General features: G+C 41.2%; 1 protein-coding gene across 1 annotated transcript; it reads left to right on the top strand.

Moving 5' to 3' along the window:
* The first annotated feature begins 14726 nt into the window (after positions 1-14726).
* Positions 14727-49288, top strand: eef1e1 (eukaryotic translation elongation factor 1 epsilon 1). The gene is made up of 4 exons (XM_077624768.1): positions 14727-14853; positions 15317-15514; positions 34845-34940; positions 48404-49288. The coding sequence occupies exons 1-4, from the start codon at positions 14770-14772 to the stop codon at positions 48545-48547; spliced, it is 522 nt and encodes a 173-aa protein (XP_077480894.1). The 5' UTR covers positions 14727-14769; the 3' UTR covers positions 48548-49288.
* The last annotated feature ends 22801 nt before the right edge of the window (positions 49289-72089 follow it).

The raw sequence follows: 72089 nt of genomic DNA, 5'->3' as shown, positions 1-72089 counted from the left end.
GTGGACGATAGTGCCGGGAGAAGAGGCAACGCTCCAGACCGAGCATTCCATCATTATTATGGGAGCGTGAAATGTGTCCCTGGTCAGATGGAGGAGGTGCCAGTGCTTTCTGGGCTGGTTGTGTGCTTTGAAGCCCCCCATCGGCCTCTCCGCTGCTGCTGATCAGGTGATAGGACAGCTTAGGAGGATCTAGGCAAGGAAGATGATCTTTAAAACCTTCACACTACTGAGGGACTGTGCAGATAATCTTGAAAGAGTGATTCTGCATATTTAAGTGTGAACGATCTCTAGAGGGATGACAGCGTTGTTGCCGATAGACTCACACAGTATGGTCTTTAGGGGGGATAGTGGTGATACCGCAGGTCCCCTCACCATGAACGCTCTCTGGAGCAGCAATGGCGAAATCTGCAGTTCGCCTAACCCTGAAGGTCTCTGGAGGGGCGAGGGCAATGTCATAGATCACCTCAACCGGAACCATCTATGGAGGGATGGCAGCGATGTCGCCTTTCCCTGAATGGTGTCTGGAGGGGCGAAGATAAGAAATTTAAGAACAGGATGCCGGTAAGCAGGGGGCAGGACCTGGCATTGGCGAGCGGGGGGAGGAACTGGCTTTGGTGAGCGGGGGCAGGAACTGGCACTGTAGAGTGAAGTGCTGACTTGGGAGCTTGGGTGTCGATAACCGCCCCACTCCTCCTTCCTCACCGCGGTGCTCACCGCCGCCTCCGGGTGGACGGTCGTTCTACTCCACGACTCACAAAGGGTCACTCCTCGGGGTCCCCGACAAACAATAAAAATAAGATACCTTGTTGTCAGCGGACGCTGGTTAAAACTCCTACCTAAGCTACCCCGCAGCAAACGGCACTCGGACGTTTCGTCAAAAGACGTTTGGTCCCCGGACGTTTGGTCGACCGGACGTTTGGTAGAACGGACGGGGCGTCGACCGGACGTTTGGTAGAACGGACGGGGCGTCGACCGGACGTTTGGTGGAACGGACGGGGCGTCGACCGGACGTTTGGTAGAACGGACTCTCTTTCTCTCTCATGATTATAATTTTGAGAGCGAGAGATTACCTGGTTGCTCGCTTTCAACAGTAAACTCTATGTCTCTCTCTCATAATTTGACAGCGAGCGAACCCGGCGACCAAACGTCCGGTCGATGGCCCCTCAGTTCTACCAAATGTCCGGTCGACCATATGTCCGGGGACCAAACGTCTTTCGACGAAACATCCGGTCACAGCAGCCAACAAGTGGAGGTTCACTATAGATGGGCAAACGGGAACAGGCAGAGACGGGGAATGAGAGTGTACTAAAAAAACTTTTATAACTGAGGCAAGGTTCTCGGAAAAAAACAAAGACTTCAAAATCAAAGAACAAAATACAAACTGTTGGGGGTGGACTTGGGGAAATGAGGAGCACAGAAGATGGCAAGAGCACAAGGAAACACATGGGTACACAGGACAATTCGACAAGGACTGACAGATTCACAGGGTTTAAATAGACAGACATTGGTTGATGAGACAATCAGAATCACCTTGGTCACACAAGAGGCAGCAAGCAGAAGAAACACAAGAGGCAGCAAGCAGAAGATACACCAGAGGTGGGGAAATGACAGGTGAGCTCAATGGGCAATCACAGGGACAGGTCATTTGGGATAGACTGGCCAACTGGCTTAATAATTGTTTGTTCGAATTGCGCAATGTAAGATAGGCTGCGGCAGTTTGTGTGAGCTATAAAAATATCGTGTTTGCATACAACTTATACCTGCAAATGTCTAACATATCAGCCTAAAGTTTTGTTTACATAAACTTTGTCCTACATCGCTGTCTTAGAAATATTACCCTGTTTTCCTATATAAAGACTGATCCACTGTTCATTCGGAGAGAGAGTTGCAAGGACAACAGACTGAGCGTGTTCACAGCTGTTCGAGCTCTCTCCCCATCGTGCCATCTGGTAATAAACCTATTTCCTATTAAATTGATCTCACTCTTTCTTAACCTGTTCCTGAAGTTTTATTTCAGATCTATCGGTCACACAGAGGAAAAACCCACCAAAAACCAATCTCTGACAAAGCATGCATGATAGGCTGGTTGAACACTCAGCATTTTCCTTCAGTCTGAGTGACTGTGTGAACGGTTATTCAAATTATTGCCCATATTTGGCTGGGATTGGCTCCAGCACCCCAGCGACCCTTGTGAGGATATGCAGTACGGAAAATGAATGAATAGACTGAAGGAGTTCCAGCAGTTGCAGTAATTCTTAACACAGGCACATTAAATCAATCCAGTGATCAATGCTTCAACAGTCTGTTATTAATTGATTTGCAAAGAGCAGTGAGATGAATCTAATGCCTTGTCCTGAATGAAGGGGCATTTTTATAGGAGAGCAAGTGTTCATTACAGGGCTATTTCATGGTGTTGGTTACTTTGAAGGCTTGTATCTTTCATTCCGCCGCAAGTTGCATGGAGCAATGGCCTCGGGATAAATTGTCTGCTCACAGCTTCAGAGTTGTCATGCTAGTTACCAATGATTTTTCTCTTGCCGTCCAGGACTTTGGAAATATGTTCTTCAGTCTTGAGAGAGACGGATGAATGTGCATTACAGAATGAGGGAAAGAAAGATCAAGTGGACAGTAAAAGTTGAGTTTTAGTACTTTACGAAACTTTCAGGTTACGACAGCTTTTTATATGCAAACGAGTGCCTCGAGATACGAAAAAGATCCAAGTTATCCATTATTTTATTTTGATAGTATTGGCGCGGATGAATTGATTCTCACTTTAGAACCTCGCAACCCTTTACTGGGCTCTCACTGGCTGTCTCACAACAACCATTATCCATGTTTCAAAATTCTCTCTTATGTACTTTTGACTGCCGTTCATCGTCACGGAGTCCTGACTGGGTTTTTTTTGTTGAGTTTTTTCCAAGTCTGGATAAAGCAGTTGCTTCTGTTTTTATCGTCATGCCTCCCAAGAAAATTACCAGTGCGAATGTAAAGAAGTGGTCAGTGAGGAGGACAATGACGAGTTGGTCGAGGGGCATAAATATTAACTCTCTAGAGATAATGGAAAAAGCGGATGGGGAGGAAGCAGCATGCATTCCACCAGGAAAAATCAAAGAAACAGACACATCGAGACTATTAGTATATTAATTGTAATTTCTTGTAATAATGACAATGTTGGCAAAATTGACAATAATAGTATAAAATGTGGGATGGCACGGGCGAGGCAAGTTTGTCTATACATACACGAGAACAGGACGTTTCGTTGTCACCCAGGAACACATAAATTGAAAAACATGTACACACACGCCAATAATACGCAACTTATTGATAATTTTGATATTAGATATTTAGATATTAATGCTCTGACATTGTCAATGCAATGACAAACTCTCTCATGATTATAATTTTGAGAGCGAGCGAATCCAGGAGCGAGCAAATCCGGCGACGAATTGTCCGTCTACGAAATGTCCGGCGACAAATTGTCCGTCGACGAAATGTCCGGCGACGAAATGTCTGTTCGACGAACTGTCTGGTGCCGAAACGTCCGTTCGATGAAACGTCCGGGGACGAAGTGTCCGTCGACGAAACGTCCGGTCACGCCGGGCCGGTTCTGATATCTGAAAAGCTCCAGTGTTTGTATCTAAGCTCCAGTGTTTGTATTTAATCAATAAATGCTGCTAGGAAGTGGATTTTACCCCATTTTAGTGCAATTTTTGCCGTTTCGCCATTCACGTCCATCGATGTCTTTTCCCGGGGAAATCACCCCCCTGGCCCGGTTGTAATGTCTGAAAAGCTCCAGTATTTGTATTGAATCAATAAATGCTGCTAGGAAGTGGATTTCACCCCATTTTAGTGCAATTTTGGCCATTTCGCGTATGGACGTATATGGGCGTATATGGATGTATCGACGTTCATCGCTGTCTTTTTCCCGGGAAAATGATACTCAGGGCCCGGTTCTAATGTCTAAAAAGCTCCAGTATTTGTATTTAATCAATAAATGCTGTTTTCGGCTGGATTTTACCCCATTTTCGGGCAATGTTTGCCGGTGCGCCATTGACGTTCATTGCTGTCTTTTCCCGGGAAAATCACCCCCCTGGCCCGGTTGTAATGTCTGAAAAGCTCCAGTATTTGTATTTAATCATTAAATGATGCTAGGAAGTGGATTTTACCCCATTTTTGTGCATTTATCTATTTATTATTTTTTTATGTGTTGCACCTGTAGCTGCAGTAGAGGTTTTATAGCCATCAAATAGTTTTTGCTGAAGACGTCTCTAGGAAATGCACGGACCACCACTGGATCAAACCCTCGACCCCAAAACTGCGAGACCGACGTACTAACCATTCGCCCACTGGGCCGTCATCATTTATCATTAATTAATAATAATTTTCAGAACAAACAACTGAATATTTACCAAAGCACTCCTGATGATATTTCACATCATTTCAGAGAACTAGTGTAACTCATTCAATCATTCATCTTCCATACCTTCCATCCTCGAAAGGGTTGCGGGGGTTGCTGGAGCCTAACCCAGCCGTCGTCAGGCGAAAGGCAGACTACACCCTAGACCGGTCGTCAGTCAGCCGTAGGGCACACGGAGAGACAAACGACCATCCACACCCCCAATCATACCACCACCAGCGGGAATTGAGCCCGAGCCTGCCCGCACCGAGGTCAGGCGACTTTACACCACTAAGCTTTGTCCAGGGTAACGCGATTGGAATTATTGCTAATTATTGTATTAATGCTCTAGAATAGATTATTTGTTATGGAATCTACATATTCAATGAACCTGATTGAGCAAAAGAAAAAGACTTGACATTTACAAATCCTTGACTGATATTCAAGGGTTGAATTATTTTATACACAACTCAGAATTATGTAAAATATCAAAACCATCACAAAGGTATTAGCTGAGTGATTGCATCCATACACAAGAGAACCCGCTAGGCATGACAGCAGCCATACATTATACAGCTTCTATCACAAACACCCATTTGTGGCTAATTCATGAACACACAGCTCACATCGTGTATAGCTACACATATAACCTCAGATGGTATCTTTCTTAAGCCTTCAATGTGAGGCACAGGTGAACGAATGCCTTTATCATGTGACAATCCGGGTGGCCGGCCTGGCTGGCCAGTCTCATCTGTCCCTGGTTTGAAATTGCCAATAAAGATCGTCTCGTATAGATCACACCCGACGGGCGCAGAGGCTGGTCATGTAGACTGTGATTCCTCACTCTCAGAGAGGAGAAGAAGGAAAAATAACCGAGTGAATCTCATCTTATCTATTGCGCTTTACACTTTCCCTGCTCCCTAACTTTTTATCCACTATGAAACACATCCCATATATACTTGCCAAGCCATACTGCGCCAAGTTAAAGAGATCTGTATAGTTATTACAAGCAGCTTGTTTAGAACTAAAAGACAGTTGTTGCGCTATAAAAATTATCTTTCGAAAAATGGGTTAGATGAGAAAGGAAAATTTCAGTTACATGCATAGGACAGCAAACATATTATAATTATGTACAGGTATGATATAGCACTTCAAATCAATCAAGCAAAATGTACAGATATAATATGAGAAGCAATTCAGCAGTTCAATTCAATCAAGCCAAAGCATCAAAATAAATCAAATTTGATATGGGACTTGAGCTGGGAAACAGCGTCATCGCGTGTCCAAGCATGATTACTACCTGCCTACACTACTTTGGGTTTTTACTGGCATCAGCAGACATAGTAACTGCTGAGCTTTGTCATTGGCTGGGGAAAAAAGGGTAGATCGCGTAAACTTTGCTCCTTGAAAAGTAGATCTTTGAGCAAAATAGTTTGAGCACCACTGATTTTGAGGAATATGTCGAAATGGAGGGCGGCCCGGTGGGGCGAGTGGTTAGCGCGTCGACCACAGAGCCCTGGGGTCCTGGGTTCAAATCCAAGTCACGGTTTCCTCCGGGTACTCCGGTTTCCTTCCACATTCCAAATATATGCATGGCAGGCTGATCGAACACTCTAAATATCCCCTAGGTATGGGTGTGAGTGTGTATGGTTGTCCGTCTCCTTGTGCCCTGCGATCAGCTGGCCACCGATTCTGGGTGACCCCCGCCTTTGGCCCGGTGTCAGCCGGGATATGCTCCAGCACCCCCCCCCCCCCCCCCCCCCGCGACCCTAATGAGGATAAAGTGGTTCAGAAAATGAGATGAGATGTCAAAATGGAATTGTCTTTCATGGGACCCTGAAAAGTGAATGAAAACATGAAGCAGGTTTTAAGGATGTCCAAAATCAAGGGTTTTTGTCATTTCGTAGCTTGACGGTAGAAGCCACTTTAAAAAGCAGATAAATTCTGCATGTGCGTCTGCTTAGTGATGCAAAAACTATAATCGTTTGTCGTCTGAAAGTTTGGCATGTGTTAAAAAACTGGGTCAAAAATGCGACCTTAGGGTCGATTTGAATCGATTTTTTTGAAGAACCAAAGGCAAAATTCAAAAATCGGGCCCTGTCATGACACAATTCACTATTGAAGCTAACCATAGTCGAAAACCGCATTAAAATCGGACGTAAAATGTGGTAATGGAGTCCAATCCTTATGAAATGGCTATTTTTGTAAGTGTCCAAAATTGAGGGTTTATATCGATTTTTAGCAAGACGACACGAATGACCTGGAAAATGATGCACGTGGAATTTTGTCCTCGTCATGGTGCTTTTACAAAACAAAGTTGTTTTGATCCGAAAGTTTCGCAAGTACCGAAAAAGATGGTTCAAAGTTGCACTTTTCCAACCTCAAAAATGCAACTACCTGGTACAAATAGCGATTTCCTGAAAAACAAGTCCAAATTCGAAAATCGCCCACGGTGCATCCCAAGAGGCGTAAATTTGCCAACTTTTGATGAAAACCGCATTCAAATCGGACATACAGTCTTGTCTCCATTTCACCCAGACCTCATAGACACGCATACGCAGACGCGGACACAGATTCTCAGAAATAGTAATATGTATGACATGGCGAGACTAGTTCAAACCTCGGCTTTCACTTTATCTTTTCAGAGGTAGTGAATCAAAACAAATGGCTTCAAAGACATGAAAAGACACATGTACGGAAGAATTTTACATACTTATTTGTATGCTTTAAACTTTTGAAATCTATAGACAAAGCAGACAGTTTTACCATCATGCCTTACTTGGACTGAAAGGGCATTTTGGTGTCTATATATAGCAATAGATTTACTTGCCCAGAGTTTTCCCAGAGTTGTTATGGCTAATTTAAATGAATAAATAAAAGAATGAGGAAAGGACTTAAAGTGTGTAGACAAATTTCAAAATGTTTCATAACACTTTGTACATGTACAAATAATCACTTTTGTCCTCATTCATTTTATCAATTAATTCTGTATTATTATATTTTTTAAAGGCCCGTTGTTGGTTATTATAGATAAAGATATAGATAGAGTTGTATAGATCTACGTATAGTTCGATATATTCTATTTGAGAGCTTTCATAATTGCAAATGGGCCACTAAAAGCGTTTGTTATTTCTTTGAAAGACCAACAGTGCTTCCTGCTGGTGATTTTGAGAATAGCAGTGAGACTCAGAAATAGTGTTACCCTCGCAGCTGTAAACATTAGTTGAAATTTACTGTGTTTTTTTATGTAAGCGCGTCTGTGCGTATTAATGTGAGACTGTATTTGTATGTATCTAACTCACGTGGATCCAAACCTTACATATGAATTTGGCAGTGTCCCACTTCGGCCAATGTAAGTGCATCCTCTGGTTTTGTTTGAATCATGGACGAGAGACGCAGGGTAAGCGTGAGAGCTGGAGAGGAACCAGCATGGCCAATGGGCAACTCCAATAAAAGACAATCTGACTTTTCAGAAGCTATCATAATCAAGATCCACCCACCAAGGTTGTTTTTCTATGGGGGACACGGATGACTATGAATGAAGGAAGAGGATATTCCGAGCAGGAATTAATAGTCTTAAGTGAGTGCTGCTGCTTGGCTGGGAGGCAATCATTGGATGTGCTGTTATGTTTAGCTGGTACCATGTCCACCAGCGTATCCCAAGGCCTTCTGGCTTGGCAAGTAAGCGCATGAGATGGAAATGGAGAAACCAGCTTTATCACTCATTTGCTTGACTCTGGGGTCTTTTCCTGATCAGCCACACTTGTTCATGCGCACGTGCACACACGTACACACCCACACCTAAATGAAGATGTCTTCTAATATTCATCTTGTGTCGCAACTGTTATGGGAAAGACATGTACATAATGCCACAAAAATGTCATCACTCCTCCCCTGTCACTAGCGAATCCATACCTCTTGTAAACACTAATTTGCATGATGTGAGTTTGGGTGATGATAGCAGCACGGTGAGGAGGTAGCTGTAGCTCGCTGCTTTTTGCCTTTGGGACTGGAAAATGGTGCTTCCTTCAGTCTTGCTAGTGTTGCTATCAAGTAGGCCTGAAGGATGTGCCTGGAGATGCTTTATACTTTTCTTCCTCTGTATAAAAGTAAAGAGCTGCTAACACTGAACCACCACTTCTCATAAATGGCTTACCATAAGTCGGCCTTCAGGATTTTTAGATCTAAAAGCCCCATTTTTTAATAAATGTGTATAAATATTCTAAGCATATATGCCAAATCACCTCCAGCCTCCTTTAACATTAGCCCATTTTCTTCCCACATTTATGGGCATGGTAGTCAATTAAAATTCAGACAGCAAAAGCACTTGAATCTACCATACTTAAAAGTGGTAAGGAGTGTCATTTTCAAACATTGGAGGGACATTAGTCAACCCTAAGAAAATCCACAGTTTAAGTTATGATCATGAAGTTGTTGGTGTTTCATTTTCCATTTGGGTGAACTGTCTCATGCTTTGTTTTCTTTAGTTTAGTTTAGCTTAGTTTAGGATCAAACCCAGGACCCCAGAACTGTGAAGCTGATGCACTAACCATTCACCCGCCAGGTCACCCACTTCTTTCTAACAATAAAGTTTAATTATAATGGGAATACCATATTTTCTTGCATATAAGCCACACCTGGGTATAAGCCACAACCTTAAAATCGCATTAAAATCATTGAATTTTATCCCCTAATTCACAATTTCACCTCCATATTCATGGTTTTAATAGGGAGTACAAATGTGTTACTTTGATGGGAACCTAATAACACGTGGTATTTCTGAGATACTGTATGAACATTATTAGGGTCAATATCATAAGGAAGTTAGTAATTCATCAAGAAATTGTTGTTTTCTTACTGCAAAACAGAAAATAACCACAAATAGCAAATGTTAATTTGCCGATATCTACTGGTGAGAAAGAGTATAGTGACGCTGTAAGTCTTGTGCGCATATCAGCCGTAACCTTGATTAAGTTATCTTTCTTTTTACAAATGCGGCTTATACACGAGAAAATACGATAGTAATTTTAAGGACAACTTAATCTCACATCTCTCCGAGACAACTATGGGCAGGAGGCGGGGTACACTCTGAACTGTTCGCCAGCTAATCCCAAATCGCAGAGAGATGAACAACAATTCACATGGACATTCATTGCCATGGACTGGAATGCACAATGTCTTTGCTGCTGACATTAAACCATTCATATCACAAGATTCCTGACCAATTGGGGATTGTAAAGCGAGGTTTGTGACCAACCCTGAATTTCTACTGGCTCAGGAGTTGGGGCTTGATACCCCATGGAGTATAATTCCTCGTGTTAGTCTTTATATTTTTTTGATTAAAAAAGTAAAATAGAATTAGTTGCTATTTTTCAGTGATAAGTTTACTTAAATTCCATTGTAATATTGCTTGAGATGTTTTGAACTGCTTTGTGATGAATGTAAATTGAATGATTTTTTTAATGCAAATTACTTTAATATTTTATTTTGGACGAATGTACTTTATTACTACATCATTCAGTTTTTGAATTTGCTAAAAGTAAGTTGCTGAAATATATTATAACGTTCGTACTTAAGACTAGAACATGCATTATTTATATTCCAATGGCTTTCACTACAAGCCATGAACCATTTAGCTATTTTTAATACATTTGATTTAGAATGTAAATCAAATGTAACAAAAGAAACCTAAATATTTGTCCTAGATTCATACTGGGGATGTAATATAGCACCAACACTCTATGCATTTGTCCCAACCCAGACCGACAGTGTTTAATTTGAACAGAATCCCACCGCTCAATCCCTCAATGCAGTCTGAGATATGTCCCCGGCCATGAAAGGTAACAGTGAAAGCATGTACAAGGCTGTCAACAGTGATGACATATCAGCATTAACAGCATATTCTAAGCTCTGTAGGGAAAATGGAAAACATCCAGTATCTAGCAGGACTGAGGGCTGTGTTTATGGCTATGCCTGTCCTAGAAGCCCCACGGCGTGCTGGGTGACCCTGGCTGTAGATTTTCCCACTAATGTGACCCCCATATTGTGTGTCGCCATCGTCAAAACTCCCACAGGCTACAGTTAGTCATGGGCACTGGGGATGGGTGTCCTCAGTTCGCCGGAGTGCAGACAGGATGTGGCAGCTGGGAGGCATTTAGTTAAAGGAAATGTACTTGATTCCTGCAGTGATGCACTTATGGAGGGCCAAGCAGGGTAAAAGTGTGTGATATACTGTAGCCAATAAACAAAGCACAAAAAATGGAAGGAGTAGAAGAACAGAGGGAATTAGATATGCCTAGTTGTAGGGAAACTATAATCATTTATGATCGCCTCTGTACTAATTTCTATAATTATTCTGTTTACCAGGACATAGATTCTCAACAAATTGGGTTTATAGATGTCATCTCTTCCTTTGTATTAACTATACGGATCTAGTGGAAACAAAACTAACATCTGCATGAATAAGAACAGGCATGCAATACAGGATTCAGTTTTGCATGCGTTTTCTTTCTTATCGTGAAAAAAGCTGTTTACATGTTTGCTTCATAGTTCTCTGCCTTGTTTTGGTGTTGAAATCCCTCTTTTTGTGTGGAGTGTGAATTTTCTTGAATTGCCTATAAATATATATATATATATATATATATATATATATATATATATATATATATATATTTTTTTTTTTTTGTCATTTTTGTGTCACTTTTGTGTCATTTCCTCTTTTTATCTGAAACCTAAATGTCTGCGGCATATATAACAAAAAAACAAAGGAACTAGCTGTATATCCATTTATACATCTACTATCTATATATATCAGTTTCGTGCATGTCATGTTTATATGCGCATATAAGCCGTACTCACGATTCAGTCATCATTTTTTTCTCCGACAAAAGCAGCTTATATGTGAGTAACTACGTAACTCTTGTGAAAATCAAGTACACAACGGGGTTGTATGTAAAGCCAAGAAAATAAATCACCATCGGTTATTTAAGGCTGGCGGTGCACTGAGTATGTGTTTCCCGATTTTGACGTGTCGCTACTCCCGATTCACCCAGTTTGTCCTCCTAAGTCCGAGTCACCCCACAGAAACCTATTCAATGTCTATGTGGACTTTACATACTGTGTACCGTAATTGCTCGAATATCGCGGATAATGTAGACCAGGCATGGCAGCGATAATAAAAAAGCGAAGTAGGATCACCCCTGTGATTACTACATACCGTTACCACATGTTTTCGTGCATATACAAAAATACAAGTGAACAATTACATTTATCAAGAAGTGTATTTCTTAAATATTACAAATGTAGGCATATGAGAAGGCTGTATTAATATGTAAATATAATCGCTAAATAAAAAAATGTAAATAGTTTAAGTATTGTAGGTACAGTGAAAATAGTTCCTCTCCGCTTTATTGAAATAATAATGAGAACAACAAGTTATTGTGAGCTTTGGTTCAAGTCCACTTCATCAGATTCGAGCGGCATTGGATCGTCGATTGAATAATCAGGTGGCGACGTAGGAGAGCTTTTCAGGAGGAGCTTCTTTCTACGAGAGGTTTTTGGCGCACAATGAACATGGCGACCGCTGTTTCTTTTTCTGTACAACTATGGTACAAGGACATGACACTGTGAAGACGATTGCCAAATTCAATGGCTCAGACTGTGTCATTCTAAATCTCCTGGAAGCGTTGTTGCAAACTGCAAACCACATTCTTCATCCTCATCCTCATCGTTGTCCGCTTCCTCTTCTTTCGCACTCCTGTGTTGACCTCCATTTGTCATGCCAGCTTCACTTTTCTACAGCGCAAATCCCTCGTAATGGTGGTTCATTTTTTGTATTCATAGTGGTTACCACTTGCTTTGGGTCCACGTAAAAGGATATTGTGACCGTCTTCCGAATGTTCGCTTCTTCTTTCTGGGTAAAACGCATGGTAGATGCATTTTGTCGCAATGGCACGCACGTTAGCATAGCAACATCACTTTTTCTCGGTCATTGTTATCATGTCTCGTTTTTTTCCATGGCTCATTGGATGCCAGGACGCTCAGGAGGCATTTTCAAGGGTGACTCAAAATCCAAACAAAGGTGGAATAGGCTTGGTGTATTTCTCCACAGGTGATGCACGTGTCGGGAGCATGGTAGATGCATTTATACCGCAATGCTTGGAGGCATTTCCAACGATGACTCAAAATCTAATCGGGGTAGTCTTTCTCCACAAGTGATATGCACGACGGGAAATACACTCGCAACAAACAGGTGAAGGCAACATGTCGGCCTTTTTATATCATTATTATATGGTGAAGTGTGGCTTCTTCTTCAGCGCTGAGTGGACCCAATTCAGCACAGAAGAAGTTGAGCCCTGACTTTCCCGATTCCACTTGCGAGTTTCAGCATGAATTTTGACAATTTTATGAACTTTTTTTTATACTTACGATTTTTTAAAAAAGTGACGTACTGAACCCGGGAAATAGTGAAGGATCACAGTTTATACTGTGTGTTTTCATGCTCTTCTCTCAACTGCTGGATGTTTGAAAAGTGGCTCTCATACCACGTTTTGGATGAAACTAGCAGAGCATTTTCAATCTCGCCTTCCTACTTGATTTGAAAAATGTAGTGATAATAATAATAAATTAATGCTTTTGTGCTTGTTTCTTTTGCTCTCATGTTGCGATCCCCGCTAAGCTCTTCAGAGGTGGGCCGTTCCACCCCATTTTGTCTTTAAATGTCGTGCTGCCTCCTGCTTTTTCTTTAGTTTTCACAGGATTGGCTTTACCAGTTCGTGGTAGAGGTAAGATCGGGCCTAAAAAATTCAGCCCAATTCAGCGCAGCCAGCGGGTATTAAAACCCGACCCTGCCTGGGCCCAACCAATTAAATGTATTTACAGGCCCAAGCCCGAAGCAAACCCGAAATTTCATAGCGCCAAACAATGTTCCCTCTAATTTTTTGTTTGTCTGGGCAGAAAGACAACCTCCCTGAGCACACCGAGTACCGGTGTGAGCAACATCATTGCTCGCTATGGGCACACACCAGTATCACACCTGCCATAAGCAGGTGTATATCTACTACGCATAAATGATTTAGTAATAATAAAATGTAATGATTAATATCTATGAATGGGCGGCCCGGCGGATGAGTGGTTCGCGCGTCGGCCTCACAGCTTAAAAAAAGGGGATTTTATTTTGTGCGCTCCATATGATTTGCTGTGCGCAGAGAAGACGAGAGTAGTGCTCAATTGCACACGCGCGCAGCTTAGAGGGAACATTGGCGCCAAATTGACTACATTCAGCGAAGCCAACTGAAGTTTCTGTAGCATTTTCAACAATCAATTTGAAGTTTTTCCACACCTTACTGTTATCTCGTGTTTGTCTTTTCAGTTCTCCTGTCTTTAGTTTATCCTTAACTTCTTGCTGCTCCATATTGGGGATACCAGGTCAAAATAGATGTGGACTTGCGAAGGGGAAAATTATTAAGAGGGCGGCGTTCACGTGCGCAGATCATGCTCTGCAGCACCTGTTTAGTAGTTAAATAGCAATTATGTTACAGCACCTTCTCTGTTTTATCCAAATTCAGGGTGACCTGGTGGCGCGAGTGGTTAGCGCGTCGGCCTCACAGCTCTTGGGTCCTGGGTTCAAATCCAGGTCACATCCGCCTGTGTGGAGTTTGCATGTTCTCCCCCGGGCCCAACACACCTGAATCAAATAATTGGGATTAGTATGAAGCTTCTGGACAGCTTGCTGATAAGTTGATCATTTGATTATTGTGTGGTAAAGGAGGGAGATATGGAAAACGGACTGGATAGGGGTTCTCTAGGACTGGACTTGGCCACCCATGCATTACAGGGGTGGTTAGTGTTTAGAACTGGTCAGGCCTCCGCGAACCACATGACAAGGTGACAGGTGACAGTGTAGTTCCCTTCAAAAAGAGTGTATTCAGCCAAAGAACATTCTCTGTCCGTGCCGCACATACCTGGAACTCAGTACCAATTAACATAGTGAACTCCCGTCTCTGAAACCTTTTCGCCAATTATCTTAAAGCGTGACTGTTAGACGAACAAAATTGCGATCACAACGCTGTCTAAAACTGTACTACGTGTGTTTGAGTCTAGAATGTGTAATCGTTTATGTTCAATCTACACGAGAAATTTGCCCTCGGCTACAATCTTACATATTTACATATATATGTTCATTAACATGAATATAAATATGTTCATTAAAATGCGCTGTCCCTTATTAAATAAATCAAACTCAAACAACCCGGCGGGGAGATCAGTGTGTGTCGCAACTCTCTCTCTTTACGTAGCTCTGGAGCTGGTAAGGCGGGCTAAAAAAGAAAACAGCCAATCAGAGAATGTGGATATGACGTCCAACGTCTACCAAAATGGCGTTACGGGAACTATCGTCGCTCGAGAAATATTTGGGACTTAAAAAGCCCTTCAAGTACAGTACCCGAGGAGACAAAAAGGTCACAGAAACACCTGCATGGATTTGGTCTTTGAAAGCGCCGTTTTATTTGAAGCATAAGGGGTTGTACACCGTGTAGACGAATGTATTGCTAATAAGCTAACCACGTTTGGTCACGTCAATATAGGAAAGCAGTACAAACGCACAGCGTCAACATCTGCCAATGAATTAAATGTTCCTTTCATTCATATAACATGGGGAAATGGTATATCCACTTCGGCAAGTGTTACATTTTCTTAGACTATAAAGTGCCAGCCGATGATTGGATGTGTAGATCAGAACACAGCGTAGTGGGCATGAGCACCTATTCTTCCGTACTTTTTATTTTATTTAATTTTTATTTTTTTTAATGTTATAGGCTATAACATATAGCATGGTTAAATGCATTTTGATGTATAATTTGGAAGGCAGGCAATAAGACGTTCAACTAAATGTTTAAAACTGGATGGCTTTCCATGTTGCAGGTTCCTCTGCTCCAGAATAACAATGGTCCACCCATGGTGGGTCTGGTTACTATTGCCTGCCACCTGGTGAAAGAGGCCAAGCGCCATGAGTTTCTTGGGGACACAGAAGAGGACAGAGCAGTGGTTCATCAGTGGCTCGAATACAGAGTGAGCAAGCTGGACAACTGCAGCAAGGAACATAGCAGAACAATACTGAAGGTAGGGCCAAAAGTGTGAAAATATCCTCATCGGCATAGCCTCCTCTGATTACGACGGAGTTACTTCCTAAAGTCGCATTTGTTGCTTTTTTTCGTTTTATTTACATTGGAAGGCTAATGCACCGTTCCTCTACTCCTAAACGGCATTGTTATTTTAAGAAATTACCTCTTTGCATTCATTAATTGATTTTCTGAACCGCTTATCCTTACAAGGGTCGTGGGGGGTGCTGGAGCTTATCCCAGCTGACTTTGGGCCAGAGGCGGGGGACACCCTGAATCGGTGGCTAGCCGATTGCATGGCACGAGGAGACGGACATTCACGCTCACTCTCATACCTAGTAGCAATTTAGAGTGTCCAACCAGCCTACCATGCATGTGTTGCATTTTTGAGGTTGGAAAAGTGCAACTTTGGGCCATTTTTTTCAGTACTTGCGAAACTTTCAGATCAAAACTACTCTGTTTTGTAAAGGCACCATGACGAGGACAACATTGCATGTGTATCATTTTCCAGGTCATTCGTGTCGTCTTGCTAAAAAAATCGATAAAAACCCTCGATTTTGGACACTTCCCAAAACAGCCATTTCATACGGATTGGACGCCATTTCCACATTTTACGTCCGATTTTAATGCGGTTTTCGGCTATGGTTAGCTTCAATAGTGAATTGTGTCATGATAGAGCCCGATTTTTTAATTTCGCCTTTGATTCTTTAAAAAAATAGATTAAAATCGACCCCGACGTCGCATTTTTGACCTTTGACCCAGTTTTTTAACATGCAAAACTTTCAGAGGGGTTGTTGGAGCCTAAGGCGGGGGACACCCAGAATCGGTGACCAGCCGATCGCATGGCACAAGGAGACAGATAACCATACACACCCATACCCATGGGCAATTTAGAGTTCAATCAGCCTACCATGCATGTTTTTGGTGGAATGTGGGATTAAACCGGAGGACCCGGAGGAAACCCACGCAGGCCCGGGGAGAACATGCAAAGTCCACACAGGTGGACGTGACTTGGATTTGAACCCAGGACCCCAGAGCTGTGAGGCCAACGTGCTAACCACTCGCTCGCCCCACCGGGCCGCCCTCCATTTCGACATATTCCTCAAAATTAGTGGTACTCAAACTTTTTTGCTCAAAGATCTACTTTTCAAGGAGCCAACTTTATGCGATCTACCCTTTTTTTTCCGGGCCAACGACATAGCTCAGCAGTTACTATGTCTGCTGATGCCAGTAAAAACCCAAAGGAGTGTAGGCAGGTAGTAATCATGCTTGGACACGCGATGGTGCTGTTTCCCAGCTCAAGTACCATATCAAATTTGATTCATTTTGATGCTTTGGCTTGATTGAGTTTAACTGCTGAATTACTTCTCATATATCTGTACATTTTGCTTGATTGATTTGAAGTGCCGAACATCTTCTGTATCATACCTGTACATAATTATATACACGTTTGCTGTGCAATGCGTGTAACTGGAATTTTCCTTTCTCATCTAACCCATTTTTCCAAAAGACAATTTTCAACAACTGCCGGGCCCCCTGCTTGTTTAACTTAATTGAACTTAAATTACTGTACACACACACTTAAAATAGTTTTAATCTTGCATTACACTAAATTTAAACTTTCTTGTGCAATAACCAAGGCAAAGAGGTTAATGAATTCCACCGCGGCTTTAGAGGCGAACTTCCTGCTTCTCCATACATATTGGCGAGCCAGCACAGTCACATGTACACTACTCATGTTTTTCGATTATTTCGTGCTTAATATCGATGTCCTCATATGCCTCGTCTTCGCACTACCCTGCATTGCACCAGCTTCGCTTTGGATCATTGTGTTTTCCTTAATTCTGCACTGACTAACGCAAAAAACACGGAAAAAATGCAACGCTCAGCCCAGTGCCCCTCGTAGAGACCTTCGCACGAGGGAGATGCGGCGAGAAATAGCAGCCCCTCGCGGCCTGGACACCTAACTGTCTTGAATGCTCATATCTCAAAATTTGTTTCGTATCCCAAGGTAAATATTTGCTCACAAAATTCCTCGTATGTCGGGGTACACTCGTATGTCAAGGCATTACTGTAGTCAGGTACAAAAAGTGACTAAAGTGGTTAGCAGTCTATGGAGTTTTAGTGGAAGTACAAGATAAGTTAAGTAAATTAGTCTAGATTAGGTTCTCCTAGGTGCAGAACTCGAGTTGATAGAGTATTGCAATTCTGTTGTTTTATCACAGTAGATTGGTTAATTTACATTTCAAAAACCAGAAGCCGTATATTTACAAATGTGATTGCTTTTTAGTTTACATATTCAAATGTTCAGCTATTAAGATGTGATAGACAGTTTTTGCATGGTATGAATGAGGCTTTTTCTTTCGAATATATTGTTATACCCTTTTGTTTTAGATTTACTGTCATTATTTTGTTTATAAAAATTGAATTTGGCTTTCAACATTTTTTTTGCAAACTTCAGTCTTGAATCGGGGTCACCTTATATTCGGGCCAATACGGTCTCGAACAAATGGTTCATGTTCATAGTTTTATATATTTTCATTCCAATTTTATCATCTTGAGATACGAGCTTAACGCATTCCGGGACAGAGCTCGTATGTCGATTTACTCGTATCCCAAATCAACGTTTCCCATAGAAATGAACTAAATACAAATTAATTCATTTCCACTATCTGAAAAACCCCCACCAAAAACAGGATATTACAATGGAAAAACATATTTTTATTGGTTGTAATTCACCATCTACTAACAGAGTAACAAAGAACTAATGATTATGATGTTTAACACTAAAATGAGACATTATTCGGTGCAATGGGTTCGCGGATGGGAGAGAGAGGGAGAGAGACTTGACGCATGCTCTCGTAACATAACATAAACTTTAAATTTAACTTAAAAGAACTTTCAAAAAGTTTTAATCGTAATTAAACGGATACAGACTCGAATTTAAACCTTCTCAAATTCCTAGTATGTTGGGGCACTCATATGTCAAGGTATTACTGTATGTAACATATATGATGTTAGGGTTGATTTCGACCTGTATGTACTTAATGAAAAATAAAAGAAAAAATAATTTTGCTTTCCTTAAAACATCCGAATTATATCTCAATATTAAGTAGCAGAACTAGATACATTTGAAAATGTATGAATGCAAGCTCAAACAAACAAGAAATAACAGTCAAGCAAGTCGTACATACAGAAATAAAGGACATGCATTTGTGGCAAAAAGATATGCAGATATATTGTTTGAAGGTGAAGCGCATTGTGTTAGTTTTTCTTTCCTTAATGCTTCAGCAGATCGGATAGCTGTTTTTTTTAATCTGGTAATTTTTATGTGAGTGTACAGTGGTACCTCGTCACACGACCGCTCGTCATACAATATTCTCGTCTCACGACGGAAATTTCGATCGAATAATTCGCCCGTCATGCGATCAAAATTTCGTGATGCGACCAAGCCAGGTGGCCATGGCACTGTCTTTTTTGCATATCCTTCGTGTATAACAATACGTATCTACGAGCACCGAATGAGTTATTCAGACCAGGAAACGCACAACGCGCATGCGCGGGGAAAAGAGGGCTTTCTGGGTAATGAAGTATACACATTTTATTTCTATTAAACCACTAGTTATGTGTTACTTTGTTAATAGATGGGGAATTAGAAGAAATAAAACATTTTTTCCAATCCAATATCCTGTTTTTGGTGTTTTTTCAGAGGGCTGGAACGAATTAATTTGTTTTCCATTCATTTCAATGGGAAACGTCCGCTCGAGTTACGAGAACTTCGTCATACGATCTCAGTCTCGCAACGGATTACGATCGTATGTCGAGGTACCACTGTAATGGCTGTTGTTGAGGCAGGGCTAACAGAAAATTCTGCTCAGGATGTGGAAGGAGTGCTTGGTGAGCTCTGCAATGTGGCTAAGACTTTGGAAAACCTTTCCCCCTTTTTCAATATATGGCTGGACAAGCAAATTTCCGTACTCATTGAGTTATATTCTATTTTTTTTAAATCCACCCTTAGTGAATGTGATTTCACAACACAAATGCATTGTATGCAGACACATCAAGGATATTTAAAAAAACAATAACCGTTGACCATCACTTTATCATTTACTGCCCGGTGTAGGTAGCTGTCAGTTTGTCCAGCTTGTCTACTCCTCGTTTTTTATTGTACTCAAATTTAAAATAAAAAGTGATGTTGTGACCTTTCAGTCCTGTAGTCATGTCAATTTGTCTCTATTGTCAAACCTGATGACTTTGGTGATCGTATGTAATGTCTGAAGGGACATTGCTGCTCAAAAAAATATTTTTGCCTGTAATGCATCCTAGAGCCTTATTGGTGGCCTCACTGCTGGTTCTGTACAGACCAGCAAGTAAAAGAACACCTATTTTCATCCCAGGTGTCCTTTTCAGGACTTTTGCAGGAGAAACCCTGCCATGGATATCAGCAGGAACTTGGCTCCAGTAGATATTTTCAGTTCTGGATTCATATGTAGGTTAGGTTCGGTTAAGTTAGAACTTTATTTCATCCAGTATTCGGGAAATTTCTTGATTGCAGTAGGAAGACAGACACAAGACATTGTGGACTAGCACAAAGAAACCAAGCCACGCGACGGATGGGGCCAAGTCGCAAAGGCCGCAGAACAACAAAGACAAAAACACAAAGTACAAAGCAAAGCACAGTATATGGGATCATTAAGAATTGTTAAATCAAATCATTAAGACAGAAAAGCAGCAAAAACCCAAAACGAGCAAGAGCGGACGGAGCTAACGCTACCGGCTGCCACTTGAGCGCCGCCATCTTGGTTGCAGTAGCAAAAACGGATACAGACTCAAGAAAAAGACGTAGAGTTGGAACCACACAGGAAGTCTTCCACAAGATGGGGAACTTCTGCACACTGTGACCAAAGTTGAAAATATGCAGAGTCACTCTTCCAAGCTTATCCACACAGTCCCTCAGTAGTCTGGAGCTGAAGAATCAACAGTAGCAGAGTATAACCCCTCGACTCGGTTTCCGGCCTGGTAGGCGTCGACAGCTCTTCCATCTTATCGGGGAGGGATCTCACTTTCCCCATAATAATAGATGGAATGGTTGGTCTGAAGCGTTGCTTCTTCTCCCAGCATTTTTGTCCTGCTCCGGATTTCCAGCGGCATTGAGGTGTTGCTCCTTCTGCTGCGTATTGTTCACAGCTAGTCCCGTGTTTATGACAGCGTAGGTGATAGGTTCACCCTTTAGGCATGGCTGAATGGTTCCAAAAAAGAAGTAGCAGAAAGAAGCCAGGCTAACGGAACAAAGAAAGTTGTAAAAACATTAAAGTATGAAGTACAAAGTCAAGTAAAAAGGAATGAATTAAGAAATGTTAAAATGTAATAAAAAAAGATAGAAAAGGCTGTAAAACGCGAAAACAAATAAGAGTGGACAGAGCTACTGCCACCGGCTGCCGCGTGGGCGCCATCTTGGAAAATAAAAAAGACTGCTACCTGTGGACTGTATTAAGCAAGTGTAGCTTCTACACTATGGATCTCCTCCTCAGATGATGTCTCTGTGTCCTCAAATGGAATTCCACAATGTATACCTCCCCAGAACTCTGGTCATCTGTATCGTACTGCTGCACTGAGTCGCCATCCTCATCCTCACCAAATTTGTGATCAAGAGCTTCGCTTGCAGTGAAAGTTTGTCTCATTTTTGCGGTGTGTAATCTGAAATGCTTACTAACCCTGTCAAGCCTGGACAAGCCTTGAAAAAGCTCTAGAAAAGGGGTGGCCAAGTCCGGTCCTCGAGAGCCCCTATCCAGTCTGTTTTCAATGTCTCCCTCCACCAACACACCTAAATCAAATAATCGGGATCGGTATGAAGCTTCTGGGCGGCTTGCTGATGAGTTGATCATTTGATTCAGGTATGGTAGAGGAGGGAGATATGGAAAACAGACTGGATAGGGGCTCTCGAGGACCGGACTTGGGCACCCCTTCTCTAGAGGCTATGGGAGGGACTACCTGTGGACTGTTGTCTCAGGTTTGGCCCCCTTTATTGTATTTTCAGTCTTACATTTTATCACCACAAAGGTCATCATTTTCACCAGAGTATTTTTTAAAGAAAAAAAAGTCCAAAGTTAAGTGTTTAATATATGACTGATAGTCAATAAATGTTGGTATTATGTGAAAAAAATGTATTTTTAAATATTCAAGACTGCAATTAGTGTATTTTTAATTATTCAAGACTGCAATTAGGTCGGTATCGACCCTAACAAAAGACTAAGGTTAAACAAAAATAAAGAATGTGTATGCATTTTTAACTAGGATGTTCTAGCGAAAGATTTCTTTCTGACTGAAATATGCCTCCCGGAACCCCTCTGAAGTGGTGGTCAAAGTAAGCAAATATTTATTTTTTTATTGTGGGGGAGAGAAGCTTGGTATCAGCGTTCATACCTTTGTATCGCTCAGGAGCTTTGCACCAACACAGCCACTTCATTGGCCACATTCATGCAATTCTGAAGCCTACGCATTCCCCAGCGATTTCAATCATGAGAGGTACAGAAAATCTGTGTCTCGGAAAGCCACACATGACTCCAACAGAGACTGATGTATGGCCTTTAAGTGACATAGCCCCTCATGACAGACAAAAATGCCTAAACGTGCCCAATGCCAGGCAGTGTGAAATAGATCCCCAGTCACAGTTCTGCTGGACACTGGACGCCTCCTGGCACTATCCTGACAGCATGAAGTGTGTATATATGTGTGCGAATTTCATAGTGACACACACGCTCACTGCATGTCGGAGGAATGATGCTGGGCGGCAGTGTGTTATCTGGACATGAGCATCTTAAATATTTTAATGGTGCCACTTAAAGAAGGAAGTCGCCCTGAGCATCTCAAATCTGGTGCGTCCTGAGCACCATGCCTGTCCTGCTCTGGCCATAACACTCTTCTTTCAAACACCAGTCATCCTCATTGAAATGGACCACAGAGACAAACTGTCAAGTGGACTACTTTTTAAAACCTTTTCACCCCAGGATGCAAAAAAAAAGGAGTCAGAGCTCACACAGGCTGTCACTCGCGATGTGATAATATGAAAGTCAAACCATTTGACCCTCAATCCAAAATTAACCACCCTTTTGGGATTTTCTCCCTCAAAAGGCTATATTTTTCTGGGGTTAATAATTCCACAAGAGCACACGGGGCAAGCTCTGATTGTATTTGAAAGAAATTCTGGACGTTTAAAAAAAAAAGATGTATGTTATATTAAATCGTTGCCAAATACCTATTACATAGACCTGATTAAAAAAAGAAAAAAGAATTCTGGATGTTATCTAAGACCACACATCGGCGGGGGGTTTTCCCGAGCGTATCCAAGGATAGTGACACGAGCGGATTGGGTTGGCTGATGCCCCGCTGAAATCCTGAGCTCCATAAATTTTTCTAAGTGTGAGCACCACACACATCAACGGTGTTTTCCCCATGGCCTATCCAAGGATAGTGACACATGGGCGGATATGGGTTGCTGAAGCCCCGCTGAAGTCTTGAGCTCCAGATTTTTTTTCAAAGTATGAGCACCACACACATCAACGGTGTTTTCCCCAGTGCCTATCCGACATTTGATGTCGCAAATACAAATACTAGTATTTGTATTTAATCATTAAACGCTGTTTTCGGCTGGATTTGACCGAATTTGAGAGCATTTCGAGCCGATGGCGAATGGACGTATATAGACGTTTTTTTGCCTTATCGCGACATCATCGCGACATTTTACCAGGAAATTCACTTCCCAGGGCTCGGTTCTAACGTCCAAAGAGCTCCAGTATTTGTATTTAATCATTAAATGCTGTTTTAAGATGGATTTGACCCGATTGCTGTCATTTCACGGCTCAGTTCTGCTACATCTGCCCGCCCAAGAGTGATTATTCCCGGGCTGACATACCCGCTCAAGAGTGCTTATTCCTGAATTTGCTCAAATTTGAAAAATTTCTGGAGCTGCAGAAATTCAGCGGGGCGTCGTCCAACCCAGTCCGCTCACGGTGCACTATTCTCGGATAGGCTCGGGGGGGGGGGAACCCCCGCCGATTTTTAAAGTGCTCAAACTCGGGAAATATATGGAGCTCGATAATGAAACTCATGTCATTAAAATCCGCCCACGAAGCACTGTTCCCGGGAAGAAACCCCTCCGATGACCGTAGGGATATGATTTACCTACTCGGCGGGCCGGATTAAAAATCCTAACGGGACGTATATGGCCCGCTCCGAGATTAAAAAACTTGTACTCACACGAGCGCGCGAATCCCGTTTCGGCGAAACCTCCGTTCGGTGGAATGTTCATTCGGCGACCTGTCCGTCTGTCAAACATCAGTCGGCGAAACGTCTTTAGGCGAATCATCCTGTCACGCTTAACCACTATTAAAGAAAACAAAGGAAATTCACATATTCTTTATTAAAGAAAATAAAACAGCAAAAACTCGCTCGACAACACAAACACATTAACATTTGGGCGTGTGCGTACTAAATGGACTCGTCTCTAAACACACTGCGCATGAAACAGGGTTCTACGTTGAGCGCTCCATTTTTAAAATAAAACACAATAAATAGAATTATTTTATTAAAAAGAAGACAAAGGAAATTCACATATTCTTCGTTGTCTTCCTTCTTTTTTTGCTTGGTATTCCCATAGATTTTGCGTATACTGACTAGATTTCCGATGCGCGTTGTGAGGCAACGGAGCTAGACGTCGTCGTTTGTCGGCCATCTTAAGAACAGGCCCATTCCCTCCTATTAATAGAGTCAATAGAATTTGCCACATCAATTCGCGATTAAAAACCAAACAGTTAATAGTAATTTAGTGGAGTCACTCAGTGCCCCCCAAGGAACCGACTTTCCTTTGTCTTCTTTTTAATAAAAAATTTAATGAAATAATTTTATTTATTGCCTTTTATTTTAAAAATGGTGCGCTCGACGTAGGAACCCCCTTTCGTGCGTAGTGTGTTTAGAGACGAGCCCATATAGTACGCACACACCCAAATGTTAATGTGTTTGTGTTGTCGAGCGAGTTTTTGCTGTTTTATTTTCTTTAATAAAGAATATATGAATTTCTTTACCTTTAATAGTGGTAAAGGTTAGTGGTTAAGGTTAGGCGAACTGTCTGGCGACGAAGTGTCCGGCGACGAATTGTCATTATGGTGTACTTTTTCAATAGTTTGTAAACACAATATTTCAATTAATGTAAAAACATGATAATTAAAATTTGATTTAAATTGTCCTACGTTATTTTTTTTTGACATTTTATCTCGATTTTGCGTGAATAGGATTCACTCTAGAAAAACTCCGGAAATGGGACAAGGGTACTCCTGAAATGGGGTTGACGGAGGTTGGCAGCTCTGTAAATTGTTTCAATTGGTGTTAGTGTAGTTTTGCTGACTAACTTGTTAGGTAGTAAGTCATGTGTGTATACCTGTCAACCTGGGCCAATTCCTCCCCGTATTAATGATTGGAATTCCCCGTATTAAGCAATAGAAAACCGTACAAATGCAACGCGGCACATATTTACTCACATAGGGTGGACGTAAAAGTGTTATGGTCGCGCCGCGTTGTCGTGACGCGACCGTGAATGTATTCGGACCCAAGCGCTATGATTCATAGCTGCTTAAATAACGAAACAGGAAATGATTTAATCATTTCCTGTTTCGTGTGAAAGGGGAATGCGTGTGCGCATATCATGCTTAAAGCATGACAATATTAGCAGTTGACGATGACGTTTTCGTCTGCTACCAGTGACCGAGACGATCCGGATTAGAGCCAAAATGCGTAAAACGAGATCCGTTTTACAAAAAACGTACTTTAAAAAAATCCCGTACAAAAGTTGTTATACGGCGTACACAATTTGAAATGATCAAAAAACGTATAAAATACGGGAAAAACGTATAAGTTGACAGGTATGTGTGTGATATGATCATTGTGTCAAAATATACTTTTGCTGACTCAGGCGTGAGATTGTTTCTAATGAACCTGTGTATGTCGGTCAATTAGCTTACCAAACAAACTTTGTTTTCCAATAATTAGTGCTAAAGGTATTCAAATCAATAAAACAAGTGTGGCCACATTTATGTGCCTGCCTACTTTTGATTAAGTAATTATTGCACACTTTCTATAAATCCTATATTCTAGATTTGACTCCTCAAATATTACACTGTGCTTGTCAGCAATATAATATATTTAACTGAAATTGCTGATCGACCAACCAATGATTTATAAAGGAAAATGTTGAAAATGATCGGAGGTGCCCAAACCTTTTCATACGACTGTAGCCAAAGGGAGAGCAACTCCATCTCCCAACACTCTGTGCAATTCTCTTAACGATTCAAAACACGCTTCAAACAATCTTTACATGTGTTGTTGGTGGAAATTAAGAATAGCTCTTTGCACTTCCATTCACAGTGGCCAGCAGTCAGGTGTATGCTGATATGTAGTAATTTCTCTTGGAGGTACGAGGGCACTGTATCCCAGCCCAAGTCCCATCACATTTTACTTCGTACAATTATTGTCTATAATCCTTATAAAGCGTGATTTATGGGTGTGTGTGTGTATGTATGTTAAGATTCTCTTGCTACGTTTGTACAAACCGTGCAACGTAGAGTTGAATTTTTTTATGGGGGCCAGAAACGGCTGTCAGATCATAATAGACGAGTGATTGTTTTTCTTCACCATCTCTAAGTGTGTAAACTCAACTTTATTTTTGAAAGCTGAAAGCAGAATTGATGTATGAATCGTTGTTTTTACACAATGTCGCACCGCGTGGCTGATTGGTCCACCAGCGAGTTTCTAGGTGCTCCTCGGAACACTTTTTTTTCTGTCGTGACGGGAGTTATAAAACACCCACCCATCCATAATTCACGCTTTATCTATTCTCTAATCTTTATAAAACATGATGTACGGATGTGTGTGTGTGTATGTGTGTGTGTGCACCTGGAAACTCGCTGGCGGAAATTCTCCTCAAAAGGATGTTTGTAAATGACGTGGAAAGGCGTCTTGGATGTTTTTCGGGGAGCAGGAATAGATAAAGCGTGATTTTTGGATGGGCGGATGTTTTTATGTTAACATTCTCACGCTACTTTTGTCCAAACCCTGCATCGTAGAGAGTTGACATTATAGTGCCCAGAAACGGCTGTTGGATCCTAATAGACAAGTGATTGAATTTCTTTACCTTCTCTAAGTGTGTAAACTCAAGCTTTGGGCATCTGCAAGTGTTATCAATGAGTATGCCTGCTATTGAAGATATTAGGTGCGAATAATAGTAATAAATTAATAATGAAAAAATGGAATGTGTTATTGAAAAACTAAAAGGTTTTCGTTAAACTCAAGGCAATTACCTATCTTCTGTAAATTTGGTGTCAATACGTCCATCGGCCTGGGAGCTATTGAACAAAATAGGTGCTAATAACAATAATAAATTAATAATTCATAAACTGAATGTGTTATTGAAAAACCAAAAGGTGTTCCTTAAACAGAAGGTAAATGCCTATCTTTTTTTGTAAATTTGGTGCCAATACTTCAAATTGCTTGGGAGCTATTGAAGATATTTGGCGCTAATAACAATAATACAATAATAATTAATAAATGCAATGTGATATTGAAAAACTAAAAAGTGTTCGTTAAACACAAGGTAATTACCTATCTTTTCTGTAAATTTGGTGTCAATAAATCAAATGGCTTGGTAGCTATTGAAGATATTAGGTTCTAATAACAATAATAAATTAATAATTAATAAATGGAGTGGGGTGTTGGAAAAACTAAAAAGTATCCTTTCTCATGTACATCATTCAATTTCATTTGTATTTGTTGCAAAAATGAACAGCTGTAGTTTGCTAATCTATATGTGGTCTGAGCGATGCAGAGGTACCAACAGATTGCCGCTTTTCCTGCAATGCTCAACTGGGCTTCAGCTCCATGGCTGGAGGCTACAAAGAAGCAAAGATCTGATGGTGGAGGTCTGCAGTCTTCATGCCTTGTTTGGCATTAGCCACTTTTGCCGCACAATAACTCAATTTGCCCTCAAGACGCTCATTGTGCATGGCGAGAGTTCCTTTCGCGCTGCATACAAATGCTAAATATGGTCCACTCCCTTGGGACCAGCACTTCCCCGCGTGACTTTTTTTTCGGAAATGCAAAATCACACCACCCAAGTTTAGGCAGCTTTGTTAAATGTAAAATTAGAGTTTGTCATTTGGCAGTGCAGTAAACAAGCAGCCTGTTTAGTGTGGCTTCTGTGGTAAGTTGCCAGTCATGGACTGAGGATGCCATAACCCCTCTGGATCTGCTGTATATCATTCCTTTCCATAGCTCGCACATGAGTAAAAAGCCACTTCAAGCAACCAGGTTATTGAACCTAATGTCATGCTTCTTATTGGGGTTCTCAAATTTGATGATTAACAACATATATAAAATTTAATAAATTTCATCTAAAATTATATCACCCTTTATTGATAATGAAGTCATCAAGGTTGCTAAAAATAAAAATGAAATCCCAATGCTGTCTTTTTGAAAAGCCATCACTTTCATTAGAAGGCAATTGCACTAGGACTGAAGCATGAGTGAGCATTCTTTGTGTTCAGATCTGACTACCATCCAATGAGTCAACAGCGTCAAGGAATATACCTTTAATATGCAGCACCCGCTGTGCTTTTCAGTCTGATTATGAATTTCCTTTATTAAATCAATAACTTTGTATGTTTCATAATGTCCTTTGGCCCTTCATTGAATGAATGAATGCAGATTGTCAATCTTTAATATCCAAAATTAAGGCTTTTGGTTTTACCCTTAAAATGGAAAAATATCTCATATTTCACATCACAGAGTATTTTTTGAAAGTCAGCCACGTTAAATTAAATGCAGTCATACCTCTACTTACAAATGCCTCTAGGTGCGAAATTTCCAGGTTACGAAAGCTTTTTATATCCAAATGAGTGCCTGGAGATCAGAGAAATATCCAAGTTACGAAAACCCCCAAAAAGTACATGCATAATTTATCCGTTATTTTATTTTTAAAATATTGTTGCGGATGCAATGATTCTCGCTTTAGAAGCTCATTCCACCATATACTGGGCTCTCATTGGCTGTATCACAACAATCCTCCATTTTCTTTAACCCGTTCTCTGCTTAAACTTATTTATGCTTGGGGAAGTGGTTTCGTAACTTGGATTTTCCATAAATAGAGGGATTTTACATTGAATTAGCATAATCCTTTTTTCATTCATTCATCTTCCGTACCCCGCACAGAAAGACAAACGACCATTCGCACTCACAGTCATAGCGCCACCGGCGGGAATCGACCCTGCGCCTGCCCACACTGGGGCGCTCATTACGTCAATCTCCAAGGCACTAACGGTAGATCAGCTGAGAATAAGGATTCAGTACATCGCAGATTTTATATTATTTAACCGAAAGACGGGAGATGAAAAATGGCGGAAGTCAGGGCTCCGTTTCATCTTCGCTGAATTGGGTGGCGCTCAGCGTCAAAGAATTTCACCGCAGAAGAATGACGCGCCGAAGAAAAAATTTCACCGCACAAGAATGATGGCACGAAGAAGAATTTTACCACATAAGAATATCACCGCAGAAGAATGATGACTGTGGGAACAGTATTTAAAGTATTTAAATTTTTTATATATACATCAAATTTAGATATTAATACATCTTTTCATATGTTTACAACTGTAATAATTAATTAATAAATACACTTCTTCATTGGATTGGATTGGACAACTTTATTCATCCCGTATTCGGGAAATTTCGTTGTCACAGTAGCATGAGGGTGAGGATGCAGGAATAGGAAAGGCATTTTAGACATAAATAGATAGGTAATAAGTAAGTTAATAAATAAATATATAAATAAATAAGTGTGTTGCTTAGCACGTATATACATGCATACACATAAATGTACATGCATGCATACGGTAGGTCTTAACACTCAGCCATTTTTTTGTTAAAGAGCCTGACAGCTGATGGGAGGAAGGATCTGCGGAAGCGCTCCTTCCTGCAATGAGGGTTCCGCAGTCTATTGCTAAAAGAGCTTAGGAGGGACTCCACAGACTCATGCAGGGGGTGGGAGGTGCTGTCCATGATGGACATCATCCTGGTCAGCATTCTCCGCTCTCCCACTTCCTCCACAGAGTCCAGAGGACAGCCCAGAACAGAGCTGGCCCTCCTGACCAGCTTATTCAGCCTGTTCCTGTCCCTCTCCATGCTCCCGCATCCCCAACAGAGCACTGCATAAAACACTGTAGATGCCACCACAGTGTCATAGAAAGTCCTCAGCAGTGTCCTGCACACTCCAAAGGACCGTAGACTCCTCAGTAGGTAGAGGCGGCTCTGGCCCCTTTTGTACAGGGCATCTATGTTTGTGGACCAGTCTAGTCTGTTGTTGAGGTGAACACCCAGGTACTTAAAATTCTCCACGATTTCAATGTCTGTACCCTAGATGTTCACCTGAGTGGTCTGTTGAGGATTCCTCCGAAAATCGATGACCATTTCCTTTGTCTTACTGGTAAACATGTAGTATGGTAGTAATAATACGGGTGAACCCACTTGGCGGTTTTTCGATTGTCGCGGCCATACCTGGTCTGCATGATCTGCGAAAATCGAGGGATTAGTGTACTCACACTTTGTTCGAACATGCATATCTGACTAATTTAACAATTATTGTTAAGGTCTCATCAGGATCTAATTGTGGTTCCGACAGCCTCGGCTATTACAGTGGTACCTCGTCACACGACCGCTCGTAATTCAATATTCTCGTCTTACGACGGAAATTTCGATCGAATAATTCGCCCGTCATGCGATCAAAATTTCGTGATGCGACCAAGCCAGGTGGCCATGCCACTGTCTTTTTTGCATATCTTTCGTGTGTAACAATACTACGAGCACCGAATGAGTTCTTCAGACGAGTTGCGACCAGGAAAAGCACAACGCGCATGCGCGGGAAAAAGAGGGCTTTCTGGGTAATGAAGTATACTCATGCACACAACGCCGATAGGCAATGGCACTCTTTCTAAAACTTCATTACCCACAATCAATACGTGGGTAAGCTCAGCTGTTAATTTCCTGTTGTTCTTATCTAACACGAGGAGTTTTATAGTACTTCTCGTTCGCTGCTCATAACATCCAGCGGCACCGGCCCGCAATTCCCTCCTCGCAATATTCCCGGTCGCAACTCTCTCTCATAGGCGGTGTTCAAAGCGGTTGCGACTAGAACCATTACAACGAGGGAGTTGCGAGTCGGTGCCCCCGATGTCCCCACGAGCAGCGGAGCGATCGCTAAAATGTACTACAAGACTATTTCTCGATGGCAAGTGGTCGTGGGTTATCCTATTGTGAGGACATTTGTGTGAATCATTTTCGGAATATTTTGAAGGGAATACGTAGTACAACAGCAAACAGCCCATCGATAGCGAACGTGAGGGTGGAGGCATGGCAAACCGCCAACCCGGAAAACGAAGGTAACAAAAGATTACAACAAAATTAGAATTAAGTTTTGTGTAAAGTTACATTAAACGTATGTTTGAGTGTCTGTATATATTAATCCAAGTTAATTTAAATTTGTTTGTTCCGTTTATGAGTGCGTTGTCGTGGGAAACGTCCGCTCGAGTTACGAGAATCTCGTCATACGATCTCACTCCCGGAACGGATTAAGATCGTATGTCGAGGTACCACTGTACATGCAACCTCTTACAGCAGCTTGCAAAGGCTTTCTTTGATGGTGAACAGCTTCGTTTCGGTGCCCTTTACGCGTCTGAGTTGCCCTCCCTCCAACCTCTGTGCCGATACAGGTTAGTTGCTTGAACAAGGTAGATCGCAGGAGGTTGGCTACTTTAAATGTAGATCTTGAAGCAAAATAGTGTGAGCACCCCTGTACCACACTATCAGGCGGCTAGCATAATCCCTTCCAAGATTTTTAATACTACAGTTGTGGTCAAACGTTTACATACACTTGTGAAGAACATAATGTCATGGCTCTCTTGAGTTTCCAGTTATTTCTACAACTCTGATTTTTCTCTGATAGAGTGATTGGAACAGATACTTCTTTGTCACAAAAAATCTTCATGAAGTTTGGTTCTTTTATGACTTTATTATGGGTGAACAGAAAAAAGTGATCAAATCTGCTGGGTCAAAAATATACAGAAGCGCTAATATTTGGTAACATATCTCTTGGCCATTTTCACTTCAATTAGGCGCTTTTGGTAGCCATCCACAAGTTTCTGGCAAGCTTCTGGTTGAATCTTTAACCACTCCCCTTGACAGAATTGGTGAAGTTCAGTTAAATTTGATGGCTTTCTGACATGGACTTGTTTCTTCAGTATTGTCGACAAGTTCTCAATGGGGTTTAAGTCAGGACTTTGGGAAGGCCATTCAAAAACCATAATTCTAGCCTGATTTAGCCATTCCATTACCACTTTTGATGTGTTTGGGGTCATTGTCCTGTTGGAACACCCAACTGCGCCCAAGACCCAATTTCGGGCTGATGACTTTAGGTTATCTTGAATAATTTGAAGGTAATCCTCCTTCATTATCCCATTTACTCTCTGTAAAGCACCAGTTCCATTGGCAGAAAAACAGCCCCACAGCATAATACTGCCACCACTGTGCTTGACGGTAGGCATGGTGTACTTGAGGTTCACGGCCTCACCTTTTCTCCTCCAAACATATTGCTGGGCATTGTGGCCAAATAGCTCGATTTTTGTTTCGTCTGACCACAGAACTTTCCTCCAGAAGGTCTAATCTTTGTCCATGTGATCAGCAGCAAATCATCAGCTGCTTTGAAATGGCTCCAAGTGACTTTCCTGACTTGTTCAAGTCAAGGATTTGCTTTTTCAGATCCATGCTGAGCTCCTTTGACTTTCCCGTTGTAGCGTTTCTGGGCGTTTGCATCCAATGAGCCCTATTTAAATGGCCTCAGATAAGTCACCAGCTGTAGTCACTCATAATCACTAACAAGAAGTTAAGAGGCCATCCTATGAAGCTCGTTTCACTGACACAACTTTCTAAGTCACCAAAATTGCTAATTCGTGTTGCTGTATGTATATTTTTGACCCAGCAGATTTGATCACGTTTTCTGTTAACCCATAATAAAGTCATAAAAGAACCAAACTCCATGAATGTTTTTTGTGACAAAGAAGTATCTGTTCCAATCACTCTATCAGAGAAAAGTTGTAGAAATAACTGGAAAACTCAAGAGAGCCATGACATTATGTTCTTCACAAGTGTATGTAAACTTTTGACCACAACTGTACCTACTTAAAACCTAATAAAAGTAAACCAATTTTGTATGAAATTTATATATTCAAATGTATGTTTGCTAAGAAGTGCAAAAATATAAGAAATGTATTCATTAAACTATTCAAATGGCACCACAAAACTGAAAGTCCAGCTTTCAGCACTGTCGCTCTTTTTCTAATCACTCACATTGTGTGAGTAAAACAGCATATATTTACTACCTCAACATTAGAACCTGATCGTTACAATATGTAAGCAAATAATAAATATAATAATATACCCACCCCAATAATAAACCCACAACCTAAAATAATGTTATGCACAAGAATCAAGAACTTACCGCCAGCTATAATTGACAAGTAGGGTCATATCTTGACCTACTAATTACGTAATACCTCGACATACGAGTGCCCCGACATACGAGCAATTTGAGATGCGAGTAAATTTTCGAGCAAATATTTATCTTGAGATACGAGACAAATGTTGATATACGAGCATACAGCAGATGCGAGAGACTGATCATAAGAACATCATGGGCACTGTCTCTCTCCCCGCAACTCCCTCGTGTAATGTCTCTACGAGCACTGGGCGGAGCGTTGCATTTTTTCAGTGTGTCCCCCTCTTAGTCAGTGCAGAATGCTGGAGCTTGATCGCTAAAACGAAAGGAGCATGCTACTTCTCGTTGGCAAGAGGTCGTGCATTATCCTATTGTGAGGACATTTGTGTGCATCATTTTCAGAATATTTTGAAGAGAAGACAAAAGCATACAACCCACAATAGGTTTCTTTTAGTTGCAGCTGAAAGTCAGGGTGGATACTGGGCATATAGAGCCAACCCGAGAGAAGAAAGGTATAAAAATGTAAAATAAAATTAGAATTAAGTTTAGTGTAATGTTAGATTAAACTTATTTTTGAGTGTCTGTATCGTAATTTAATTCAAGTTCATTTAAATTTGTTTATCTTATGAGCGCGTTGCCGTTCAAAACGTCTCTCTCTCCCCTCCGCGAAATCCGTCTAATTTTAGTGCTATTAAACATAACCACTAGTTATTTGTTACTCTGTTAATAGATAGTGAATTAGAACAAATAAAAATGTTTTACCAATCCAATATCCTATTTTGGTGTTTTTTCAGAGGGTTGGAACGAATTAATTTGTTTTTAGTTCATTTTGATGGGAAACGTTCATTTGAGATACGAGTAAATCGACATACGAGCTCAGTCCCGGAACGCATTAAGCTCATATCTCGAGGTACCACTATACTCTTTACATCGATGGCTACTCTGCTCAACCGGTTGGCTTTTACAGCGTGCTAACCTTGCGCAGTCATAGAGCTACTGCTTCCTCCTTGTGAATGGGAGGCCAGTGATGTGTTGGGAGATAGCTAATGGCAAACCAACTCAAGGAACAATAAAAAAATAAAAAATATTGGATTCAGGAATTCATACCTGTCAACTTATATTTTTTTCCCAAATTGTATACGTATTTTTGTTCATTTCAAATTGTTTATGCCGTAACACAACTTTTGTACGGGAAAAAAATTAAAAAGTCTTTTTTTGTAAGGCCGATCTCGTCCTACAAATTTCCGCTCGAATCCGGATCGTCTCGGTCACTGGTAGCAGACGAAAACATCATCGTCGACTGCTAATACTGTCATGCTTTAAGCATGATATGCGCACGCGTGTCACATTATTTCCATTTCCGTATATTTTTAAGTACGTGCTGTATTCTTTCCCAACCCCCCTCCCCTTTCACACCCGCATCGTGCCGTCAGTCACGTCTTCCTTTTCACTAAATAAATAAAGCACGTCAGCAAGCAATGTACCCAGACAGTCAAGCTGTCAGCGTCATACAGCGACATATTAAAGGCACCCCGCCGACTTTGGGGAAGAATTTAGACTTTTAAGTGCGCTCTATGTAAATATGTGCCGCGTTGTTTGTAAGGTTTAACATGAAATTTGGAATGACTTGTACAAACCGGAATTATTATTTTTTTTTGGGGGGGGGGGGTCAAATTGCTGTCAGTTCCGATTTTTATTGAATCAGATAAGTTTAACTGGTCTCATTGTTTTTTTTTTTCACTTACAGGACCTCAACCTCTACTTACAAGACAAAGTTTGCATGGCTGGAAACCACTTGACCTTAGCAGATGTGCTCATATATAATGGAATACACCCACTGATAGTGAGTTACCCTTATTTCTTGCGTGAAGATGACCCCATCTATACGCGAAGCATTCAGACGGAATAGCGACATTGTGTAATTTGGTTGTCAAGGGGCATTCTGCTCCAACTTTTATTGAATTCCAAGTCAAGGTCACAGATTTGCTGTCTAATCCCTGAATGGTCAGGAATGTTGTGTTATGAAGTTCTTAAACTCCCTACATTCAGAAGCAAAAATATGGAGAGTTATATTGAAGTTCATCACTAGTTGGTGCTTAATGCCAAATGAGCCCAATGCCGCTGTTGCCCTACTTGGCGACACAATTGAAAGAGACGCAATATTTATCTTATTAAGTTGTTTTTTTTAAATCCCTTAATGAAGTATTTTTATTTTATTTTATCTCTATTATACAGATAGCCATGGGGGACTTAGTAGAGAAGATAGACCCAAGGAAGGGGTTAGCAGTTCGATTGCTACTCCGACTGCCAAGTGTACTTGGGCTAATGGTTAATGATACATGGTTAATAGGTCCGAAGATCATAAAGTACTTCTATTTATTGTGTTGTGATACAGAATATTTCAATATTATATTTTCTGCTTGTTCATGTAATCCAGGGGTGGGCAAACTATTCCACAAATGGCCGCAGTGGGTGCAGGTTTTCATTCCAACCCATAAAGAGGACACCTTTTCACCAATCTGGTGTCCTACAAGTGCAATCAATGGATTACAGTCAGGTTCTTCTTGTTTTCTGCAGAAATCTAGTTGGTCAAAGTGTCTCTGCTGGATTAATTGGAAGAAAAACCTGCACCCACAGCGGCGGTTGAGGAGCAGTTTGTCCACACCTGATGTAATCAGTACCTCAGGAGTCTAGTGAAATGATTTCAGTCATTCATTTTCCATAACACACCCTCACAAAGGTTGCTGGGGCTTATACAAGAAAACTACATACACAAATAGACAGATACCCGCTCACATTCACACCTGGAGCCATTTTTTTTTAATTGAAGAGGAGATAAATGGCGGTTCCAATACATGCAGCCTAAAACTCTCCCTACTTTTGTACTCTTCATGTCTTTCGTGTGTATTTTTTCAAGTTGTTCATCATCAACATCAAATACAGCCGCATGGATTTATTAAACATCGGTCTCCGGCATGTAACTACGGTTTCTAACGACTTCCATCGCGTGCACAATATGCTGAAAGAGATAGCGAGATTGTCAGCACCGTCAGAATAGGAAGCAAAGGTGTGGTTGTAGATGGGCCGATTAACTAAACTCGGAAAGTTAACTGAGCCTACAACGTTAGCCAGATTAAATGAGCCTACACCGTTAGCTACACCGTTTTCTGAATTAGCCAAATGTACATCGTTCGCTACGTTAGCCTTTCCTACATGTCCTTTAGCTGAGCACACTCGCCCCTTTGCCGGAATTAAACCTCTTCAAAATGAGCCACCAATGGGTGTGTCTCAGAGTGATTTCTCCGGACCAATGCGTCCGTTAGCCGGACTTTCAAAACATCAAGCTGAACCAGCGGTTGGTAAGTACCAGAGTGATTTATACGGACCTAGACGTCTGTTAGCCGAGCTTTAAACTCCTCAAGCCGAACCAGTGGTGGGTATGTCCCAGAATGATTCATGTCTAAGAAACATTGTATTCTAGAAAAAAAGAACTAGTCACCTATACAGCACCCTTAACCAAGCCAAGGTGCTATGGGGCCCACGACAAACCAAAAGGACTGCTCGGTGGTCATTTAAATATCAGAAGCATCTTGCCAAAGTTTTACCAAATTAATCATCTATTAAGTAACTCCAACCTTGATTTTTTATGCTTAACCGAGACCTGGCTAAATGTAAATTCACCAATGGTAGGATTGCAGATACCGGGGTTACAATATCTTCAAAAAGGACTGTGTGGGGAAACCGGGTTCTCTGGTTTTGGAGCCGTTCAGCGCAAAGTTGTTGAGAGTGCACCACTTGCTGAGTCTGAGGACCTCATCTCTGTAGGCCGTCTCATTCTTCCTTGTGATCATCCCCACCACCGTTGTATCGTCCGTAAATTTCACAATGATGTTCTCAGGGTGCGTGGGTCTGCAGTCGTGTTTCAGAGCGAGTAGAGTAGTGGACTCGGTACACAGCCTTGGGGCGAGGCGGTGCTGAGCATTCGGGCAGATGAGAGGTGGTGACCCAGCTTCATGTGTGGGGTGTTGGTCAGAAAGTCCTCAATCCAGGAGCATGTGGAAGGTGGGAGCCCCAAGTTGGCCAATTTGGGGATAAAAATATCCGGTTTGTGGCGCTAAAGGCTGAGCTGTAGTCGATGAAAAGCATTCTGACATAGCTCCCACTTTTCTCAAGGTGGCTCAGTGCAGCGTGGAGGGCGGTGGTAATTGCATCTTCGGTGGATCTGTTCGGCCGATATGCAAATGATGTGGGTCATGGATGAGGGGAAGACAGGCTTTGATGTGTTTCAGTACCAATTTTTCAAAGCACTTAGTGATGATTGGTGTGAGAGCTACTGGGCGGTAGTTGCCCACATTGTTAGCGGGTGACTCCTTGGGTACAGTAATAGCTTGAGAAACGAGCTTAATGCGTTCCGGGACTGAGCTCATATGTCGATTTACTCGTATCTCAAATCAGTTTTTCCCATAGAAATGAACTAAATACAAATGAATTCCTTCCCACATTTTTCATGGTTGTAATTCACCATCTACCAACAGAGTAACAAATAACTAGTGGTTATGGTGTTTAATAATAAAATTAGGCATTATTCAATACAATGGGGAGTTCGCGGATGCACTCGTAATGGAACATAAACTTTAAATTTAACTTAAATTAACTTAGATTCTTCTACACACACTTAAAACAAGTTTTAATCTTGCGTTACACTAAATTTAAATCTTGTGAAATAACCAAGGCAAAGAAGTTAGTGTATTCCACGGCGGCTTTGTTGGCGAACTTCCTGCATCTCCATACGTATTGGCAAGCCAGCTCAGTCACGCATACACTACTCATGTTTTTTCCATTATTCCGTGCTTAATCTCGATTGTCATCAAATGCCTTTTCTCCGCACTACCCTTCATTGCTTTGGATCCATTGTGTTTCCCTTAATTCTGCACTGACTAACGCAAAAGAACACGGAAACAATCCAACACTCCGCCGAGTGCGTGTAGAGATCTTTGCACGAGGTAGATGCGGCGAGAAAGGCAGTGCGCTGAAATTATAAGCAGCCTCTCGCGGTCTGGCCACGTGGCTGTGTCGAATGCTCGTATCTCAAGGTAAGCTTTTGCTCGGAATTTGACACGTATCTCAAATTCTTCGTATGTCGGGGCACTCGTATGTCAAGGTCTTACAGTACTGGGATGATGGTGGCCGATTTCAGACAGGCTGGGATCCGTCCCGTGAAGACTGGTGCTAGTTGTTCAGCACAGGCCTTAAGCACTTTGCCTGGTATTCCATCCGGTCCTGTGGCCTTCCTGCTCGGAGTACACGTCTCACATCCACTACCTCCCCAATCAGTGGGGTGGGGGTTCTTCCCGAGCTATGTGTGGGAAGTTGATGTGGTGTGACTGGGGGGTGGGTTTGTGTTGGAATAATGATTCAAACCTTTTAAATCATTATTAGTAATATTTAATTAAAAAAGGAAAAACATCTTTCAACAAACTCTGCCTACAACTTGCAAGGAAAATGCTATGCGACGCCGTCTTAGTCCACAGTGCATTCTGAATTGCAGTAACTGAATCATTGTATTTAATCGCGACACTCGAAAAACATGGTTATGTAATCAGTACAATAACACCCTCGCTGGTTAGAAAAACAACAGTGTGAGGAATGCTTTCAAGGTAAACAAAGCAAAGCCGTATTTTCAAACAATAATGCGATTATCGCCATCTTCTGCTGGAGTCCCGTCAAAACAGTCCCGTTGTGTTCTGCCGAAAAGCGTGTGTGAAAACAATGTGTCCTCGAGCTGTGGGGCCTTGAGGAGACGATGTGGAGGAAAAGTGTCCATGGTTCCATGAATTGGTTTATAGCCTTATTACTTATTGAAAAATGCTTACAACACATATAGAATATTCCATAATAATTCTAACATTCCCTCCTTTTACTATATGTTTGTTATTCATTTTATGACAAATTCAAAATGAGAGGGATATCACCGTTGGCTGTTTTAATTTTACCCGCTTAGGCTCTACTCGTTCGGCAGGTCTGAAAAGCAGAACACAAGATCATTTTCGTCCAATCCATCCTCGTAATTACCATGCTCCTGGAATTCACTGTTAGTGTCAGCACTTCAGTAGGAGATATAATTCATGCAATTTGGAATTTGTAGGGGCAATCGCAGTGGTTATAAGTTGGCTCATCAAAGATCTTAAGCAGGGAATAATACAACACCCACATAATGTCAAAATCGTAGCAAAAAGGGCTACCACAAATTAGGCCAAATCATTATTAGTGAGGCCACAAATCTGTCAGCGGACATTATTCTACTCCAGGATGCTTTTTCATCTTGCGGTTTAGGGTCTGCAGGCCATCGTTGGCCCTGGTGTGGGACCCAGTGGGGGGCGTGTTGTTGAGTGCAACATTTTCAAACGTTGCATACGCCCCCTGCTCCTTCAAGAAGCATTTCAACCGCTGCACGATCCTGGAACGCCGTCAGACTAGTGGCTGCCAGTTGTTCCTTTATCGCCACAAATCCCTGTTCAGTATAATTTCCAAGTTTTTGGACATTGTAATGCAGGTAATTTATCCAATCAACATTTTTGTTTGGAGTAATTAAAAGAAAAATATACTCCCAACCTGCTGCGATCTGATTAGCCAACTTATACTCATCCTCGTGGATGCCAATCGCATCAATGTATGTCGGATCACCCTCTCTCCATGCGACGCCGTCGCGAGGGGCCCGCCATCATACCTGATTTCTGTGCGGCCAATTGTATCTCCTCTACTGTAGATGGAAAAACAGACACTGGTAATAGCAGTGAGACCAAGGCACAAAGTCCTGCTGTCATTTTGGCAGGAGTCGTATAATTTGTTTTGACCCCACCACCACCATAGGTCAGAACGTGGAATCAGGGGTGCAGTCTGTTTTAGGACGTGGGCACACCACGTCACATTTATCGCTCCCAGTGCCGGACCGTGCCCTGTGAGGACTAAGCAGGTAAAATGATTAAACGCGACATGTGTTGAAAAGTTAGGCTTGTCCTTTGCTGCCGTTGTAACTGGGTAGACATTATTCCATTTCATACATTTTGGGCTTACATCTTTTGTCATTATCTCCTTTACACAATCAGGGGTAATTTGCGCGGGTACTACTCTTAAGAGAGGTCGGCCCCCCCATACATGTTATACAGGTTTGATACAGGTTTGATTTATAATAGCTGCATTTTCCATCAACAATAACCAATTATTTCTTACCGCCTCCCGTTTGGGAACTCCCCGTTGCAGAAATGAATTCTCTGGTCATCTCAGATTTTAATTTTACTATGGCGGATCCGGGTGTTTCCATCTCCGACGACCTTCTTACCCATGGACTTAGGAAAAACGTCAGACAAAGATTCACAAGTTAATTTGTCAGTCTGAATTATGATTTGTAATGCCCCACCGTATGGGTTAATTTTATCGAAGGCCTGATGGTTTTTCGCACACGTGTGTCATCCAAGCTTGCCAATCTAGACCAGTTTCTGCAACAAGGTTTCCCCAATCTGTTTTAGGATTATGTACCACACATATTCCATGTGTATCCTTTGAAATGGATACGTAGCTTTTGTAGCTTGACATAAGGGGGAATCGCCCGTGTTTTTGCCATATATCTGCATATAGATTGAATATATAACCTCCCCCTTTTTTGAGGCATGAAATTTACCATGACTCAAAATGGCAGCCCTCCCAGATAAGTCTTTTGTTTTTGTTTAGTCCCCCAGGTTCCCAAAATTTCCCATTGCAGAAATCAAAAAAATTCATTTGGCGAAATTCTTTTCTTTTTGTTTCTGCCCTACTCTGCCACCGCCGTCCTTGAAAGGCTTATCAGCGATTTCAGAAATATTCCACCTTGATATTAGAATATTGATATGTCTTGGTGGCTAGCCAATTGAAACACAAAAGACAGACACTCATCCACGCTGGCACTCATAATCAAGAAATTTAGAGTGCTCCCCCAATCATCAAGATTGATGCCTGAAGAAACTAGATAATTAATGTATTAGATTCACATGCCACATATCTAAAAATAGAAATTTGTTCAATAACGGAAAAGTTGTGACACACTGAAACACACAGCCCCTTTTTGTATTTTAACCGTTTGTAAAAACTTTATCTCCATGTTCTGGATTATGTTACACCCCCTTTCAATGTTATCGAATTTTGCCCATTCTAGTCAACCCATCTACTTAAAGCATTTCCCCAAGGTTGATATTTTATAATTTGGAGATGTTATTTTTAAAACATAGACATTATTTCATCACTTGTTTCACACCATGGAAGGCCCTACCTGAATTTAGATTTTTTTGTTTGTTTGTAGATATTCCCCTTTATCTAAGCTTGTTATTGCCCATCGTTATCACCGTAACATTCAGTTGTATTAACCCCATAATTGCAATGCAGTAAGTTTTGGCTAAATTCTTAATTTGTATGCCTCTAAAGCAATAGACAGTAATAACGTCCCAATAGTCATCAATATGACCTATAGCAAAGCATACGCCCCCTTCAGGTCAAACAAGGAAAGTCTTTTGTGCACCTAAAGACGCTCCATGTTTCTTCTAGGGAAACTATGCCTATCCTTAACCAATTATCTTATCTACCCCAGCCAGGTTCAATTTACCTAACAATTTGGACGAATGCCATGAAATTTCTCATTTCCGCATTGTTAATTTCATGTCTGATTTCTTTAACAACCAAATAACCCTTAATACCTAAGACTAAATTGCAAATCACCCCATACTATGTTTACTTAAGATAAGAGCCATTTCTTATAGCTCCCTGTTACCACAAGAAAAATCTACAATAATTAAATTAGTGAAATCCACCTTTTACTAGGCATTTCCTAATTACAATTTTCAATGCTTAATAAAGGACCCACAAATTGTAACCAATATGCCATAATATTGTAAAAAATCCATTCATTTTTCTTTAACCAGCCAATCTCCTATATTAAAGTAAAAAGAAGATAATAATAATAGTATTATTCCTAATTCCAAAGCTTTTACCAAATCAATCTTTGCCAAACAGATCTTCTATCACCTCGAAAGACATTTCTGATTAAATCCCAAAAATAAATGCGAAGATAATCGCGGAACTCTGCATCCCTTGCAGACCATGTTTTGTTCTTATTCTGAAATGTTTAAACGGAAGCGCGCCCTTACCCGCTGACTGTGACCTTCACGCTCGCTGCAGAAGCAGCAGCCTTATCTTTTGTTTACAAATTCCAAAGTGCTCTCTTTTCTTTGTGTCCAATGCTTCCCCTCCTGTGCCTCCTGTGAGCAATTATTTTTTAGAGAAGACTAAATTAATAAACTAAATTAATTACTCTCCCGATATCCAACTATATCATCATATCATCATAGTTTGCCAAGACCCCATAATTACAATATGCTGCAAGCACAACTATAACATAGCAAAACCCATTTCTGCCCTCAAGTTTGCTTCAGCACCCCCAAGGCCAATTATTTTAATATTCAGCCGCACCAAAACAGAGCGCTCAAAGCATTATTCGGCAAGTTTAGAGTCTGCCCAAAACGCAGTTTTGGCAACCCCGCTAAACATTTAATTGGCTGTTTTGTATTTCTGTTAACCAAAATATTCCCGCTAGCAGACGGGGACGACACCAGGATAAGCCACAATAAGCCATTTCATTCTTTGAAATAACCATTTTAATTGCCATTCTACAACTTTCAGCATCACACAAAAAAATCCAATTGAATTCATTCCCAAAGAATGTGATCTCTGGTTTAAAATTTGCTCAACATCCTCATGTTCAAAATCCTCATTCAAATCATTTTGAGCAGGCCTGCCTTGTTTTTAGAGACATTTTTGTCCAGGCAATCACGCGATATATGTAATATATATAAGTATAATTTGAATGAGCATGCAACACATTTGAATGAGCATGCAACACATTTTTTAGCTGCTCCTGATAAATGCTGCCCACCGCGTGGTCTTCAGCGAGGCCGCTGTTGGCCATAAAACAAGCCGTCATCCTGATTTGATATTCTGCAAAAGGCTCACCATCCCTCCGCTTAGCTCTGCTGATCACGGTATAATTAACTTTTGTTTTAAACTTCCCCGTAACCCGATCAATCAGTTCATGCACTCAAATTACGCCCGTCATGACACAACGGCCACCATCAGCTTTTGGATTCGAACATCCAAATTTAGTAGGAGCCTGCTCCTTGCCCACATTAGTATCAGCAACTTCGATCATGGGATATTGCTCAATAAACACATCACTCATTGGCGGCGCCCCGGCCTGGGGAGATAGTGTTTTCTCCCCATGTCCCCCACGGGCCCTCCCGACCTGGTCATATTTGTCGGAGGGGGCCCTCCTTTTTAACAACAACAACAACACACTTCTTCCCCACCGGGCTAGCCGTCCTCTTTTCCCACCGTTATCAACTGATTTAACCCATGTATCATAAACCAATAATAGGTATCATTATATCCCTCCTGCTCCATTTAGTTAAGATTTCCCCCATGCTTAGCACGTATTTTATCCTGCAGTATCAATATCTTATGCATATTAAGCTGGCCAGCAAATCCATATTTATTTATCCATAAGTTTAGGTGTTTAACCCTTGTAGCGCTTTGATTTTCAACAAATTTCCAATCTTTACACGGCAGACGCATCTTTGGATCGTCGTCAATAGCCGCTTTTACATTTGCGCTGCCCATTTTTAGAAGGGAGCGCGCTCGCACTTAGTTATCAGTTAGCAAATTCTTTTTCCGCGGAACGACACACGTAACACACGCAACACAAATGTATACCCTAGCCTGATATACTGTCAGAGTTATATTTGTACCTATCCGGACCGCGGTACAGGACACCCCGAACTGCCCCAAGTTTTATAGACTCATGCTCTGTCTCGTTACCTGGCATCGACTAGTATACCCAGGGTTTTAAAATCGCTAATCCCCAGGACGCGAGCCTTACTTCTCAAAATAAGGCCTTCGCGTGTGATGCCCTTCGCGCACTCGGAACCCGTCACAATATGCAGCCATCACACGCGGACTCGGCAGAAATGTCGAAAGATGCTTACCAAGAGGATAGTCGTCAACCGATTAGAAAACAGGCGCTGCTGAGAAATAGTCCGGCCTGGAAAAGGGATTCTCGCCGTGCACGGTCACTCCAGATATTAAACTGCAGCGTCTGGATTCCTTATCGATGTGTTGACCCCGGCTACTCGAAGGACCAAATGTTGGAATAATGATTCAAACCTTTTAAATCATTATTAGTAATATTTAATTAAAAAAGGAAAAACATCTTTCAACAAACTCTGCCTACAACTTGCAAGGAAAATGCTATGCGACGCCGTCTTAGTCCACAGTGCATTCTGAATTGCAGTAACTGAATCATTGTATTTAATCGCGACACTCGAAAAACATGGTTATGTAATCAGTACAATAACACCCTCGCTGGTTAGAAAAACAACAGTGTGAGGAATGCTTTCAAGGTAAACAAAGCAAAGCCGTATTTTCAAACAATAATGCGATTATCGCCATCTTCTGCTGGAGTCCCGTCAAAACAGTCCCGTTGTGTTCTGCCGAAAAGCGTGTGTGAAAACAATGTGTCCTCGAGCTGTGGGGCCTTGAGGAGACGATGTGGAGGAAAAGTGTCCATGGTTCCATGAATTGGTTTATAGCCTTATTACTTATTGAAAAATGCTTACAACACATATAGAATATTCCATAATAATTCTAACAGTTTGGTACTCAAAGCGAGCAAAAAAGTTGTTTAGGTCCACTGCCAGTGCCACATCTGAGTCCGCAGAAGTGGCAGCTCGACCCTTGTATTTGGTGAGGGTCCGTACGCTCTGCCACGCCATTCAAAATCATCCACAATTATTGCAGTTCCCCCTACCAAGCAATAAAAAACTTACAAATGCAATGGGGCACATATTTACTCACATAGGGTGAACTTAAAAATTAAATAAAAAGATTTTGTAGATGTCGCTGTATGACACTGACAGCTTGACTAACTAGGTACATTGCTTGCTGAAGCGCTGTACTTATATAGTGAAAAGGCGGACGTGTGTAAGGGGAATGCGCATTTCATGCTTAAAGCATGACAATATTACCAGTCGACGATGACAATTTCGTCTGCTACCAGTGACCGAGACGATCTGGATTAGAGCCGAAATGGGTAGAACAAGATAGTTTCAGAAAAAAAGATGTGGAACAAAATCCAGTACAAAAGTTGTTCACAATTTGAAATGATTAAAAACTTATAAAATATGGGAAAAATGTATAAGTTGAGAGGTCTGATCTCTCATAGCTCCATTAACCACTATTGTAAACAAATCCATAAACAAGAGTCTCTTCCCTGAACCCTGGAAGTGCTCAGTTATCACACCGGTCCTCAAATCAGGGAACCCCACAATAACCAAAAACTACAGAACAAATAGTATATAGGATTTACAGAAAGTGTGCAGTAATTACTTAAACAAAAGTAGGCGCATAAATATGGCCATCCTTGTTGTTTTATTGATTTGAATACTTTTAGCAATAACTGCTTGTTTAGAACCAAAAGACAATTGTCGCACTATTACAAACAATCTCTTTTGAAAAAATTGTTGTTTAACAAGTAAAAGATTGAGTTTACACACTTAGAGAAGGTGAAGAAATTCAATCACTCGTCTATTAGGATCCGACCGCCGTTTATGGCAACCATAAAAAAATTCAACTCTCTACGTTGCACGGTTTGGACAAACGTAACAAGATAATCTGAACATAGACACACACACACTCACACACCCATAAATCACGCTTTATAAGGATTATAGATTATAGGGAAACAATGTTTATCTTTTCTCTATTTTGAAATAAATGACCGTATCGGCCACATTGTCTTGCGTCATGACGGCACGGCGCCATTGCATCATGACGTCATCGTGTCATGGCGTCATCAACTTACCGTTTCGTGCATGTCGGGTTTTTATGCGCATATGAGCCGTACCCTCAATTCAGTCATGTTTTGTCTGACAAAATTTACTTATCTGCAAGTAAATACGGTATATCAAGTGGAGAAACTATTTTCACTGAGTACAGTTTTTAAAGCATTTACACTTTTTTATATACATTTTATTTAGATATTAATACATTAGTCTTTTCATATGCTTATAACTATATTTATTAAATACACGTCTTGATAATGGTACTTTGTGTTGTACTGTTTGATGTATAGGCAAGGAAACTTGTAGTATGGTAGTAATAATAGTGATCCTACTTCGCCCATTTTTCGATTATCGTGGCCTTGTCTGGTCTACATTTTCCCTTGAAAATCGAGGGATTAGTGTACTCACACTTTGTTCGAACATGCATATCTGACTCATTTAACAATTATTGTTAAGGTCTATTGTCAGGATCTTAGTGTGATACCGACAGCCTCGGCTAATATATACATCCTCTCACAGCTGCTTGCAAAAGCTTTCCTTTGATGTTGAACAGCTTCATTTCGGTTCCCTTTGTTGATAATGAGACGCGTGTCTGAGCTGCCCTCCCGCCAACCTCTGTGCCGATACCCCCCGGGAGGTTCGATGTTTGAACATGGTAGATCGCAGGAGGTTGGCTACTTGAAAGGTAGATCTTGAAGCAAAAAAGTGTAAGCACCCCTGAATTAGAGTGTCTAAGACAGTGGTCACCAAACTACGGCCCGCGGGCCGGATACCTAGGCCCGGCCCTGTCAAAGAGAGAACGGAATAATGGCGAAAAAGTTAGGTAAGAGAAAAATTGATTCAGAATGCAGGGTATTTAACCTGCAGTGGACAAACGATTATTTTTTTGTTCAATGCAAAGAAAAGGCTGTTTGTCTCATCTGTCAAGAGACGGTGGCGGTTTCAAAGAATACAATTTTCGCCGACACTATGAATCCCGTCACAAAGACAAGTACGATAGCTTGCAAGGCCAAATACGAGCAGACAAACTCAAAGCTAAAAAGTGGACTACTATCTCAGTAGAATACATTTGTACGCCAAGCTCAGCTGAACCAGGCATCCGTTCGGGCCAGCTTTCGGGTTGCTAAACTGATAGCAAGCAGCGGTAAGCCTTTCCCTGACGGAGAGTTTGTTAAGAAATGTATGGATGCTGTCGCGGAGGAGGTGTGTCCCGAGAAGAAAGATGCATTTAATGCTGTAAGTCTGTCGGCGAGTACAATCACCAGACGCGTTGAAGAAATCAGGAGTAATGTTAATGCCCAGCTGCAGCAGAAAACGAAATAATTTGACTATTTTTCATTAGCACTGGATGAAAGCACGGACGTGCAAGACACAGCGCAACTGCTCATTTTTATTCGTGGAGTTAGCGCAAACTTTGAGAGAGAGTTATTTAGGTATTATTTATTTCATAAATAGTGTTATTTATTTCCTGTTTTACTGTGAAGAACTCAGAGAGGGTTATTTAGTTATTATTTATTTCATTAATAGTGTTATTATTTGTTTCCTGACTTTTTTTCTGTAAAGAACCTGGAAAGGGTTATTTGGTTGTGTGGCTTTCTGGAAAACAATAATTTTTTTAAGCTCCCCTACGATCGTCACCCTTTTTTTGTTACAAACTGACACCGGCCCCCCATCAGAGAAGGGAAGTTATGTGGCCCTCACAGGAAAAAGTTTGGGGACCCCTGGTCTAAGACAATGAACTCACCAGGAATAATTGCAGTTAGTGGATATTTTTTTTCCTTTCTTTTACATCAAAACTGGATTATGCCATGTGAACAGCAAGTATGATCTAATTATATAAAGTTAGCCTACATTTACTGGGAAGTGTTCAGAACATTAGCGATGATTTTATTGGTGACTTAGTCAGCCTTTAGAGAAAAAAAATCATGTTCAACTTGTCTAATAATTTCCTTTTTTATCTGAGTGGCGATGCTTGTGTGTTTTAGTTTTCGTGATCGGACGTTTCGTCGAAAGACGTTTGGTCCCCGGACGTTTGGTAGAACGGACGTTTGGTCGCATGCAATTGATAGATTTTAACATTGGGTGAATAGGGATTTAATGAATATTATTTAACATTGAATGAATAGGGTTAGGGTTAAACAAATGAAAGTCTTGTGACTCAAACCTCGAGACTCGCGAACCCAGCGACCATACGTCCGTTCTACCAAACGTCCGGTCGACCAAACGTCCGGTCGACCAAACGTCCGGTCGACCAAACGTCCGGGGACCAAACGTCTTTCGACGAAACGTCCGAGTACCTTTAGTTTTACTATAACTTGTATTAGTTAGTTATGGAACTATTGGGGACCAAAAATGATGTGCCAAATGTTTGTGTTCCTTTCTTAACCAGGTGGACTTAACCTTCCAGGAGAAGGAGCAGTACAATAACGTGACACGATGGTTCGATCACATCCAGCATTGTGTCGGCATTAGACACCACCTCCCCCCAGTAGTTGTGCTCAAGAACCGGATCTACACTAGTAAACATCACTGACTGATTATGCCAAGTCTTAGTTCCTCATATGAAATTATTTTGAATGCGCACAAGTCACATCATCAGGATTCCTGCTGAACCTTGGTTGTTTTAAACAAGTATTTCAACCGAGAAAGATATAATTAAAAAGATACTTTCACAAATCCAAATAATAAACTCGGTCAACTCCTACTTGTCTTCTTAGAGTTTGTTGTGCAATAGAATGGTGAACTTCTCTCTCTTCAACCTTTCTATAATACGATTGGTTTACACATAAAGAAAAACATTTTTGTTTCATTTCCAATGTTCTTGTTGCCAGTTTTGGGTGCGATGGTGTTGTAAAGGCAAGCTATTTACATTGACTTTTAACTTATTTTTAAAAAAAAATGACAAATGGACAAGGGAAAGTATTTTTCATGCATTAGTGTATATTCGTTGTGCTCCCAATATATGCATTTCACTTAGTAAGACTACTTTTCTACCCCTTGTCACTAGTTGTTTTGAGAGTGACGAACATATACCATATCGTCATCATTGCACTATTAAGATTGCACTGCTAAAAATGACAATAGACAAACATGCTAACATTTGCCATTGACAATTTGTAGCTTGCCTTATTCTGTAGAAATACAGCAGACTCATCCAGTTTCATTATTGTTTGTTAGCGATAATTTTTCAAAATCATATGCTGTGTTTTTACGCAGTTAGAGTATTGCTGTGAAGTGAAAAACATTCAGTTCAAATAAACATGAGAAGAGAGTATTTGGATTCAGTCGGTTCCCTGTTCGTTTTGATTTGTGTACACTGGAATGCTTCATTTAAAATTTTAATGTAAATCACAGATATTTCGCAAGACTCTTGAGTATGATCACTTCACTGCCGTCTTAACTACTTCCTCAGTCCCAGTTACGTGGGCAGCGGCAGTAAGCAGTCGAGCATCAGCCCCAGAGTCAAAAGATCACAACAAGGTTCCGCTCAAGTCCCAATAAGCCGGACTGTTTATGCTGCAGGCCAGGCAGAGGGCAGCACGCTCACCAGCTGCCACACACAGCCAAGCAGCCAAGGCCCGAACCCGAGCCCCCTTGGGCGACAGTCAGCCACTGTGTGTCACTTCAGCCCTCATGCTCCCACAGGGGGCTCAAGAGAGAGAAGAATGAAGAGGAAGACAGGGGCCCTTGGAGAGAGAAGAAAAGAGCACCCAAAGGCTACGGGTTCTTTTAAAGATGTGAACAATGGTAATGGTGCCTCCAGAAGTTGTTCAGCAGGTTCACTATTGTAACCATTAATAATTGTGAAGGTGAAAGCTACCATCTGCTAAAGCGGTGCATTTGTGTTTATTTGCAGGTGCACTGTATTTTGTGAAAGGACGTTTAAATATTAAATGTATGCTCTCATGATGCCTGCGATGACACCACCACCACATATGAAACGTAATAAGTATTATTACTCATAATAACCGTAATAAGCTCATGGCCCGCAAAATCAGGCAATATATTTCAGTGTGTCTGTGTGTATTATTTTTACCCCAATTTGTTTTACATAAATCAACCAAGAAGACAAGTGGATTTAAAGAAAAAAGTGTTAGTTTGTAGTGTTGGAAGGCATCAAAACCCCTTTGTCTTCTTGTTTGTGTTAACATTTCCCTGCTGCAAAAGTTCCACCTGGACTTATTTTCTAAAATATGTGTTTCTGATGATGCCATGATTCCTTGTTTCTCGATAGGTAAGAAAACTATGCGGAACAGAAAACGTATTTGTATTGTGTATTTAAAAATAATTAAAAGTTTAGGTAGAAAATAAATCTTACCTGGACATACAGAATACTAATGAATAAAAATAACATTCTTGCAGATTTACCATCTTAAATTTTATATGTACTAGTATGCATTGTTCAGGTAGAATACTGTAGGAAACAATAGGTATAAATCATATATACTGAAAAACTAGTTTAATGCAGTGCAAATGACCGCGTATAGAAAATGTAGAGGGCTTTGTCACACAAGCTATATTGAAAGTTCAAAATACAAACTACTTATTACGTTTCAAAGAAATCCCACTTTAGCTTGTGTGTCTTGTTCAGTTCATAAAAATGTGAAAATCCACGCTGAAACTCTCAAGCGGAAGCAATTCCCGTCTTCCGCAAATGACCATGTGTATAGAAAAGTGAAATTATCTCTCTTCAACCCCACGCCAATGAGCAATTCCCCTGTCTTCCGCTTGCTACTAGGACTCGGCACATTTTGAAAGTTAAGAAAAATGTTAAAATCCACGCTGAAACTCGTAACCAGAACCGGAAGCAATTCCCGTCTTCCGCAAATGACCATGTGTATAGAAAAGTGAAATTATCTCTCTTCAACCCCACGCCAATGAGCAATTCCCCTGTCTTCCGCTTGCTACTAGGACTCGGCACATTTTGAAAGTTAAGAAAAATGTTAAAATCCACGCTGAAACTCGTAACCAGAAGCCACTCTTGCTACTAGAACTCAGCACTGAAGAATTTGTTTTGTTTTTTTTAATAGGGGTGATCCTACTTCGCGGATTTTCACTTTTCGCGGGGGGGTCCGACCCCCCTATCAACCGCGATAATCGAGGTATTACTGTAATGACATGACTTCATTGTTCACCTAATCTGAACTCCATACAGAACTCGTGGTCCCTCATCAAATGTGAGATGTACAAGGAGGGAAAACAGTAAACCTCTGGGAGGCTGTGGTTGCTGCTCCATGTAATGTTGATCGGGAACAGATCAAAACACTGACAGAATCCATGGACGGCAGGCTTTTGAGTGTCCTTACAAAGAAAGGTTGCTATGTTGATCACTGATTGGTTATTGAATGTCAGAAATGTATATTCGTGAATGTTGAGCTGTTAAGTAGTATATTTCTTTGCCTGGTGAAAATAAATAATTGAAATGTGTATATATTTGTTTTTTTAGTTGTTTTTTGTTTAGTTTTTAGTTAAGTTGCTTAATAATTATGCACAGTAATAGACACCTGCACACGCAGATATCCTAAAATAGCTACAATTAAAAAATACCCATTCCAACTCCCAAAAATATTCAGCTTTGATATTAATGAGTCCTTTAACTTTCCTCATATCTGTATTCTCTGTAAAGGCTGATATCTGAATGGACAAAATTTGTTGCATATACGTTAGACAACCGAACTTTTTGAAAGGAGTTACTGCAATTACTCTCAAAGCAGTGCTGTTGATATTGTTTAGGACAGGAATCTATGGCTGAATGCTTGTGACACAGCCTTTATGTTGATTTTGTTGGTACACCAAGTTAATGAATGAAAACTCATCATTACAGCAGTCCAGAAATGGTAACTTCTGACAAAAGTATCCATCCATCTGAAACATTGCTTTTCCATGCTAACAAAAGTATTTTTTTTAATTATTTTAATTGAACAAGAGATATTCAACATTACCTTTGAATTTTAATTCAACAGAATTACAAAAATTACAATTATTTAATGAAAAATTGGAGGGCGGGGAATGAGTGGTCAGTGCGTCGGCCTCACAGCTCTGGGATCCTGGGTTCAAATCCAGGTCATGTCCATCTGTGTGGAGTTTGCATGTTCTCCCCGGGCCTGTGTGGGTTTCCTCCGGGTACTCCGGTTTCCTCCCACATTCCAAAGACATGCATGGTAGGCTGGTTGGACACTAAATTGCCCCTAGTTATGATTGTGAGTGTGAATGGTTGTCTGTCTCCTCGTGCCCTATGATTGGCTGGCCACCGATTCAGCATGTGCCCGCCTCGTGCCCGAAAGTCAGCTGGAATGGGCTCCAGCATCCCCCACGACTCATGTGAGGATAAAGCGGTTCAGGAAATGAATGAAAAATTAAAAATGCGCCAGCAAAAGTGATTATAGGAAGGGTCACCACGAGAAAAGATGGAAAGCAATTTGGTCACAAAGAGGTCTTCAACCGAAGTGTGAAGTCCAATAAGTATCACAGGGTGTCGCTTTCAAAATTGTATCTAGTCAGTCTGTGTCAAGGTTTTGTTTTGTACACTTTTGAGTTGAGATTAAAGCTTTACGTTCACCTGCACTCCCTTTTTGTTGCCGGCTTCCTGCTCCTGGGTCCAACTCCGCTCCGCAGCCGAGGCGAATAATAACACTGTCTATTTCATGTGCTGTTTGGTGTCATGGCCTGTACATAATAAATATGTAATATAATCTTGAAACTGTGAGGCTAACGAACTACTCGCCCACCGGGCCGCATATAAATAAATATATGAATTATTTATTAAATTATGATTCTCATTTTATTAAAAATAAAAATGTGGGGAAATTAAGGGGCCTTAAATATATGCGAGTGTCAACAGCAGAGCTCCCGAGGTGGCGCCCTGTTCTCCTGTGCCGGATCCTGTCAACACCTTTGCCACCTTGTGTTTTCCAGTCACATGAGATGGAGAACATTCAGCGCTACACACATTATTTGACGACTTGTAAATGCGGCAACATGCTTTTTGCTGCTTTTTCATCAACATCAGGCAGTGCATCTGCAGCGACGTGCAAAGATGAGGGCACAATGTCGGGCTGACCGATTCAGTGGAACCATCAACACCAAGTGCTGTTGAAGCCAGCATTAGCATGTCATAAGCTCTGTTGACAGCACTTATTATTGAGCGCCTACACGGTGTGACAGTTGTACCATGTGGTCATAAAGATGCCATCTGATTGTCTAGTGCAATTACACGACTGCACAAGCAAGGCTGTGAAGGACGACCTTGTAGAGGCAAGTGTTTTGAGCTCGAAATTTGATTACCTTTAACCTAAGTTCATTTCAATGCTTCAAGTGTGTAGAAATTAAAGTTTTTATGATTCAGTAAGGAGGGCATATCCCCATCACAGTTGTGGGATCGAGGGTTCAATTCTCGGCGGGTTCCAACCTTCCTGTGTGTAGTTCTACCGGGCGTGCGCGTGCATGTGCGAGCATGTGTCATCATTTACCTTCAATCTGTACAGGGGACTGAAGATGGAAATTAGGCCTTGGCTACAATCTTACATATTTACGTATACATACTGTGTCGTGAAAAAGTATTTGCCCCCTTCCTGTTTTCTGTGTTTTTGCATATTTGTCACACACAAAGGTTTCAGATCATCCAACCAATTTTAAGTATGACACAGACACAACCCAAGGAATTACAAAATGCAGTTTCTAAATGATGATTTTATTTACCAAGGCAGAAAAAATTACAAACTTCTTAAGTAACTGTATCTATTTTCTTTTTTTAATCTCTTTTGTGCTGAATTTACTTTTACATGCAGGTACACCCTTTTCTCATTTTATTAAGCTGTCCTGTGAAGTCCTATTTAGTCATCCATAAATTTAGGTGTTTAATTCCCCAAGGTGGACTAGTTCGCAATAAATTTTCAATGTTCACACACAAGACGTTATTCCGGGCTACTATCATTAGCTGATTTACTGTTGGATTTACCCATTTTGGAGTCAATTAGGTACAGTGGTACCTCGAGATACGCGCTTAATGCGTTCCCGGGACTGATTTCGTATGTCGATTTTCTCGTAACTCAAACAAACGTCTCCCATCGCACAAAGTTACAAACTTGTCTGGCCCTTAATAATTAAGTCCAATTTAGCATGATAAAAACAATTGTTTCCATTCAAAAAAATTATCTGTTCCCTCATTGCATTGCATTTTACTATGGCTGATCTCCATGGTACTGATAAAACATCATGTTGATCCTCTCTGAACATTCAAATTCACATACATTAAATTGTTCATTTTTCTTCTCTGAGTTTCACATCTTAGAAAATAACTCACCATTGAATTTGGAAGGCTAATTTTGTCAAAATGTTATCCATTGTAGGATGAGAACAAGGCTCTAATGTTGTTAAGACACATTTTATATTTTTTTAGTCCAAATAAAGTCTGCATTTAAATGTAACAGTACTTACTATATGAATATTAATTCATGATAATGATTTTGATAATAGACTCTTGGCTTTAATCAAAGTCTTCCAATATTAGGTCTCATTTATTCCTCAACTCATTTTCTGAACCGCTTTATCCTCACTAGGGTTGCGGGGGGTGCTTAAGCCTATCCCAGCTGACTGCGGGCCAGAGGCGGGGGACACCCTGAATCGGTGGCCAGCCGATCGCAGGGCATGAGGAGACGAACATTCACACTCACGCTCATACCTGCGGACATGTTTTTGGAATGTGGGAAGAAACCGGAGAACCCGGAGAAAACCCACGCAGGCCCGGAACATGCAAATCGTGATTATTTCTCCATGTTCCAGGTATGCTGCTTGTTGTAGAGGCCTGTTGAGTTTTTGGTTTGTAATATACACTGTTTAGCGTGTTAGAGAGAATGTAATGTTTATCTACTTTTGAAGTGTGTGTGAATGTGCGAGTCCCGGTTCATTGATATGTATGCAACGTCCATTATGCCACCTTATGCCGCCATTGCCCTGTTTAGTATCTATGACGGTTATAGTAAGGAATTTATGTTATAGATTTTTCATTGTTTACCTTATCGGATAGTTGAGAATGACTTCTCAAAATTGTAAAAAGAAAGATAACACATTGTTATGACCATATACTGAACGGGTGTAATTGTACATTATGTTTTGTGTTCTAAAGTGTTGCCATAATATATACGGGTGTAATTGTACATTATGGGTTTTTGTTCTAACGTGTTGATAATAGATATAAGTGAATTTGGATTGAGGAAGCAACAATGAATCACTATCGTGATTATTTCTCCGTGTTTCCAGCGTAAATGCAGGGTATAACACGTGCGCTGAGTGACCAGACGCGAGTAGATTTGATATAGGTGTTCATAGGGTTTACCATGTCAGCACATCCCAATACTTGTTAAGGCCGATCGAAGGTCTTGCGGTCGATCATTAAAATATCAGCCTTGATACCTGCGTAATTGTATCTCATGCTATTATTGCACCCACAGACTTGGTGAAAAGTAGATCGCTGCGGACACACTTCCTGGATGTACTGCTCCTGTGAATTCTTTTTTGCATTTTTCTATGTGCAGGCAACACCCTTTCTGAACACAGAAAGGAAATTATTGTACATTTGTGATTATGTAATAAAACATATTTTTTCTTTTATTTCTTGTTCGAAAGTGACAACTATTGCAGTAATATGAACCAAGGAAAGAATCGAGATATTTCGACATTAGAACTAATGAGGCTGCCACAACATTTTAAACTTCTGGTAAGAAAATTGTCATTTCTGTCATTAATAAGCATCAAGTTCTCATCTAGTTGGACTTTTTTCTTTTTTCAAATTGAATAATTTGTTATTTTGCATTTAAAAAGACAGGCATATTAACTTCCTTATGATATTGACCCAAATAATGTGCAATCCAGCAGACGAGCCTTTCGATTCATACAGTATCTCAGAAATACTACATGCAATGATTTTTCTTAAGATTTTCCCTTCAAACTAATACATTTAAACTCCCTATTAAAAGCATGAATAAAAGCGTGAAAACTGTGAATCGGGGGGGCGGCTTATATGCGAGAAATTGTAAAATTCAACGATTTTAAGGCAATTTTAAGGGTGAGGCTTATATGCAGGGCGACTTCTATGTGAGTAAATACGGTACTTATTTATTCCACCAGTATAAATTACTTATATATTCCCTCAACTTCTACAATTGTCAGTTTATATTTGTATTTATTTGAAGACAGGGTTTTGAAAGTGCACACAGCTGCTTTCTTCACGGACCACACAGAAACTATTTCAGTAGAGCAAACAGCTCCTATCCATGAATCACACAGAAACAGGAGTTTCTTTCGATAAAGCGCACAGCTTTTTATCGGCGCCTTTCACACAGAAAAGCGACTTTCTTTCAGTATGGCACACAACTTTTTTCGGTGCAGTTCACACAGAAAAGCGACCTTCTTCCAAAAAAGTACACAGCTTTTTATTCACGCAATTTACACAGACGAGCATCTTTCTTTATTAATGCAATATATAATGAACAATTCCAATAAAAACACAAAACTACGACTTCCGTGAATAGCAATTTTATCTCACCAGAACAAGAATCTTAGATCATTCGCCACATACTCTTCTAAAAAAATTTGGGCGCACCAAAAGGCTCTGCGTAAAGTACATTCAAGCAGCTGTAGATCACAGGAACAATTGTTTATAAAACAAACACCTGGGCTATATCCTGTGCTCACACATTCCTGTGACTAGGCTACACAGACCAAGCATCAATAGGAGTAAATAGCGCGTGTGGAGCCATACTATATGCCTGCAGACTGGCAAGAATGTATATTTTGAATACATCACAGTCCTTTGCACGACCTCTATGTAATTTCAAATAAGAGGTCGTCACTGAACAATGAGATGGAGTGATTGTTACTGCCTTGGATAGAAGAGGGAGAAGTTGCAGGAGTCCATTATTTCTGCAAAACCGCCAACCCAAACAGATGAGAAGCAGTGGTGGTTAATGAAACAGGTGGAAAAATTAAATTAAATGAAAAATCTTGAAAAAGAAAAACTTTCATTATTAAGATAAGTTTAATTTAATGCTAAATTGGGTGCTTTGTCTGTTGCCTAACTTTAGCATCCTCCTTGCATCTATGCACCTGCCCAAATAGAAAATGTTTTTGCGTGTTTGTTATTCATTTTAATTCTCATTTTTGTGTTTCTCATATCTCTGTGCAAAATTGGGAAAATTTGATCATATATAAATGTTTAAGTTGGTAGTTTAGATTGTGCAACAAATGATAGATACAATTTACATGCTGTTTAACTTACAAAAAAAATCCAAGTTATGAAACAAGCCCTAGAATCAATTTTGTAAATAGAATTTCCACTGTATTTTGTATGTAGAGACATTTGTAAGTAGAGGAATCACAGTATGATGTAAGGGAAACTTTAATAAAATATCATATAAAATACCATAATTACTTGGATTGTCTTTATTTTATAATAAATTAAGAGGCCACTAAATTCTATTCGGTGAGAAATAGTTTTGACGATGCTGCTTATATTTTATGAAGTTGAACTCCCGTGTTTTTGGACCTCCTTTTCTCTTAATCATCCCCCAAACGTGTAACACCACAGACTTTAAAGTTAAAGGAGCAGCTGAGGTAGATCAACAGGAGCAAATGAGGCAAATGATTCAAGAATATTCATTCATTTGCGGTTTGTGCAATCTCCTCGCCAGCGGCATTTACACACACTCGTTTAGCTGCACACCTGGGATCCTTACATAACCCCTGTACTACATGCAGCACAGAGAGAGTGGTAAAGTTAAGTATTTATATATAAAGTTCTATTGCTCAAAGTAATATTCAAATATACATATGTAGGTTCTTGTGATATGTGAGCTATCAAAAAAGCAGTGGCAGTCGGTGCATTTTCTCGTAGCGCGTTCAACGTATCAATCCAACCCTCAAAAACTATTTTATGGCTATAAAACCTCTACTGCAGCTAGAGCTGCGACACATAAAAAATAATCAATAAATCAATGCACAAAAATGGGGTAAAATCCACTTCCTAGGAGCATTTCATGATTAAATACAAATACTGGAGCTTTTCACACATTAAAACCAGGCCAGGGGGGCGATTTTCCCGGGAAAAGACAGCAATGAACGTCAATGGCGTACGGGCAAACATTGCCCGAAAATGGGGTAAAATCCAGCCGAAAATAGCATTTATTGATTAAATACAAATACTGGAGCTTTTTAGACATCAGAACCGGGCCCGGAGTATCATTTCCCCAGTAAAAAGACAGCGATGAACGTCGATACGTCCATACATGAAATGACAAAAATGCACTAAAATTAGGTAAAATTCACTTCCTATCAGCATTTATTTATTGAATACAAATACTGGAGCTTCTGAGACATTACAACCAGGCCAGGGGGGTGATTTCCTCGGGAAAAGACAGCGATGGACGTCAATGGCGAAATGGCAAAAATTAAACTGGGGTAAAATCCACATCCTAGCACCATTTAGTGATTAAATACAAACACTGGAGCTTAAATAAAAACACTGGAGCTTTTCAGATATCAGAACCGGGCCCACAATTGAAATATTATTTAGGAATATAGCCATATTATACTCACCAAAAATTCTTTTTAACTGTACACAATATCATCCTCCTTTCTTTATTCCTTCTTTTCTATCGCCATCGAAGCTAATGATGAAAGTTGAGCCTGTCCTGTCATATTTCCGGCATAGTCCGTCTTGAAAATGGCTTTAAATAAACACAACAATATATTTGCTTGTGCAGCTAAGTTAGCGCCTTCTCTGCTGGCCTAAGAAATATCTGAATCTTATTATATTTTGTCCATCAATACTTATTATTCCAAATGGTCTGTTAGCTTCCTTTCATTGCTTTTCCCCCTGGTTGCACTGCTTCCAGATGTGTGTTTTCATATTGAAGCATTTAGCCAATCACATTTCAGCCGTTATTTGTTGCCAGATCAGATCTGCCTCAAAGCCTTCACAATCAGTTCTGCGGGGTCTGCTGCATTAAACAAGACTGTTGCTTTTAACCAATCAGATTTCGAGTTGGCAACCCCACAATGATTTTTCATAGGTGTTAGCATTTTGCTGGATGGGATACTTCATTGCTTTCACCAACTATGATTGGCTAGTAGGCGGGCCAAAGCCTGGATGTGGAGGCAGCCAGAGATCGCAAACTCCACCCACAATGGCTGACAGATTTGGTTGCAGATTTGTTCACAAAGCTATTTTCCAGACGTACTTTTCCAGAAAAAAATGGACATCATTAAGAAAGGGCGGTCAACTCCGAAGCTAGCAAGCCTGTTACAGCCGGGAAAATTGTGTGTGCGCCACTTTCATTGCGCTAACTTAGCTGCACAAACAAATATATTGTTGTGTTTATTTAAAGCCATTTTCAAGACGGACTATGCCGGAAATATGACAGGACAAGCTCGACTTTCATCATTAGCTTCAATGGTGATAGAAAAGAAGGAATAAAGAAAGGAGGATGATATTGTGTACAGTTAAAAAGAATTGTTGGTGAGTATAATATGGCTATATTCCTAAATAATATTTCAATTGTGGGCCCGGTTCTGATATCTGAAAAGCTCCAGAGTTTTTATTTAAGCTCCAGTGTTTGTATTTAATCACTAAATGCTGCTAGGATGTGGATTTTACCCCATTTTAATTTTTGCCGTTTCACCATTGATGTCCATCGCTGTCTTTTCGCGAGGAAATCACCCCCTGGCCTGGTTGTAATGTCTAAAAGCTCCAGTATTTGTATTCAATCAATAAATGCTGCTAGGAAGTGGATTTTACCTAATTTTAGTGCATTTTTTGTCATTTCACGGATGGACGTATCAACGTTCATCGCTGTCTTTTTACCGGGGAAATGATACTCCGGGCCCGGTTCTGATGTCTGAAAAGCAGCTCCAGTATTTGTATTTAATCAATAAATGCTGTTTTCGGCTGGATTTTACCCCATTTTCGGGCAATGTTTGCCCGTACGCCATTGACGTTCATCGCTGTCTTTTCCCAGGAAAATCGCCCCCCTGGCCTGGTTTTAATGTCAGAAAAGCTCCAGTATTTGTATTTAATCATGAACTGCTGCTAGGAAGTGGATTTTACCCCATTTTTGTGCATTGATTTATTGATTATTTTTTATGTGATGCAGCTCTAGCTGCAGTAGAGGTTTTATAGCCATAAAATAGTTTTTGAGGGTTGGATTGATACGGTGAAGGCGCTACGAGAAAATGCACCAACCGCCACTGATATCCTCTACTGGGCTCTCATTTTATCGCTCTCAATCTAACTCATATAATGACAATAAAAGCATTCAATTCAATTCAATTGGCCGTCTAACAACAACCACTATCCATGTTTCAAGATTCTCTCTTTCATACCTGTCCACCTCGGCTAAATGCTCCCAATATTAATGATTGCAATTCCCCTTATTAAGTGATTAAAAACCGTACAAATGCAACGCGGCACATATTTTTACACACACACACACATAGGGCAGACGTAAAAGTCTAAAATGTACTACAAAGTGGACTGCTTTCGGCCCTGGTAGAGCAGACTCTTGCTGTCATCTGGCGGACAAACACAGGTATTATGTCTCCCAAGTATAATGGCCGTGGAGGGAACTATTTCAGCGGCGCCGGTCACATTTTCATATGCCTTATTTATTTTAAGACATTAATAAATCATTTCCTTATAATTTTCCCTCACCTTTGTGTGTTTCCTCACATCTTTCATACAAAATTGGGACACTTTGACCAATTTTAAAGGGTTTAGTTGGTAGTTGTGTGAGGACCGTGGAACGAATGTGTTAGAAGTAGCCTGCTATAGTTTTTCCGGACTCTCGTTTGTCCCTCCTGCCTTGCCGTTGTGTTCGCGCAGCTTCGCGTGATTCAAAATTAGTCCCTGATGTGTCTATTTAAACCCCACTGAGTTTAATGTCATTGTCGGATCGTCTGCGTACATTCCCCTACCATGCATCCACGTTACCTTGTTCCTCGATTCCACGTGTTTTCCCTAGTCCGGTCTGGTTTCATGTTTCGTTTCCTAAGTCCTTGTTATTTTGTAAGGTCCTTCCTAAGTTATTAAAGTTTTGGTTATGAGCACAATTTGCCTCGTTCTCACCTGCTTCCCCGCGATTGGTTCATAATTCATCCTATCTCGCCTCAACGTCTCCCGTGGACGTAACAGAATGAGATAATTTACATATAAAGTACACCTCTATTTACGAAACTTTCAAGTTACGAAAAACTTCTGGAATAAATGAATATGTATATGTACATGTGTATATATATATATATATATATATATATATATATATATATATATATATATATATATATATATGTATATATATATATATATGTATATATATATGTATATATATATATATATATATATGTATATATATGTATATATATATATATATATATATATGTATATATATATATGTATATATATATATATATATATATATATATATATATATATATATATGTGTGTGTGTGTGTGTGTGTTTCTTGGTTGAATCTTCACCCTTCTGACCAATTTTCTCTGCAGCAGGTGATAGCTTGCATTTTCTTCCTGATCGTGGCAGTGACAAAACAGTGCCATGGACTTTATACTTACAAGCAATTGTTTGCACTGTTGTTCTTGGGACCTGCAGCTGCTTTGAAATGGCTCCAAGTGACTTACCTGACTTGTTCAAGTCAAGGATTCGCTTTTTCAGATCCTTGCTGAGCTCCTTTGACATTCCCATTGTGGCATTTGTGGGCGTTTGCATCCAATGAGCCCTATTTAAATGGCCTCAGAGAAGTCACCAGCTGTAGTCACTCATAATCACTCACGAGAAGTTAAGAGGCCATGCTATGACGCTCATTTCACTGACAACTATCTAAGTCACCAAAATTGCTAATTCGTGTTGTTGTATGTATATTTTTGACCCAGCAGATTTGATCACTTTTTCTGTTAACCCATATTAAAGTCATAAAAGAACCAAATAAATGTTTTTGTGACAAATAAGTATCTGTTCCAATCACTCTATCAGAGAAAAATCAGAGTTGTAGAAATAACTGGAAACTCAAGAGAGCCATGACATTATGTTCTTCACAAGTGTATGTAAACTTTTGACCACAACTGTACATACATACATACACATAGAGCTGCCAACCTCCGTTGACCCCATTTCAGGAGTTTTATGTTTCCATCAGGAGTGAATGGGATTTGCGCAAAATCGATATAAAATATATATTTTTAAAACATAACAATGCACCCGTGATACCGAATTCATCCCGTTTATAGTGCAGTTGAATCAAATGCATTAGTAAGATGGCGGAGGCCGTAGCGATGGTGTGAATTTCAAGGCATTTAAATTGGAAATTTTGCACTTTTCTGAAGTGGTTGCCTAAAAAAAAATGTAGGTGACAATTTTTTGAATTTCCGGACTTTAGAGACGTTTTCAGGAGTCCCGGAGTTTGCGTTGCTTGTTCGGAGCAAACTCCTGAAATTCCGGAGAAGTTGGCAGCTCTGTATATACCTACATACATGCTCTCATTGCCATTTACCGGCTTTTTTTAACATATTCTTGGGATCTGTTTCTGTCAGTGTGGAAGTGTCAATCCAAAGGTAACCCAATCATGGATAAGTAACACACTGAATAGTAGATGTAAGTCAACTGTGTTATTTCTAAAAAAACTAATTTCATGCTTATTTTTAGTGTTTTAAAAAGTATTTTATGTAAAGTGTCAAAACAAGACCATATTGTGTCAACGTGGCCTCAGCTATTTCAAGGACATCACATTACTATTAATCACAATTCTTTTCCCTCTGACTCAAATGCTGCACAAATTAACCATACATTTGGAACTCCATTGCTTTAATACTGCCGACAAATCCCCCCTCCCCCACCGCGCGTCTGCTTCAACCAACCCCACAGGTCATGTCACTTAACTTCAGCCTGCCCCCTGCTCTAATAGGTAGTGATAGGAAGCCTCAAGGGAAGTTGACTTCTCACTGAGAAGTGATACTAAAGGTAATTACCACTGAAACCTTGTGAGGGTTTGGGCTTGGGTGCATTTCAAATATGCATATAAGTACTATAATGGGAGGCTAGATCATGGGTGGGCAAAGAGCACTGCCCTTAGCTATGTCCTGTAATGTGACCACCATGGGAAGGGGAAAAAAAGAAATAGACTACATATTTGCATATTTCTCATCTGCATACGTAACTGGGCGCGCAAATATTTATCCTGTTTTATTTTTAGAATAGATTAGTTTTTTTAATTTAATATGACTAATTTATTTAAACCTGAAGTTAGATTAGCTACTGCCATTCTTTTTAATGTGCATCATTTTCATAACGAATGAATAAAAGCAGGAACGGTGTGGGGGACAGGGATTTTGGGCCATATGACAGGTTAACAGGAGATAAACTTTTCATTTGATTAACTTTAAACAAGTGCAGTGACAGTATCTATTACACTTCTTACAGTGAGTTTTAATGGCTATTGCATTGCTTTAAGGAGTTATCTGAATTTCTCTCATCTCATTTTTTTGAACCGCCTTATCCTCACTAGGGGCGCGGAGGGTGCTGGAGCCTATCCCAGCTGACTTTGGGCAGGAGGCAGGGGACACCTTGAATTGGGGGCCAGTTAATCACAGAGCATAAGGAGACAAACATCCATTCACACTCATACTCATACTTAGGGGCATTTTAGAGAATCCAATCAGCCTATCATGCATGCCTTTGGAATGTGGGAGGAAATCAGATTCCCCGGTGAAAACCCACACAGATATTAGATAGAATATGCAAACTTCACACAGGTGGACCGACCTGGGTTTGAACCCAGGTCCCCCACTTTGAGGCCGACGCGCTAACCACTCATCCGCCGGGCCGCTCTTATCTGAACTTCTTACTATTAAACAATTTTTTTGGCAGATACTTTTGATCCATTTCCTTTTTTAGACATTGTGCACACTCCTGAAAACCACCAGTTTCAACCAGTAATCAACAAATGTAGTCACAGCAAAGCTTTATTTTAAACCCCCCACCTCACACCCTTTTTAGTTTTGAAGTTCATGGATTCAAAGACCCACTTCAACAGCTTTTTACACAGATGCCGTTCTATATGTCAATGTGAAAGGAAAAAAACACTGCACGGGAACTCACAGATGCAATGACAAGCATGTATAATTGGCTTGAAAAATCCCTCATACATTTGAACATATCTAAACATGTCTGAGACTGTCTGGATGTACGTACTTCTGAATACGGGTGAGAACTGACAGTGACGCCAACGTTTTTGTCCAAGATAAAACAATCAATGTCGTCAAAGAATTTAAATACCTAGGAATCACACTTGACCCACAGCTTGTCTTTAAACGACAGTAAAAAAAAACATTCTGAATAGGATTAAATTCAATTTATCCAATTAGAAACAACCGACAAGTCATTACCTTAACGTGGTGGTGGGGTTTGTGTGTCCCAATGACCCTTGGAGCTATGTTGTCTGGGGCCTTGTGCCCCTGGTAGGGTCACCCATGGCAAATTGGTCTGAGGTGAGGGACCAGACAAGGCATTACTCAGAAGACCTCTTATGATGAAAAACATAATTGGACGACGTCTTCCCTCGCCCGGACGCGGGGCACTAGGGCCCCACTCTGGAGCCGGGCTGGGAGGAGGGGCACGATGGGGAGCGCCTGGTGGCCAGGCCTATACCCACGGGGCCCGGCTGGGCACAGCCCGAAGAGGCGACGTGGGTTCCCCCTCCCATGGGCTCATCACCTGTGAGGGAGGCCAAAGAGGTAGGGTGCGTCGACGGTTGGGCGGCAGCCAAAGGAGGGATCCTTGGCGGTCCAATCCCAGGCTGCAGAAACTAGCTCTTGGGACGTGGAATGTCACCTCTCTGGTTGGGATATAGCCTGAGCTAGTGCGTGAGGTTGAGAAATTCCGGCTCAACATAGTCGGTTCACCTCTACGCACAGCTTGGGTTCTGGTACCACTCCTCTCAAGGGGGGTTGGATACTTCCACTCTGAAATTGTAGCAGGTGTGGGCATACATGTTGCCCCCCGGCTCGGTACCTGTATGTTGGGGTTTACCCCAGTGGAGGAGAGGGTAGCATCCCTCCGTCTTCAGGTGGGGGGATGGGACCTGACTGTTGTTTGTGCGTACGCAGTTCAGAGTACCCACCCTTTGTGGAGTTCTTGGAGGGGGTGTTGGAGAGTGCCCTTTCGGGGGACTTCCTCATTCTGCTGGGGGACTTCAATGCTCACGTGGGCAATGACAGTGAGGCCTGGAGCAGAGCGATTAGGAAGAACGGCCCCCCTAATCGAAACCCAAGTGGTGTTTTATTGTTGGATTTCTGGGCTCATCGTGGATTGACAATAATGAACACCATGTTCAATCATAAGGGTGTCCATATGTGCATTTGGCACCAGGACACCATAGGCCGCAGTTCGATGATTGACTTTGTGGGCGTGTCATTGGACCTGCGGCCACATGTCTTAGACTCGGGTAAAGAGAGGGGCAGAGCTGTCAACAGATCACCACCTCCGACAGAGTTTCAATCGTGTCTGGGAAGAGGCGGGGGACATTGAGTCCGAGTGGAGCATGTTCCATGCTTCTATTGCTGAGGCGGCAGACCGGAGTTGCGGCCACCGCGGCAACCCCAGAACCCGCTGGTGGACACCGGCGGTAAGGGATGCCCTCAGGCTGAAAAAGAAGACCTAGCGGGCCCTTTTGGCCCATGGAACTCCGGATGCAGCTGACGGGTTACCGGGAGGCCAAGTGGCACGCACGTGGCTCTGGTCGTCTCTGAGGCAAAAACACGCGTGGGAGGAGTTTGGTGAGTCCATGGAGAACGAATTCCGGGTGGCTTCAAGGAAATTTTGGTCAACCATCCGACGTCACAGAAGGGGGAAGCAGTGCACCATCAACACAGTGTATAGTGGGGATGGGCGCTGCTGACCTTGACTCAGGATATTGTGAATCGGTGGGCCGAATACTTTGAAGACCTCCTCAATTCCACCGACATGCCTTCCCATGAGGAAGCAGAGCCGGAGGACTCTGGGGCTGACTTTCGTATCTCTGGGGTTGAAGTCACTGAGGTGGTTAAAAAGCTCCTCGGTGGCAAGGCCCCGGGGGTGGATGAGATCTGCCCGGAGTGTCTAAAGGGTATGGATGTTGTGGGGCTGTATTGGTTGACACGCCTATGCAACATCGCGTGGACATTGGGGACAGTGCCTCTGGATTGGCAGACCGGGGTGGTGGTGGTTCCCCTTTTTAAAAAGGGCGAGTGGAGGGTGTGTTCCAATTACCGGGGAATCACACTCCTCAGCCAAGGTCTATTCTGGGGTACTGGAGAGGAGGGTCCGCCGGGAGGTTGAATCTCGGCTTCAGTAGGAGCAGTGTTGTTATCATCTTGCCCGTGGAACAGTGGGTCAGCTCTACACCCTCAGCAGGGTTCTCGGGGGGGGCATGGGAGTTCGCTCAACCAGTCTTCATGTGTTTTGTGGACTTGGAGAAGGTGTTCGACTGTGTCCCCCAGGCAGTCTTGTGGGGGCTACTCCGGGAGTATGGGGTTCCAGAACCCCTGTTACCTGGGGTACGGGCCCTTTATGACCAGTGTTAGAGTCTGGTCCGCGTCGCCGGCAGTAAGTCGGATCCGTTTCCAGTGGGGGTTGGACTCCGCCAGGGCTGCCCTATGTCACCAATTCTGTTCATCACATTTATGGACAGATTATCTAGGTGCAGTCATGGCGTTGAGGGGGTCCGGTTTGGTGGCCTCAGTATTGCATCCCTGCTTTTTGAAGATGATGTGGTTCTGTTGGCTTCATCAGGCCATGATCTCCAACTCTCGCTGGAATAATTCGCAACCGAGTGTGGTCGGGATGAGAATAAGCACCTCCAAATCTGAGACCATGGTCCTGAGTCGGAAAAAGGTGGCGTTCCCTCATCTGGTCAGAGATGAAGTCCTTCCCCAGGTGGAGGAGTTTAAGTACCGTAATTACTCGAATATAACACGCAGATTTTTGCTATATAATTAATTCCAATAGTTGGGGGTGCGTGTTATAATCAATAACTAAAATAAATGACAAATTTTCGATCGAAAAAAGCATTGTCAAACTCACTTTGACGCACGGATTTTACGTCATCTCGTACAGCCGACGCACGGATTTTACGTCATCTCGTACAGCCGACGCACGGATTTTACGTCATCTCGTACAGCCGATCGAAAATCGGAAAGCCGAGACCACCACTGCCCCCCTCTAGCCTCGTACTCGTCTCAGTTCACCCTCTCTCAGTTCAGTGTTATAATCAATAACTAAAATAAATTACAAATTTTCGATCGAAAAAAGCATTGTCAAACTCACTTTGACGCACGGATTTTACGTCATCTCGTACAGCCGACGCACGGATTTTACGTCATCTCGTACAGCCGACGCACGGATTTTACGTCATCTCGTACAGCCGATCGAAAATCGGAAAGCCGAGACCACCACTGCCCCCCTCTAGCCTTGTACTCGTCTCAGTTCACCCTCTCTCAGTTCAGTGTTATAATCAATAACTAAAATAAATTACAAATTTTCGATTGAAAAAAGCATTGTCAAACTCACTTTGACGCACGGATTTTACGTCATCTCGTACAGCCGACGCACGGATTTTACGTCATCTCATACAGCCGACGCACGGATTTTACGTCATCTCGTACAGCCGATCGAAAATCGGAAAGCCGAGACCACCACTGCCCCCCTCTAGCCTTGTACTCGTCTCAGTTCACCCTCTCTCAGTTCAGTGTTATAATCAATAACTAAAATAAATTACAAATTTTCGATCGAAAAAAGCATTGTCAAACTCACTTTGACGCACGGATTTTACGTCATCTCGTAAAGCCAATCGGATGATGTGTTGTGGGAGGAAGAGGAAGTGGATGAAGTTGATAGGATTCTCAACGGAGAGATGTATGAGGAGACGGATGAGAGGACAGACAAAGAGAGAGAGGAATATCTGCAGAGACTATTTAAAGATTCTGATGCAGACTCTTCATTTGAAGGATTCTATTGAATAAATTTGTTTGAACAAAACAATCGTGAAACGAAGAAAAAAAGGTAAGATTTCTGATTTTCGTCAGCGGGAAATTTTAGGTGCGCACTATATTCGATTACTGCGTTTTTCCAGATGTTTTTGGCCCAAAATTACTTGCGTGTTATTTTCGAGTGCGCGTTATATTCGAGTAATTACGGTATCTTGGGGTCTTGTTCACAGGTGAGGGAAGAATGGAGTGGGAGATCGACAGGCGGATCGGTGTGGCATCTGCAGTGATGCGGACTCTGCACCGGTCCGTCGTGGTGAAGAAAGAGCTGAGCCAAAAGGCAAAGCTCTCTTTTTACCGGTCAGTCACCATTCCCACCCTCATCTATGGTCACGAGCTGTGGGCCGTGACCGAAAGAACGACATCCCGGATCCAAGCGGCTGAAATGAGTTTCCTCCGCAGGACGTCTGCCGCCGATGGGTGCTCTATAAGGGTTAAAAATAATATAATTCAGTGTATCAGAGGCTTACGTGGAAGTTCTGATCTAACCACTTTTTTGTTGGGACATGACAATAATAGTATAAAATGTGTTTTTCAATTTATGTGTTCCTGGGTAACAGAACGAAACGTCCTGTTCTCGTGTGTATATAGACAAACTTGCCTCGCCCGTGCCCATCCCACATTTTATAAATAAAATATGAAATGTAGGGTTTGCTTTGGGCTCGGGCCTGCAAATCAAATTAATTCCGCAGGTTCGGGTCGGCCAGAAAATTAATACCCGCAGCCCAGTCGGGTCGGGACGGATTTTTAAAATGATCGTATCGGCCACATTGTCTTGGGTCTTGGCGTCATGATGTCATGGCGTCATGATATCATGATGTCATGGCATCATGATGTTATGGTGTTATGGCGTTGTCAACTTGCAGTTTCGTGCATTTTGACTTTTTATGCGCATATAAGGCGTACCCTCGATTCAGTCATCATTTTTTTGTCCGACAAAAGTGGCTTATATGCAAACAATTACGGTACTTTATTGAACAACTCGGTGTCTTTTTAAGGCTTCAGCACAGTATAGCGTGAACGTGAAGTACATCTGTCGTCCTTTGTCATGGTTTTCGCAATGTCTGATATCTTTGATGGAAGACCAGCCCGACCTTGGCTCGTGAACATATGATGCTATCTGCCACAATAGGTGTTCTCTAGACTAAGGGGTGCCTCAATATTTTACAATAGAAGCCGCCCTGCTGTTGCTGGGAGTGGCGATCCACAAATTAAAGTATGTACAGTCATACCTTTATACCTTTTGCATATTCTCCCCGGGCCTGCATGGGTTTTCTCTGAGTACTCCGTTTTCCTCCCACATCCCCAAAAGATGCATTGTAGGCTGATTGGACACTCTAAAATTGCCCCCTAGGTATGGGTCTGAGTGTGCATGGCTGTCCATCTCCTTGTGCCCTGGGATCGGCTGGCCACCGATACAGGGTGTCCCCCGCGCCTGGCCCAAAGTCAGCAGGGATAGGCTCCAGCACCCCCCGCGAGCAATAAAGTGGATAAAGCGGTTCAGAAAATGAATGAAAAAATATCTATGAATAAAACATCTTCATAAATGGCATTAGAATATGCACAAATCCGACTTAAATTTTACCTTATTTTACAAATCTGTCCTTCTCACTTCTCATTCTCGTTCAAATGACTTTTCTGCTGAACGTGTTGAGATAGTCAAGTTTCCATTTATATGCAATATTTTCCATGATTTTGCTTTGATTCATTTAATAAGGGATAGCACATATTAATGAACATATTTATATTCATGTTAATGAACATATATATGTAAGATTGTAGCCGAGGGCTAATTTCCGTTTATAGTCCAGGTTGAAGACAAACGATCACACATACTAGACACACACGCATGCACGCACACAACCATACACAGCAGATTTAGACAGTTCTCACCTGATTTTGCCGCTTGTTCTTCTATTTGCACAGTAAAGTAAAAAGGAATGTATTAAGAAATATTAAAATGTAATTAAAAAAAGATAGAAGGGCTGTAAAACACGAAAAACATAAGAGCGGACAGAGCTACTGCCACTGGCCGCCGCATGAACGGCGCCATCATGAGGAAAGAGGGGAAAAAAAGTTTGGATTTTATTTTGTGCGCGCCATATGATTGCTGCTGCGTGGAGAAGACGAGAGTAGTGCACAATTGCGTACGCGCGCAGCTTACAGGGAACATTGGTCACCACTACAGGAATAGTATTGTATTTTAACTCTATTTTAAAAAACGTGTACCCCAGTTCCAGTTTCTTTACAGATTTTTTTCTTCCATTACAGTGAATAAATCTGAGTAGGTGTTAACTTTGTGCAAATGGATACTTTAATATTAGTTTGGTTTGATAAGAGAATTGATCTAGATCTTTACTACTTTTAATAGTAATCTAAAAGAAAAAATAGCTTTCTCCAAGTTTTTTTTTTATTTCTGTGTGACATTCCACGCTATCTTTTTTTGCTTCAGGTGAGTGTGACATTAAGAACCCCCACACACACATACAAACACACCTAATAGTGGCATCTTTCTGTAAGTCGTCTTGCACCCTGCCATTTTTGGCTCTCGGTGACACACTGTGTGATGGAGCCTGCCCGCAAACCCTTCATTACACTCATGTTGATGTCCTCTCAACTCTGCTCCTACGGGGCACCGTCACTGTCAGGACTGACTTAAGTTTAGTCAAAGACATTAAGAGAGCACCTCTGGGGAGAAAGCATCAGTGGAGGGAAGACAAGTTAAAAAAAGGGCGGAAGTAAAGTAAAACTCTCACTAGTACTTTATTGATAAACATTTTTGGCTCTACTACTGCCCGCAGTTGCCTATGATAGACTCAAGCAATCCTTGTGAGAGAAACTATCCCAAATTCCTGATTGACAATACGACAAATTGACAAATGTAACTTTAAATATATTTTTTTCTTTTAATTTTTCTTTAAATTTGACCAGTGAAACTGCATGTTTTCAAGTATGTGAGTAGTCAGAGAGGTCTACTACTATAATTGACCCACCTTGGCTGGAATTTATGAAAAAAACTTGATTTACATTACCACAAAAATGAGATTTGCAACCTTGACAAAGTACACGTAACAATATAAATTCAATTTTTATTTAAATTTGAACAGTAAACCTGCATACTTTTGAGTGTGAGTAATGAGGGAGGTCTACTGCAATATATATATATATATATATATATATATATATATATATATATATATATATACACAGTTGTGGTCAAAAGTTTACATACACTTGTGAAGAACATAATGCCATGGATCTCTTGAGTTTCCAGTTATTTCTACAACTCAGATTTTTCCTTGATAGAGTGATTGGAACAGATACTTCTTAGTCACAAAAAAAACATTCATGAAGTTTGGTTCTTTTATGACTTTATTATGGGTTGACAGAAAAAATGATCAAATCTGCTGGGTCAAAAATATACATACAGCAACACGAATTAGCAATTTTGGTGACTTAGAAAGTTGTGTCAGTGAAATGAGCTTCATAGCATGGCCTCTTAACTTCTTGTGAGTGATTATGAGTGACTACAGCTGGTGACTTCTCTGAGGCCATTTAAAAAGGGCTCTTTGGATGCAAACGCCCACAAACGCTACAATGGGAAAGTCAAAGGAGCTTAGCATGGATCTGAAAAAGCGAATCCTTGACTTGAATAAGTCAGGAAAGTCACTTGGAGCCATTTCAAAGCAGCTGCAGGTCCCAAGAGCAACAGTGCAAACAATTGTTTGTAAGTATAAAGTGCCTTGCACTGTTTTGTCACTGCCACGATCAGGAAGAAGACGCAAGCTATCACCTGCTGCTGAGAGAAAATTGGTCAGGAGGGTGAAGATTCAACCGAGAATCACCAGAAAGCAGATCTGCCAAGAATTAGAAGCTGCTGGAACACAGGTGTCAGTGTCCACAGTCAAGTGTGTTTTGCATCTCAATGGACTGAGAGGCTGCCATGCAAGAAGGAAGCCCTTGCTCCAAAAGCGGCACCTTAAGGCTCGAC

The sequence above is a fragment of the Stigmatopora argus genome, chromosome 17 (genome assembly GCF_051989625.1).
Source record: "Stigmatopora argus isolate UIUO_Sarg chromosome 17, RoL_Sarg_1.0, whole genome shotgun sequence".
Lineage (NCBI taxonomy): Eukaryota > Metazoa > Chordata > Actinopteri > Syngnathiformes > Syngnathidae > Stigmatopora > Stigmatopora argus.
This window is presented reverse-complemented; position numbering and strand designations above follow the sequence as displayed.

Coding starts and splice junctions, on each gene's coding strand:
- eef1e1 (XM_077624768.1), top strand. CDS start 14,770: ATGGCGTTACGGGAACTATCGTCGCTCGAGAAATATTTGGGACTTAAA. Junction 14,854..15,316: donor GTACCCGAGGAGACAAAAAG/GTCACAGAAACA, acceptor TCCATGTTGCAG/GTTCCTCTGCTCCAGAATAA. Junction 34,941..48,403: donor ATGGAATACACCCACTGATA/GTGAGTTACCCT, acceptor TTTCTTAACCAG/GTGGACTTAACCTTCCAGGA.